General features: G+C 36.4%; 3 protein-coding genes and 1 pseudogene across 3 annotated transcripts; 3 read left to right on the top strand and 1 right to left on the bottom strand.

The window, feature by feature from the left end:
• The first annotated feature begins 21,143 nt into the window (after nt 1-21,143).
• LOC144430593 (zinc finger BED domain-containing protein 5-like) lies at nt 21,144-21,757 on the top strand (annotated as a pseudogene).
• Nucleotides 21,758-21,826: 69 nt separating this feature from the next.
• On the top strand, nt 21,827-22,870 carry LOC144430592 (zinc finger BED domain-containing protein 5-like). Its single transcript, XM_078118610.1, has 2 exons — nt 21,827-21,841; nt 22,172-22,870. The coding sequence occupies exons 1-2, from the start codon at nt 21,827-21,829 to the stop codon at nt 22,868-22,870; spliced, it is 714 nt and encodes a 237-aa protein (XP_077974736.1).
• A 24,101-nt stretch (nt 22,871-46,971) lies between these two features.
• Nucleotides 46,972-51,146, top strand: LOC120329615 (uncharacterized). Its single transcript, XM_039396329.2, has 4 exons — nt 46,972-47,362; nt 47,695-47,729; nt 47,913-48,047; nt 48,967-51,146. Exons 1-4 carry the CDS (start codon nt 47,235-47,237, stop codon nt 49,263-49,265), a joined length of 597 nt encoding a protein of 198 aa, XP_039252263.1. The 5' UTR covers nt 46,972-47,234; the 3' UTR covers nt 49,266-51,146.
• Nucleotides 51,147-52,948: 1,802 nt separating this feature from the next.
• On the bottom strand, nt 52,949-71,711 carry LOC120329201 (beta-1,4-galactosyltransferase 2-like). The gene is made up of 7 exons (XM_039395740.2): nt 70,914-71,711; nt 70,574-70,693; nt 69,137-69,253; nt 65,631-65,841; nt 64,758-64,908; nt 58,396-58,516; nt 52,949-55,790 (listed from the first exon to the last, which is right to left on the bottom strand). The coding sequence occupies exons 1-7, from the start codon at nt 71,580-71,582 to the stop codon at nt 55,725-55,727; spliced, it is 1,455 nt and encodes a 484-aa protein (XP_039251674.2). The 5' UTR covers nt 71,583-71,711; the 3' UTR covers nt 52,949-55,724.
• Between the last annotated feature and the right edge of the window lie 378 nt (nt 71,712-72,089).

The following is a 72,089-nucleotide window of genomic DNA, read 5'->3' as shown; positions in this document are numbered from 1 at the left end:
AATCAATAACCATAATTAGTGGTTTAAAAATGTGCTACTAATTAGGCTACTGATGGCATCAGGTTTGGAGTCAGTGTTTTTGAAATTTTAACAGGCCATTAGATATCGAAGTATCTGAGTTCCGTTCCACAAACTCATTCAATGTCGCCTGTATTTCCGTGCAAGGCAAAACGGTGAGGAAATATTCAAACATTTACACGCTTGGTCTTTTTCAACGAATGTTCTGCCATATCCTGCATTTTTTAATCCTACTCAGATAGTTTTATATACAAATTTCTTTTACGTGACTGAGAAGGCTTAAAACTCTAAACCGGTCAAAAATATAAGTCACTCAGTGAGTGTAATCCCATCCAAACTATTTTTAATCCATGAAATGTTTTGTCGTAGCTAGCGTTGCCAACTGCCCTTTAATTCCGCGTATAGTCCCAAAATTGAGCTTATCTTATCTGCAACTTAATGAAGTTGCAAAGGACGCAGTTCGTACGTAATCTTTGGCATCGCTTTTACTATAAAATGTTGAAAAAAATACTTTATACGGACCAGAGCACTATTGCTTAATTCGGATCAGCATCATATTGTCACAAGACTCACTACATGGCCAAGTATTAAGGGCATAAAACGGCTTGTTAAAATTTATTGTTTAAATTCCCAACGAGAAACCATCAGTAGCCCAATTAGTAACACATATTTAAACTTCCAATTATGGTTATTGTTTACCATTTGAGATTCCAGCCTACATTTACGAATGCCGTCAATCATGTTTCGACGACGTACAAATGAATCATCTCATTGGCATACACGACCAGTATAACCAATGGAAGTTGGTCGTAAGATAGTAAAGTTCAGTGTGGTGATCGGGTCGTGAATAAAGCGTCGTTAGGTCGTCAAAGATAGGTAAGTTGTGGCAGATAGGGCAGTGGGTCGAGTGAAGAAAGGTTGAAGGAGATAGAGCGGTGGATCGAGGCTGTGGAAGTTGGGGAGGAGGGTCGAGGATAGGAAGGTTGAGGGAGATAGGGCAGTGTGTCGAGGATAGGAAAGTTCGGGGAGGTCGGGCAGTGGGTCGAGGATAGGTAAGTAGATGGACATAGGGCAGTGGGTCGAGGACAGTTTTCGAGTAAACGAATAGCTCGCTGAGGCCCTAAGTGTGTCCTGAGGCTCCGTACGGAGCACTTTAAGAACTTAGTCTACGTAGAAGGATATAACAATGCGAACAATTAGTTAACGAATGTTTCCCGGACTTTTGATTTGTTGAATTCTTCCGCTTTACACTCTACCATTGAAAAATTATTGGTACTTATTTCAAGAATGGTTTTGCGAGTTTAGGACTTATATTTACCAAAACACAACTAAAATCTAACAAATAACACGCGAAAACTGACAAAACGAGGTAATATTGGGGAGATAGGGCAGTGGGTCGAGGATAGAGAGATAGCGTAGAGGGTCAAAGATTAGAAAGTTGAGGGAGGTCGGAAAGTGGGTCGAGGATAGGTAAGTAGACGGAGATAGAGCAGTGGGTCGAGGACAGTTTTTGAGTAAACGAATCAGCTTGCGTAGGCCCAAAGCGTCTCCTAAGGCTCCGTACGGAGCACTTTAAGAACCTAAAGTCTACGTAGAAGGTTATAAGTATGCGAACAACTAAGTAACGAATGTTTCCCCGACTTTTGATCTCTTGAATTCTTTCTCTTTACACTCTACCATTGAAAAATTATTGGTACTTATTTCAACAATGGTTTTGCGAGTTTAGGACTTACATTCTCCAAAACACAACTAAAATCTAACAATTAACACGCGAAAACTGACAAAACGAGGTAATATTCACAACCATGAAATTCAATCATTCATCCCAATTCAATTCTCGACCCTCTGCCCTATCTTCCTCTACTTTCCTATTCTCAATCCGCTGCCTTGTCTCCCTCGCCTCGGCCAACTGCTCCACCTCCCTCAACTTTCCTTTCCTCGACCCACCGCCCTATCTCCTTCATCCTCCGATCCGCTGTCCTATTTCCCCCAACCTTCCTATCCCCTTCAACTTTTTTTTTATCTTTGCCTTATTGCCCTATCTCCCTCAACTTTTCCATCCTCGGTCCATTGCATTATCTGCCTCAAGCTTCCCATCCTCGACCCACTGTTCGACCTCCCTCAACTTTCTTATCTTCGACCCACGGCGCTATACCACTCAGTATCTAACCTAACGGCGCTATAACCACGACTCGATCGTCAAAACGAACTTTACCATCTTGCGACCAACTTCCATGTGTTATACTGGTCGAGTATGCCAATGGAAGGATTCAATCGTACGTCCACAAAACATGATTGGAGGCATTCGTAAATGTGGGCTGGAATCGCAATTGGTAATCAATAACCATAATTAGTGGCTTAAAAATGTGCTACTAATTAGGCTACTGATGGCATCAGGTTTGGAGTCACTGTTTTTGAAATTTTAACAGGCCATTCGATATCGAAGTATCTGAGTTCCTTTCCACAAACTCATTCAATGTCGCCTGTATTTCCGTGCACGGCAAAACGATGGGGAAATATTCAAATATTTACACGCTTGGTCTTTTTCAACGAATGTACTGCCATCTCCTGCATTTTTTAATCCTACTCAGATAGTTGCATATACAAATTTCTTTTACGTGACTGAGAAGGCTTAAAACTCAAAACCGGTCAAAAATATAAGTGTCTCAGTTAGTGTAATCCCATCCAAACAATTTTTAATCCATGAAATGTTTTGTCGTAGCTAGCGTTGCCAACTGCCCTTTAATTCAGCGTATAGTCCCAAAATTGAGCTTATCTTATCTGCAACTTAATGAAGTTGCAAAGGACGCAGTTCGAACGTAATCTTTGGCATCGCTTTTACTATGAAATGTTGAAAAAAATACTTTATACGGACCAGAGCACTATTGCTTAATTCGGATCAGCATCATATTGTCACAAGACTCACTACATGGCCAAGTATTAAGGGCATAAAACGGCTTGTTAAAATTTATTGTTTAAATTCCCAACGAGAAACCATCAGTAGCCCAATTAGTAACACATATTTAAACTTCCAATTATGGTTATTGTTTACCATTTGAGTTTCCAGCCTACATTTACGAATGCCCTCAATCATGTTTCGACGACGTACAAATGAATCATCTCATTGGCATACACGACCAGTATAACCAATGGAAGTTGGTCGTAAGATAGTAAAGTTCAGTGTGGTGATCGGGTCGTGAATAAAGCGTCGTTAGGTCGTCAAAGATAGGTAAGTTGTGGCAGATAGGGCAGTGGGTCGAGTGAAGAAAGGTTGAAGGAGATAGAGCGGTGGATCGAGGCTGTGGAAGTTGGGGAGGAGGGTCGAGGATAGGAAGGTTGAGGGAGATAGGGCAGTGTGTCGAGGATAGGAAAGTTCGGGGAGGTCGGGCAGTGGGTCGAGGATAGGTAAGTAGATGGACATAGGGCAGTGGGTCGAGGACAGTTTTCGAGTAAACGAATAGCTCGCTGAGGCCCTAAGTGTGTCCTGAGGCTCCGTACGGAGCACTTTAAGAACTTAGTCTACGTAGAAGGATATAACAATGCGAACAATTAGTTAACGAATGTTTCCCGGACTTTTGATTTGTTGAATTCTTCCGCTTTACACTCTACCATTGAAAAATTATTGGTACTTATTTCAAGAATGGTTTTGCGAGTTTAGGACTTATATTTACCAAAACACAACTAAAATCTAACAAATAACACGCGAAAACTGACAAAACGAGGTAATATTGGGGAGATAGGGCAGTGGGTCGAGGATAGAGAGATAGCGTAGAGGGTCAAAGATTAGAAAGTTGAGGGAGGTCGGAAAGTGGGTCGAGGATAGGTAAGTAGACGGAGATAGAGCAGTGGGTCGAGGACAGTTTTTGAGTAAACGAATCAGCTTGCGTAGGCCCAAAGCGTCTCCTAAGGCTCCGTACGGAGCACTTTAAGAACCTAAAGTCTACGTAGAAGGATATAAGTATGCGAACAACTAAGTAACGAATGTTTCCCCGACTTTTGATCTCTTGAATTCTTTCTCTTTACACTCTACCATTGAAAAATTATTGGTACTTATTTCACGAATGGTTTTGCGAGTTTAGGACTTACATTCTCCAAAACACAACTAAAATCTAACAATTAACACGCGAAAACTGACAAAACGAGGTAATATTCACAACCATGAAATTCAATCATTCATCCCAATTCAATTCTCGACCCTCTGCCCTATCTTCCTCTACTTTCCTATTCTCAATCCGCTGCTCTGTCTCCCTCGCCGCGGCCAACTGCTCCACCTGCCTCAACTTTCCTTTCCTCGACCCACCGCCCTATCTGCTTCAACCTTCGATCCACTGTCCTAATTCCCCCAACCTTCCTATCCCCTTCAACTTTTTTATCCTTGCCTCATTGCCATCCTCGGTCCACTGCACTATCTGCCTCAAGCATTCCACCCTCGACCCACTGTTCGACCTCCCTCAACTTACTTATCTTCGACCCACGGCGCTATACCACTCAGTACCTAACCTAACGGCGCTATAACCACGACTCGATCGTCAAAACGAACTTTACCATCTTGCGACCAACTTCCATGTGTTATACTGGTCGAGTATGCCAATGAGAAGATTCAATCGTACGTCCACAAAACATGATTGGAGGCATTCGTAAATGTAGGCTGGAATCGCAATTGGTAATCAATAACCATAATTAGTGGCTTGAAATGTGCTACTAATTAGGCTACTGATGGCATCAGGTTTGGAGTCAGTGGTTTTGAAATTTTAACAGGCCATTCGATATCGAAGTAAATGTGTTCCTTTCCACAAACTCATTCAATGTCGACTGTATTTCCGTGCAAGGCAAAACGATGAGGAAATATTCACACGCTTGGTCTTTTTCAACGAATGTTTTGCCATATCTTTCATTTTTTAATCCTACTCAGATAGTTGTATATATAAATTTCTTTTACGTGACTGAGAAGGCTTAAAACTCAAAACCGGTCAAAAATATAAGCTCCTCAGTGAGTGTAATCCCATCCAAACTATTTTTAATTCATGAAATGTTTTGTCGTAGCTAGCGTTGCCAACTGCCCTTTAATTGAGCGTATAGTCCCAAATTTGAGCTTATCTTATCTGCCACTTAATGTAGTTGCAAAGGACGCAGTTCGTACGTAATCTTTGGCATCGCTTTTACTATAAAATGTTGAAAATAAAAACTTTATACGGACCAGAGCACTATTGCTTATTTCGGATCAGCATCATATTGTCACAAGACTCACGACATGGCCAATTATTGAGGGCATCAAACGGCTTGTTAAAATTTAGAAAACTATCATTCCCAACAAGAAACCATCAGTAGCCCAATCAGTAACACATTTTTAAACTGCCAATTATGGTTATTGTTTACCATTTGAGATTCCAGCCTACATTTACGAATGCCGTCAATCATGTTTTGTCGACGTACAAATGAATCATCCCATTGGCATTTACGACCAGTATAACCAATGGAAGTTGGTCGCAAGATAGTATAGTTCTGTGTGATGATCGGGTCGTGAATAAAACGCCGTTAGGTCAGGTTCTGAATAGTATAGCACTGTAGGTCAAAGATAGGAAATTTGTGGCAGATAGGGCAGTGGGAAGAGAAAGGTTGAGGGAGATAGAGTGGTGGTTAGAGGATGGGGAAGTTGGGGAGATAGGGCAGTGGGTCGAGGATAGGAAGGTTGAGGGAGATAGGGCAGTGGGTCGAGAATAGGAAAGTTCAGGGAGGTCGGGAAGTGGGTCGAGAATAGGTAAGTAGATGGACATAGGGCAGTGGGTCGGGGACATTTTCCGCGTAAACGAATAGCTCGCGGAGGCCCTAAGCGTCTCCTGAGGCTCCGTATGGAGCACTTTAAGAACTCAAAGTCTACGTAGAAGGATATAGCAATTCGAGCAACTAAGTAACGAATGTTTCCCGGACTTTTGATCTGTTGAATTCTTCCTCTTTACACTCTACCATTGAAAAATTATTGGTACTTATTTCAAGAATGGTTTTGTGAGTTTAGGACTTATATTTAACAAAACACAACTAAAATCTAACAAATAACACGCGAAAACTGAAAAAACGAGGTAATATTCACAACCATGAAAATTCAATCATTCATCCCAATTCAATTCTCGACCCTCTGCCCTATCTCCCTCCACTTTCCTATTCTCGATCCGCTGCCTTGTCTCCCTCGCCTCGGCCAACTGCTCCACCTACCTCAAGTTTCCTTTCCTCGTCCCACCGCCCTATATCTTTCAACCTTCGATCCGCTGTCCCATTTCCCCCAATCTTCACATCCCCTTCAACTTTTTTATCCTTGCCTCATTGCCCTATCTCCCTCAACTTTTCCATTCTCGGTCCACTGCACTATCTGCCCCAAGCTTCCCACCCTCGACCCCCCTCAACTTACTTATCTTCGACCCACGGTGCTATACCACTCAGTACCTAACCTAACGGCGCTATAACCACGACTCGATCGTCAAAACGAACTTTACCATCTTGCGACCAACTTCCATGTGTTATACTGGTCGAATATGCCAATGAAAGGATTCAATCGTACGTCCACAAAACATGATTGGAGGCATTCGTAAATGTAGGCTGGAATCGCAATTGGTAATCAATAATCATAATTAGTGGCTTAAAAATGTGCTACTATTTAGGCTACTGATGGCATCAGGTTTGGAGTCACTGTTTTTGAAATTTTAACAGGCCATTCGATATCGAAGTATCTGAGTTCCTTTCCACAAACTCATTCAATGTCGCCTGTATTTCCGTGCAAGGCAAAACGATGATGAAATATTCAAATATTTACACGCTTGGTCTTTTTCAACGAATGTTCTGCCATATCCTGCATTTTTTAATCCTACTCAGATAGTTGTATATACAAATTTCTTTTACGTGACTGAGAAGGCTTAAAACTCAAAACCGGTCAAAAATATAGGTCTCTCAGTGAGTGTAATCCCATCCAAACTATTTTTAATCCATGAAATGTTTTGTCGTAGCTAGCGTTGCCAACTGCCCTTTAATTCAGCGTATAGTCCCAAAATTGAGCTTATCTTATCTGCAACTTAATGAAGTTGCAAAGGACGCAGTTCGTACGTAATCTTTGGCATCGCTTTTACTATAAAAAGTTTAAAAAAATACTTTATACGTACCAGAGCACTATTGCTTATTTCGGACCAGCATCATATTGTCATAAGAATCACGACAAGGCCAATTATTAAGGGCATCAAACGGTTGGTTAAAATTTAGAAAACTGTCATTCCCAACAAGAAACCATCAGTACCCCAATTAGTAACACATTTTTAAAATGCCAATTATGGTTATTGTTTACCATTTGAGATTCAAGCCTACATTTACGAATGGGCAGTTGGCAACGCTAGCTACGACAAAACATTTCATGGATTAAAAATAGTTTGGATAGGATTACACTCACTGAGAGACTTATTGGTTATAGCCTCGTTAGGTTAGGTACTGAGTGGTATAGCGCCGTGGGTCGAAGATAAGTAAGTTGAGGGAGGTCGAACAGTGGGTCAAGGGTGGGCAGCTTGAGGCAGATAGTGCAGTAGACCGAGGTTGGAAAAGTTGAGGGAGATAGGGCAATGAGGCAAGTATTAAAAAGTTGAAGGGGATAGGAAGGTTGGGGGAAATAGGACAGTGGATCGAAGGTTGAAGGAGATAGGGCGGTGGGTCGAGGAAAGGAAAGTTGGGGGAGGTGGAGCAGTTGGCCGAGGCGAGGGAGACGGCAGCGGATCGAGAATAGGAAAGTGAAGGGAGATAGAGCAGAGGGTCGAGAATTGAATTGGGATAAATGATTGAATTTTCATGGTTGTGAATATTACCTCGTTTTGTCAGTTTTCGCGTGTTATTTGTTAGATTTTAGTTGTGTTTTGGTAAATATGAGTCCTAAACTCGCAAAACCATTCTTGAAATAAGTACCAATAATTTTTCAATGGTAGAGTGTAAAGAGGAAGAATTCAACAGATCAAAAGTCCGGGAAACATTCGTTACTTAGTTGTTCGAAATGCTATATCTTTCTACGTAGACTTTAGGTTCTTAAAGTGCTCCTTACGGAGTCTCAGGAGACGCTTTGGGCCTCCACGAGCTATTCGTTTACTCGGAAACTGTCCCCGACCCGCTGCCCTATGACCATCTACTTATCTATCCTCGACCCACTGCCCGACCTCCCTGAACTTTTCTATCCTCGAACCACTGCCCTATCTCCCTCAACCTTCCTATCCTTGACCCTCTACGCTATCTCTCTATCCTCGACCCACTGCCCTATCTCCCCCATCCTCGAACCACCACTCTATCTCCTTCAACCCACTGCCCTATCATAATTGGCAGTTTAAAAATGTGTTACTAATTGGGCTACTGATGATTTCTTGATGCGAATGACAGTTTTCTAAATTTTAACAAGCCGTTTGATGCCCTTGATAATTGGCCATGTCGTGAGTCTTGTGACAATATGATGCTGATCCGAAATAAGCAATAGTGCTCTGGTACGTATAAAGTATTTTTTTAAACTTTTTATAGTAAAAGCGATGCCAAAGATTACGTACGAACTGCGTCCTTTACAACTTCATTAAGTTGCAGATAAGATAAGCTCAATTTTGGGACTATACGCTGAATTAAAGGGCAGTTGGCAACGCTAGCTACGACAAAACATTTCATAGATTAAAAATAGTTTGGATGGGATTACACTCACTGAGAGACTTATATTTTTGACCGGTTTTGAGTTTTGGGCCTTCTCAGTCACGTAAGAGAAATTTGTATATACAACTATCTGAGTAGGATTAAAAAATGCAGGATATGGCAGAACATTCGTTGAAAAAGACCAAGCGTGTAAATATTTGAATATTTTCTCATCGTTTTGCCTTGCACGGAAATACAGGCGACATTGAATGAGTTTGTGGAAAGGAACTCAAATACTTCGATATCGAATGGCCTGTTAAAATTTCAAAAACAGTGACTCCAAACCTGATGCCATCAGTAGCCTAATTAGTAGCACATTTTTAAGCCACTAATTATGGTTATTGATTACCAATTGCGATTCCAGTCTACATTTACGAATGCCTCCAATCATGTTTTGTCGTGGTACGATTGAGTCCTCTCATTGACATACTCGACCAGTATAACACATGGAAGTTGGTCGCAAAATGATAAAGTTCGTTTTGACGATCGAGTCGTGGTTATAGCGCCGTTAGGTTAGGTACTGAGTGGTATAGCGCCGTGGGTCGAAGATAAGTAAGCTTGAGGCAGATAGTGCAGTGGACCGAGGATGGAAAAGTTGAGGGAGATAGGGCAATGAGGCAAGGATAAAAAAGCTGAAGGGGATAGGAAGGTTGGGGGAAATAGGACAGTGGATCGAAGGTTGAAGGAGATAGGGCGGTGGGTCGAGGAAAGGAAAGTTGAGGGAGGTGGAGCAGTTGGCCGAGGCGAGGGAGACAGGGCAGCGGATCGAGAATAGGAAAGTGGAGGGAGATAGGGCAGAGGGTCGAGAATTGAATTGGGATGAATGTTTGAATTTTCATGGTTGTGAATAATACCTCGTTTTGTTAGTGTTCGCGTGTTATTGGTTAGATTTTAGTTGTGATTGGTAAATATAAGTCCTAAACTCGCAAAACCATTATTGAAATAAGTACCAAAAATTTTTCAATGGTAGAGTGTAAAGAGGAAGAATTCAACAGATCAAAAGTCCGGGAAACATTCGTTACTTAGTTGTTCGCATTGCTATATCCTTCTACGTAGACTTTAGGTTCTTAAAGTGCTCCGTACGGAGCCTCAGGACACGCTTAGGGCCTCCGCGAGCTATTTGTTTACTCGGAAACTGTCCTCGACCCATTGCCCTATGTCCATCTACTTACCTATCCTCGACCCACTGCCCGAACTCCCTGAACTTTCCTATCCTCGACCCACTCCCCTATCTCCCTTAACCTTCCTATCCTAGACCCTCTACGCTATCTCTCAATCCTCGACCCACTGCCCTATCTCCCCAACCTCGAACCACCACTCTATCTCCCTCAACCTTTCTCTTCTCGACCCATTGCCCTATCTACCACAACTTACCTATCTTTGACCTACAGCGCTATACTATTCAGAACCTGACCTAACGGCGTTTTAATCATGACCCGATCACCACACTGAACTTTACTATCTTGCGACCAACTTCCATTGGTGTTACTGGTCGTGTATGCAAATGGGATGATTCACGGCATTCGTAAATGTAGGCTTGAATCTCAAATGGTAAACAATAACCATAATTGGCAGTTTAAAAATGTGTTACTAATTGGGCTACTGATAGTTTCTTGTTGGGAATGACAGTTTTCTGAATTTTAACAAGCCGTTTGATGCCCTTAATAATTGGCCATGTCGTGAGTCTTGTGACAATATGATGCTGATCCGTATAAAGTATTTTTTCAACATTTTATAGTAAAAGGGATGCCAAAGATTACGTACGAACTGCGTCCTTTCCAACTTCATTAAGTTGCAGATAAAATAAACTCAATTTTGGGACTATACGCTGAATTGAAGGGCAGTTGGCAACGCTAGCTACGACAAAACATTTCATGGATTAAAAATAGTTTGGATGGGATTACTCTCACTGAGAGACTTACATTTTTGACCGGTTATGAGTTTTAAGCCTTCTCAGTCACGTAAAAGAAATGTGTATATACAACTATCTGAGTAGGATTAAAAAATGCAGGATATGGCAGAACATTCGTTGAAAAAGACCAAGCGTGTAAATATTTCCCCATCGTTTCGCCTTGCTCGGAAATATAGGCGAGTGAATGAGTTTGTGGAAAGGAACTCAGATACTTCAATATCGAATGGCCTGTTTAATTTTCAAAACAGTGACTCTAAACCTGATGCCATCAGTAGCCTAATTAATAGCACATTTTTAAGCCACTAATTATGGTTATTGATTACCAATTGCAATTCCAGCCTACATTTACGAATGCCTCCAATCATGTTTTGTGGACGTACGATTGAATCCTCTCATTGGCATACTCGACCAGTATAACACATGGAAGTTGGTCCCAAGATGGTAAAGTTCGTTTTGACGATCGAGTCGTAGTTATAGCGCCGTTAGGTTATGTACTGAGTGGCATAGCGCCGTGGGTCGAGGGTGGGAAGCTCGAGGCAGATAGTGCAGTGGACTGAGGATACGGAAAAGTTGAGGGAGATAGGGCAATGAGGCAAGGATAAAAAAAGTTTAAGGGGATAGGAAGGTTGGGGGAAATAGGACAGTGAATCGAGAATAGGAAAGTGGAGGGAAATAGGGCAAAGGGTCGAGAATTGAATTGGGATGAATGATTGAATTTTCATGGTTGTGAATATTACCTCGTTTTGTCAGTTTTCGCGTGGTATTTGTTAGATTTTAGTTGTGTTCTGGTAAATATAAGTCCTAAACTCGCAAAACCATTCGTGAAATAAGTACCAATAATTTTTCAATGGTAGAGTGTAAAGAGGAAGAATTCAACAGATCAAAAGTCCGGGAAACATTCGTTACTTAGTTGTTCGCATTGCTATATCCTTCTACGTAGACTTTAGGTTCTTAAAGTGCTCCGTACGGAGCCTCAGGAGACGCTTAGGGCCTCCGCTAGCTATTCGTTTACTCGGAAACTGTCCTCGACCCACTGCCCTATGTCCATCTACTTACCTATCCTCGACCCACTGGCCGACCTCCCTGAACTTTCTTATCCTTGACCCTCTACGTTATCACTCTATCCTCGACCCACTGCCCTATCTTCCCAATATTACCTCATTTTGTCAGTTTTCGCGTGGTATTTGTTAGATTTTAGTTGTGTTTTGTTAAATATAAGTCCTAAACTCGCAAAACCATTATTGAAATAAGTACCAATAATTTTTCAATGGTAGAGTGTAAAGAGGAAGAATTCAAGAGATCTAAAGTCGGGGAAACATTCGTTACTTAGTTGTTTGCATTGTTATATCCTTCTACGTAGACTTTAAGTTCTTAAAGTGCTCCGTACGGAGCTCCAGGAGACACTTAGGGCCTCAGCAAGCTATTCACTTACTCGAAAACTGTCCTCGACCCACTGCCCTATGTCCATCTACTTACCTATCCTCGACCCACTGCTCGACCTCCCTGAACTTTCTTATCCCCGACCCACTGCCCTATCTCCCTCAACCTTCCTATCCTCGACCCTCTACGCTATCTCCCCAACTTCCACATCCTCGAACCACCGCTCTATCTCCCTCAACCTTTCTCTTCTCGAACCACTGCCCTATCTGCCACAACTTACCTATCTTTGACCTACAGTGCTATACTATTCAATACCTGACCTAACGGCGCTTTATTCACGACCCGATCACCACACTGAACTTTACTATCTTTCGACCAATTTCCATTGGTTATACTGGTCGTGTATGACAATAAGATGATTCACGTGTACGTCGACAAAACATGATTGACCGCATTCGTAAATGTAGGCTTGAATCTCAAATGGTAAACAATACCCATAATTGGCAATTTAAAAAATGTGTTACTAATTGGGCTACTGATGGTTTCTTGTTGCGAATGACAGTTTTCTAAATTTTAACAAGCCGTTTTATGCCCTTAATAATTGGCCATGTCGTGAGTCTTGTGACAATATGATGCTGATCCGAAATAAGCAATAGTGATCTGGTTTGTATAAAGTTTTTTTTTCCAACATTTTATAGTAAAAGCGATGCCAAAGATTACGTACGAACTACGTTCTTTTCAACTTCATTAAGTTGCAGATAAGATAAGCTGAATTTTGGGACTATACGCTGAATTAAAGGGCAGTTGGCAACGCTAGCTACGACAAAACATTTCATGGCTTAAAAATAGTTTGGATGGGATTACACTAACTGAGCGACTTATATTTTGACTGTTTTTTACTTTTCAGCCTGCTCAGTCAAGTAAAAGAAATTTGTATATACACCTATCTGAGTAGGATTGAAAAAGGAGGATATAGGATAGGATAGGATTTACATATTTATCCCGGGGGAGAGGAAAGCCGATAAGACGGCTTATCCATATGGCGAACCACGGCCTCTCGTCCGGTTACCATTCCAAATCGGGTATGGGATTAGTTTTACTGTATTGTTTGTTTTCGGAAGCATGGCCTTGGTGGTGGTGGAAGCCGTAACCGACCAGCGGTTACGTGAACCACCCTACGACGGCGAGGAGTCGAGCAATCCTCTCGCACCTAACCATCCCTGCATGGGATTCGAACCTGCGAACCCACGCAGAGTAATTAGAGGTGCGGTGGCGAGCGTATTCCTAACGCTTAGCCCGTTGAGCCACACCGCCGCGCCGGATATGGCAGAACATTTCTTAAAAAAGACCAAGCGTGTAAATATATGATTATTTCCTCATCGTTTTGCCTTGCACGGAAATACAGGCGACATTGAATGAGTTTGTGAAAAGGAACTCAGATACGACGATATCGAATGGCCTGTTAAAATTTTAAAAACAGTGACTCCAAATCCGATGCCATCAGTAGCCTTATTAGTAGCACATTTTTAAGCCACTAATTATGGTTATTGATTACCAATTGAGATTCAAGCCTACATTTACGAATGCCTTCAATCATGTTTTGTCGACGTACGATTGAATCCTATCATTGGCATACTCGACCAGTATAACACATGGAAGTTGGTCGCAAGATGGTAAAGTTCGTTTTGACGATCGAGTCGTTAATATAGCGCCGTTAGGTTAGGTACAGAGTGGTATAGCGCCGTGGGTCGAAGATAAGTAAGTTGAGGGAGGTCGGACAGAGGGTCGAGGGTGGGAAGCTTGAGGCAGATAGTGCAGTGGACCGAGGATGGAAAAGTTGAGGGAGATAGGGCAATGAGTCGAGGATAAAAAGGTTGAAGGGGATAGGAAGGTTGGGGGAAATAGGACAGCGGGTCGAAGGTTGAAGGAGATAGGGCGGTGGGTCGAAGAAAGGAAAGTTGAGGGAGATAGGGCAGTAGGTCGAGAATTGAATTGGGATGAGTGATTGAATTTTTATGGTTGTGAATATTACCTCGTTTTATCAGTTTTCGCGTGTTATTTGTTAGATTTTAGTTGTGTTTTGGTAAATATAAGTCCTAAACTCGCAAACCATTCTTGAAATAATTACCAATAATTTTTCAATGGTATAGTGTAAAGAGGAAAAATTCAAGAGATCAAAAGTCGGGGAAACATTCGTTACTTAGTTGTTCGCATTGCTATATCCTTCTACGTAGACTTTAGGTTATTAAAGTGCTCCGTACGGAGCCTCAGGAGACGCTTAGGGCCTCCGCGAGCTATTCGTTTACTCGAAAACTGTCCTCGACCCACTGCCCTATGTCCATCTACTTACCTATCCTCGACCCACTGCCCTATTTCCCTCAACCTTCCTATCCTCGACCCTCCACGCTATCTCTCAATCCTCGACCAACCGCCCTATCTCCCTCAACCTTTCTCTTTTCGACCCACTGCCCTATCTGCCACAACTTAACTATCTTTGAACTACAGTGCTATACTATTCAGTACCTGACCTAACGGCGCTTTATTCACGACACGAGCACTACACTGAACTTTACTATCTTACAACCAACTTCCATTGGTTATGCTGCTCGTGTATGCCAATGAGATGATTCATTTGTACGTCGACAAAACATGATTGACGGCATTCGTAAATGTAGGCTTGAATCTCAAATTGTAAACAATAACCATAATTGGCAGTTTAAAAATGTGTTACTAATTGGGCTACTTATGGTTTCTTGTTGGGAATGAAAGTTTTCTAAATTTTAACAAGCCGTTTGATGCCCTAATAATTGGCCATGTCGTGAGTCTTGTGACAATATGATGCTGATCCGAAATAAGCAACAGGGCTCTGGTCCGTATAAAGTATTTTTTTCAACATTTTATACTAAAACGTGCGAACTGCGTCCTTTGCGACTTCATTAAGTTGCAGATAAGATAAGCTCAATTTTCACAACAACGTTATTTGGTTGGTGATGATAGAACAGCACTGGCAAAAGAATTGAAACTCGGGGAAGCTCAAATCAAGGATTTGGTTTCAAAATAGAAGAATAAAATTTAAAAAGCAGATGTGTACGGAATCGCCTGTTATTGTCGATCACAATTGAACATTTTTCTTTATTTTAAAATTTTGTACTTTGAACAAGTTCCAATGATTTCCCAAAATTCTTATATCTCATTTTTTAATAAAGCAACGTAAAATCAACTGAGCTCTAACAAATATTTTTATTCGATTGTAACGAATTTCGAATGCACTGCCATGTGGGGAAACCCACGTGAATATGTGCTGGAGGGGGGCATTGGGAAAAATAACGGGAATTGGAATCTATTAGAATTGAACTGTTCGGCTGGATGGTTGGCGGATCATACTGCGCAGTGTGCGCGACTTCAATTTCAGCTGAGAACAATTATGTGTTATATATTGCAGGATCGGGCATGTACAGACTGAAGTCAAAAACAGCCCGTGACACGCGATACGTTTTTATCTGCTTTCTCTTTTTCCGGTATGGATGTGAAATAGCTCATCCTGAACATGGCTGTAATCGAAGGTCAATGCTGTTCCACTGCTAATTCATTCAGGCAGTCGTTTTGACTGGGGGAGATGAATGGTCAATGAAAATGAATATACTGGTTCAGATAATTTTGTCAAACAAAATGATGTCAAATTACATGACGAGTTTAAATATTCTCATTTTTTATAGGCCAAATCCAAATATTTCCTGATGTAATAGATGATTCTGAGACCAAACTGCGAGAGGCCTCACCTGCTTTATGCATAGCTGGATATGACTTCATACCAGTGGTTCTTAACCTTTGTGAGCCTGTCAAACCCCTACAGTTTTCTGTAAGCTCCCGTCGAACCACACCGTAGAAAGCGGTTAAAACCAGGAGCGCATTAGGAACTTTATAAAGGGGAAGCTATACTTTGCAAGGTTTCAGAATATTACCATTGTGGTGTGACTTTATATATATATATATATATTTAAATTGCCATTGTTGTGTAACAATGGTGTATCCCGAATGAGAAGCATGTGTTTCTCGTTATATAAGTTGAGTGAAAAAGCGGATGTGATGGCCAAATACTAATAAAGAAAATATTGCATTTTTTTAAACAGGAAAGATGGTATTATGCCTCAAAAACGTTGGTAGTTTGAGTCAATCTTCCAAAAGCATTCAAAATCGGATAAAGGCGTTTGTCCATTGTTTTGTAGAAATAGAGATACCATATGACTCTGCGCCATATAGAGATTGTGTAGAAAATACGTATTGGCTGTGAGATGACGCCCAAGATAACAACCAATTTTCCCAATTTACTGTGTATTCATTGTGTTGTTTTGCATGCTTTTTTGTTTAGGGCAAATCAAAATAAACTTATAATTATAAGCAAAAAATTTTAAGCAAATATTCTGTGCCACAAACAGTACTTGAAATCCAAACATGCCTCGATATTATATCTATTTAAGTAAACTGATATTCCTATTTCCACTCATTAGTAAAACTGAGTTACATTTTATTAGTCGATTATGAATGAAGATGTCGTTCACGCAAATATTATCTTAAACCCTTTAGGTTTGTCATAAATACCTAAGATATCTCGGGCTCACAAGCAGAAAGCATCGCAAAACGCTATCACCGAGAAAGACACCCATATGTGGCAATGTGTTCTTAATGAATTGTATTGAAAAAAAACATGTGTAACAGTCATTGACAGATCCAATAAAACGTGTATCTACTATCTACGCGAAGCTACACGCGGCTATTTTACGAGTTGCTTCAACGTGTAAACTTGTATATCTGCTATAAACTACAGATCATTTTGTATAATTAGTACGCTGGGTAATGGAAAAGTCTCATAATATACAACTGTTTCAGAGGACCTTTGTCGAACCCATGGAATAGCTTCACCGAACCCCAGGGGTTCGATCGAACCCAAGTTAAGAAACACTGCTTTATACGCAAAAACCCTGCACTAAAACAGGAGGGGTCATTCTATTATTATTCATATTAGAATGTATCAAATTTCATATTATCTACGCGATGATCTTAGTTTAAATAAATTCAACTGAATGTGACTTATGGATTGAAATTGATCAAGCTGGATCAGCCGTAAACGTGAATAACGTTACCGTAATATTTGTAAATACTGCGACTTTCGCATAGTACACGTTAGCAAAATCAAAGCGGAAGCCGTCAACAACAAGGAAATAATACTAATAATAATAAATAAATCATACACAACAGTGAATGACTTTTTTCATCATGTTGTCCTCTTTGATGATTTTCTTAATAATTGATGTTATTTTTTCTACAGTCTCCTTTATTCCTAGAACAGAGAAATCGCGTTTTGCACTGATATGATGGAGTTTGGAAGCAACATAAAAACAGATAATAGAAATAATATTCAACTGTTTTTCCGCTAATATACTCCCCATGTTCATTACATCTTTTACTTTACCAACAAATTGTCGCAAAAAATCATCTTCTATTACAAGTTCTTCTAAACTTTGCGTCTTCAGATGTTTGCATTTTGAAGCCAGAGCATTTCTCACTCTGTCTCCACCTTCCATGTTCTTGTCGCGAATATCTACCATTATCTTATTGTAGAGTGTCTCCCATGTTTTACTAACTACTGATAAAACGTTGGCCCAATCGTCTTTAATTTCTTCCGGTATTGCAACCACTGTCGAATAAAAAGTTGAATATATATGTTGACATTTTATAACAAGCATAGAGCACGAAGTCTAAATCTGACCAATCAACCAGTAGAGTTCTGACTTATAGCACGTTGATTAATATTGATAAATGTCAATTTCTCAAAATAAAAAGAACTTATTCAGAACCTTCGATTTGACAAGAAAAAAAAATATGCAAAATTGAAGCATATTATTCTGTACCTTCTTTCCGGTATATGCGGATAAATTTGGACGCTTCTTCATTTTCATGTAATAGTGCTTCGTGTCCTTTATCAGCCATTTCGTTGAATTGATATCTGTCCATCGTTTCTGTGCCTCCGCCAGAAGTTTGGCTTTCTGTGACCACAGAGAGTCGTTATTCCTACTTTCAGCCATGAACAGCCGTTGTTCATGGCAACAAATATAAAGATAAAAATCGGTAGATAGGTTTGATTGGGATTGGGAACAAGTTACATTTATTGATAAAGAACTAAAAGAAGTCTCAGTGAGAACTTTGTAACTAACATCCCGATCCAATTTTAATCCAAGCACTAATCTAACATTTCCTCTTCCGTTCATTTCAGTTTATCCAACAACACACGAGAAGAGCAACAACTTGTACTTATTTAATATGATTAGCACTTTATCTGTTGACCCCCTGAGTTCCCGCCGTGGACCCCTGTGGGTCCACTTGGACCACGTTGAGAAGCCGTGAGGTAAATGAACCGTCATTTCGGGATCAAACTGTTTCGTTGGAAATCATTTATCATATCGCGTCCTAACCTAATTAATTATTATAGTCGCTTCTTAATGGTATTGGAAGCATCATTACTAAGGTCGTGTTAATAGCTCAGTGTTGTTAGACAATTACAAATTTCCCTAGCCAATGTTATGATACCATACTCTCATAATCATTAGAACTCCCTACTCCATTATCAGTGTAAAACCTTACAAGATTGTGATACAATACATACGGTTATGGAGCAAATCAATGCTGTTATCAAAAGTAAGAGTATAAGATAATCAATAAGATATTTCTTTTGGAAGAAAAATAAGTCAGAATATATATGTAATAACTGAAGTCCAAATTTCCAAGATCAATCTAAATTCCGTACTGGCACGCCTTCTAATTTGTCAATCCCTGAAATTGCAGCAATCTTTTGGCCTCAATAATTGTAGCGTATTTATAAACAGACCCCGTAATAGAAGAACCATGCATCACACACCTTCTGGCAAAAAAAATCAATCTTTACTCACTGAAAATTTCAAAGCAATTGGTCCAGTATTCGAAGAGAAAAGCGATTTTTTAAAAATGATGGAGACAAATAATAACAATACCAACATATTATTGAAACAATCGTTATGTCCAATAAACGTGTCCAATTATGCAAAACAAATCAAACCTCATCCTTTAACTTAAAAAAAACAAGCAAACATATCCGCTCATTGCGACAAGTAAATTAGCACTACTCAACGGCAAACTTCTAACACTAAATAAATAGTAAACAGCCGACTGGCAATGATTCGAAATAATAAATAAACATGAATAAGGGAAAAGCCTGATAAAGGGTTTTGTTTACGCCGACAGGCCTATTCCTGCCCACGGACAGATGGTGAAATTGTTTTAAAAAGGAATAGTTTTATGAGCGGTCAACCATATAAGAAACCTCAATGAACGATATCTCCTAAAATAAACACGGTCAAATATATACAAAATAAAACAAAGAAACTTTGTCTATAACATGTTATGTCGAGATGCTAATTAATTAATTTAAGTCTCTGCTTAATTAAGATAGTTATTTAACCCGATGTCAGTCATTCAAAACTTGCACAAGGTTTTAAAATGCCAGCTCAAGCCCCATAAACGGCGCTCCAGAAGTGTGTGTACAAATATGGAGGTAACTAATTTGTTGGCCCACTTTACATCAAGGACTGAAACCTACGGTAAGGGGTATATGTACTTGGCCAACACAGGAAGTCCGATTTCAAAATATAACAAAAATAAGGAAAATCTGAATAAAGTTATGGCTTATTAACCCAAACTCAGTTCACATACTACGGGAATATTTATCCTATAAACTTATGGCAATGTGTAGAAATATGAACCAGCTTGCAATATTATTTACAATTACCAGAATAATAATGAACGTGAAAGACTTCTAACATTTTTCCACCCATGTTTGTTTTTTGCCTAGACATGGGCATTTGTCACAATATTTAAACATAGTATTTGCCTGAAGCAGCGGGCTAAGATTTTTTGCAATCTTGTAATTTTCATGGCATACGACGCATCTGTTATTGAAGCTGACGTTTGCTATCTGTGCCCAAATTGTGCGGTACTTACCCCCGTGTCTATTTGATACAGCAAACAGGAGATTTTATTATAACGATGACTTGTAATATCTTGTCACAATGTAATTGTTTGTCGGTCAATGGTACAGAACAGTCACTCTAAACTGCATGGTCAGCGAAAGTCATTTTGCTGTCACCGATTTTGACAGACCGATCTCGATGGGCGACGTACCAACAGTTGAAAAGGTGGATTGGTCTTCTTGTACAAGAGCTTTTCTTACTTGTAATTTTGTAATTACTGTGACGTTTCCAGTTGGTTTTGATGAATTTGGCAGTTTTGTGAAGCTGGGTAATATTTGCTGCCCAAACATACTTCTATGCAAAAAAACACGATCTGCATTGCGGTGATAACAATATTGTCATATCATCTCTATTGTACATATTGAATTATGTCCAGGTACGTTTAATAATACTCCTACACCCCTCTCTTTGAAGTCTCAGATGGGCGATTTCATAAAAAATACAAAAAGGGTAGGATTTGGGTCAAGTCCCTGCTCCCTTGGCACAAATAGAAATAGCTACTCTGACTTCAAGTTTACTGGTGACGCGGTTTATTAGTTTTCTATATTCAACTTATTATTTAGTATACTTGCGTGATTAACATACAGATCTTCCGTACAACGGAAATTTTTATATTAATTTATGGCATCATATTACATCAGTGGTTCTCAACCTGTGGTACGCGGAAGCTTTCCAAGTGGTACGCGAGCAGCTTTGAATAATTGCAACAATTAACTTTCGCGTTCGCTGAAATATGCTGTCAAAGCTTTCTATTTATCTTCCATACTGTATGTATTCACGGAATGGCGTTTATAGTGCTACCAGTACTTGTATTTAGAGATCGCCCTCCCCGCTACTGCCCGCTTTAAACGAAACGAGACGAGCATGTTCTTGCACTTAGTTCTGAAACGAAACGAGAAGAGCACGTTCTTGCACGTTTTTCGTGTAATGCCACGATGCGTCTGCATCGAGAAAAATCGGACAAGGCGAGTCGAAAATCGATATACGGATGTTACAAGTGCTACCTGCAGGACGTATTGGTTGATCGGCATACTCTTAAGTTTTAAGGCTAATTCATCAGTAATTTTTTGATTGTTTATTTATACATGTCGAAGCGAAAGTATACCTCCGAATACATCAAATATGGGTTCATTGCTATTGAGCAGAATGGAGAAAGTTTACCGCAGTGCGTGGTCTGCATGAAAACCCTTTCAAATTCAATAATAAAACCGAGTTTGCTTAAACGACATCTAGAATCCAAACACGCAGATAAGAAGAACCACGATAAAAGTTATTTTGAGCGACTCAGGGAACATGTGAAGCGACAGCGCATAGACCAGAGAGGTCAGTTTCACCAAACGAATGCCGGGATTGTGAAGTCATCCTATGAAGTATTGCTTCTCGTGGCTCAAAACAAGAAAGCTCATACCATCGCGGAATCGCTTGTTTTGCCAGCAGCAAGAATATAAGTCAGAAACCTGATTGGCAAAAAGTCCCTGGCAAAGTTAGATCGTGTATCGCTTTCTAACGATACTGTGAAACACGGATCAAAGTAATGTCCATTGATATCGAAGATCAAGTGATTGCTGGAATGAAAGGATCGATGTTTGGGGTTTTGCTATACAACTTGATGAATCGACTGATGTCACCAAGTGTTCTCAATTACTCGTTTATGTCCGCTTTATTCAGAATAATTCTGTGCAAACAGAATTATTACTGAGCACGGATCTGTCAGCTACAACAAAGGGAATCGATGTCTTCAACGTTTTGGCCGAACTCTTCACCCAAAATGACCTGGATTAGGGCAAGTTGGTTGGATGCACAACTGATGGTGCTCCATCCTTGCTTGGTCGAATTTCAGGGTTCTAATCGCATGTTAAAACCGTATCCCCACGCTCCACATTTGTTCACTGCTTCATCCACAGGTTTTCTCTTTTTGCCGAGGTGCTCCCTCCAGACCTACTGTCATGCTTGGATCGAATAATAAAAATGGTGAAATACGTCAAAACATCTGCTCTTAACACTCGACTGTTTGCAAGATTGTGTGAAGATTTGAATTCAGATCACGGGATCTCGCGGAAATATCACTTGAAGAGTCTTTGAACATCGACAAGAACTGTTCACATTTTTCCAGGAGACAAGATTTCAAAAGGATTTGGAAAACGAGGAGTTTATATTACAGTTGGTGTACTTATCGGATACTTTTTCAGCTCTTAACGATGTGAATCGTTCGTTGCAAGGGCCAGACAGATCAATCCAAGACTTTGTCTCTAAGCTTGAAGTGTTCGTTCGGAAGCTGGACATTTGGATGAAAAATGTGGAGAGCAAACGTTACGGAATGTTCGAATTCCTCACCACCGTTTCGTGGGAACCAAATGAAAAATTGTCTCAAGAAATTGCAGAACATCTAAGATTGCTAATAACGGAACTGATGCATTACTTTCCGCATACAGTATGCTGCCCATATATGGTTAATCCGATTTTTGTCAATCCCGCACTTCTACCTGTTGGAACTGGTGAACAAGAAGAGATAATTGATATCCAAGCTGATGAAACTGCAAAAAATGAGCACAGAGAATGCTCTTCATCACGAATCAATTTCTGGCTAAAATTGTCTTCTAGTTACCCGACACTGGCCCGTAATGCTGTTCCTCAACTATTGGTTTTTCCCTCCACTTGGGAGTGCGACCAGGGTTTCTCAGCCATGATGACAATTAAAACCAAGAGCAGAAAGTGCCTAAATGAGCCTGGACATGATTTCCGATGTGCTGTGAGTGTAGTCAAACCCCACATAGACCAGCTTGTAGAAAAAAAATTGCAACCCTCGCATTAAACTATAACGCTTTTCATAAATTCGATTTTTTTTTTGCAATAATACATACATTTCAGCAAATTAATTCGGAGACTAGGTTAGGCAGTTTGTGATAGCGGCTAGCGCCGATCAAAGTGTATTCGCCCGAGGTTTGCAATAATTTAGTGGCGGCGATATTCAAAGCTTTTCAGCTCTGACGGTAGAAGACGTAAATCCTCTTGCAATTTTGCACGCAATCAATACGCTGTTGCGGCGTATAATTGATATGAAATCTTTGCATGAAGCTCTAAAAAAATCGATCTGGTGTAGTGCCACATTGTGAAATACTTCCATAATGCGTTTTTGTGCCATTTTCCCACTCCGAAAAAGGGGACTTTGTCGGTGGTACGCGGCCTGACTAAAAAACACTGAAATGGTACGCAGTCAGTAAAAGGTTGAGAACCACTGTATTACATGAACATCTTTGTTATGACGCCAAAAGTAATTTCACTTAGAAAACCATATGACGTCACTAGGATTTTTCACATTGTTGGAAATACATGATACTAATTACATTAACTGGCTTAACTTATTTCCAACTATCTATAATCAAAAGAATTATGGTAACACCTAGTACATTGTGAGCTATTTTGGACAAATCCCACTCGAAAAAATACATTACCTGAAAATCGAAATTTGAACGTTGCACAGTTGAAATTCAGATTAAAATCTATTCTAACGAACTGTGGCATATTTGAAAGCTCTGTTACCTTTCAGCGGCTGTATTCCTAATTAACAAATGGGATACAACTCGTTATTGAGACTCGTGGAAATGTAGGAATTAGGACAACTTTCTATACCGCAAGTCCAAGTCGCTCATGCCGATACCACTTTATTTTGTTTTCCACTTTCATTCCCTTTGTTCTCCAGTTTGAATTACATGATTAAGCAAACTCACGGTCATCAGAACACGAAACTTTGCATTCAATGGGAAAGGAAAAGTTTATTGCCTTTCTAGACCGTGCTATTGGATTTAATTCTGCGGGAACTTGAGTTTTCATAACCGCCGATTCTTCTTCCCGTTCCCGAAATGGTAACTATATTTGTTTAAAAAATGGTTAATTAATCAGGTGAAGCTTCAATTTAAAACAAGGGCTTGTTTTGAATCAATTTGCTTTATTGAAATAACCCTTGCATAGCCGTGAAACCGCATAAGCTGCCAGAATTATATTTTTAGCAATGTAGGTAAAAATTCTTGTATTGTATCTTTGCAAGTTTGTATCTGAACCAAAGTCATACGATTTTAACAGGAATATTTATCCGAGATACCAGAGAGACGTTTCGAGTGAGAAAAATCATGAAACTTATTTAATCAAGGGCAGCCATCGGCAAAACGAGTGCGTTATGATAATGAGGAATATACTAAGAATATACATCGGCGGTGACCTGATTTATTAAACGACGAGACAGGCTATGCTAATTGCAAGACCCCTCTGATGCAATGATGTCAAAAAAACCAATCTGTTATGACCCCATTATAAGGATTTCGAGTTTCTGTATCGACTTTTTTTCTCATAAAATAAAGGCATTATTACGGTTAAAATTGTTCGGTTAATTTATGCTTATTTATGCTGTTAAGGTTAAAGTGATAGAGTTTTCCAAAGTTATACAAACTCATTCATTCGGTCGTATTTCAATTTTGGTTCTCGTCACAGGGTCGTTTACGTAATGTCTTATCTGTTGCGTCTCTTTGCGCCAATCACGATTGTGGACGCCTTGAACTCAAGCTTGAGAAGGCATGTATAGGCCTTCAGTAAACATCTACCTATTCAATACAAAAAAAATCGGAACTCCCGAAGTATGTGAACCAAGATGGCGGACAACAGAACGTAGTATGTGTACCAGGTTGGGGTAAGCCATAATTTCAGGTACAACTACTACGGAAGTCACTTGGCTAGTCGTCGAACTTGTAATAGATCTAAAATAGGGAAAATTGGAATAAAGTTACTCCCTAACCCTAACCTGCTACACAGACTACGTTCTGGTGTACGCAGCTGCAAAGTTGATATGGATCTGGTATGATAACTGATAAGTAGTATTTGTAGCTGTTGGATTTGGCTGTTGAAAATGGTTATTTCGTATTTTTCCGTTGGCTGTACGTATAGTACTATTATAGACAACGAAATGGATCTTCAGTTATATTCCACTGTTTTCAAAAGATCTGGAAAGTCGCGCAATGTGGAAATCATCTTTTTGCAGGACTGCTTGGTGTCCAAAAGTCATCTCACTTATGTTTCACTGTTTGCGGACAGCACTTCGATGATGGTGAGTGATAATGTGCCGTTATCAATTTCTTTAAATATTCATAAGCTCCCTCATTTCAATGGAAAGCAGATGACAAACTACTGTTATTGGCAGGCCTAGGCGTAAGCTTACTTGCAGACTTGACTTGTGTAAGGAATTAATCATCAATTGTCATAAGGTATTGTTTCCATAGTTAGCAGGTAATCTATTATTAAGTGTGAAAGATTGAATAGATAACTGAAGTTCAACACCAGTGGTCACGCAAAAAAAAAACCGGAATTCGCCATCTAGGAATACGCTCGTTATTACGACCATCCCCCACCATTCAAGTCCATGCTTCTGAAAACAAATAACTGGCTAACTAATCCCAACATAGAATGGTAATCGTATGAGAGACTGTGGTTCGCCATATGTTTAGTTGTTGCACCTGGTAAAAAAGATATGCTACCCGGAATCAAATTCATTTACGAATAGTGTTTGTGGTGGGACATGGACATAAATTTCACACCACTCGATTGTTAGATTTTATGAAAACTCTACAATTAAAACAAAGCTAGTGCAGGATCATGATATCGAATGAATATGTATCCATTACCTCACAGATATGGGTGCGACCATGGAATAGATGGATGGCAAAGTATAAGTTGCTATAAGACCACAGTGGCACAAGACCTCAGCCTGCGTGACTTGATAATACATCCTCAGTATCCATTTATTGATGCTTATCGTATTGACAAAGTAACTTGTGATTACTGTGGATTGATGGAGATAAAGTGTCCATTTTGTTTCGATGGGTCTGGTGGTGAAAGTTTCAGTCTAAAGTTGGTTTCAGTCTAAAGTTGGACACCGATACTACAACCAAATACAGTTGCCGATGAAACTTAGCGAGGCGTAATATTCCGATTTTGTGATCTGGAAGAAAATTCTAATGGGTAGCCGGCTAGCCGCAACCTTTTGTTTAAAGAATATTATGAGATATGATTAAGAGTCTGAACTTTCATTTGAGAGGGGTGTAACCCAAGCTAATTTGCAAATGGTATTCCTGGTACCAAATGTATCACACACTTTACAGTAATTATAAATTATATTTGAAAAATAAAGCACATTAAAAATTTATTTTCAAAAAACAATTGGTTTTATCTGCAGATACCAGGTTTATATTGAGATTGATCATTTTAATGCTAAATTTTCTCTAGTCAAAAGGCACACTTGATTCGCAAAGATTTATGAATGCGCACAGTACATCAATTTGTCTAATGTTTTGATTCCATAGGCAGGATGTTGTGGATCGGTGCAGCTCAGGATGGGATATTTTTGCTCATAAATGCACATTACGTGTTTCACATGAATCCATCGTGCTCAGATTCGACTGTTTTCAAGGTCTGAAGGCTCCAACTGATTAATATTATTGGTACACAAGAGAACTTTCAATGTGGCATGCATGGGTCAGTTGGAGTCACTAACATCAAGATATCTATAGGCAAGGATAAGATAACCTGGAAGTAACATGCCATAATTTAGAGTAAAAAATGTATCTGCCTCCACAGCTCTTCCAAATGGAAGATATGATGCCTTAGGGGTAATTTCGATTAAATATTTTACAGTGTTATGGTTCTAGTGAAAAAGGGTATAGGCGGCTTCTTTTAAGTGTGGTAGGTCTAGATGAAAGACACATTAAATGTTTATGCTAACAACTGCAAAGTGATATTGCAACGCATACAAGGTAACAGAATTTGTTGAAATGGTCCTGCCTTTTTTTAAAACCCCCCTTTTTCTAACTATTCTTTTCCGAAATGGCGATGGCGAAAATTCAAATATTGATGGGACATAAGCAGCTGATAATGGGTTATCTCTCCTTTTTCCTGAAAAGAAATTAAACACTAATCATCATTTGACAGTGCCAACTGCCAAGTTTGTGTATCAGACCGGTAATAGATTACCTGCTAACTAACAAAACAATCAGACAACACCTTCTGACCATTAATGAAGATTTCCTTCCAATTTAAAACGCAAATATGCCTACCAATGTCGGTAGTTTTTAGGATAGGATTTATCTGGTGAGGGAGGATTGCAAGGTGCAACATCGTACGATTACCATTCTTTGTCGGGATTAGTTAGCCAGTTATTTTTTTCAGAAGCATGGACTTGATGGTGGGGGGATGTCGTAATCGACCAGCGGTCGTGTGAACCACCCTCAGTGGAAAGCGAGCTGCAATCCTCTACGCCTAGCCCAGGCCTATCAATAACAGTAGTTTGTCATCTGCTTTCCATTGAAATGAGGGAGCTTATGAATATTTAGAGAAATTGATAACGGCACATTATCACTCACCATCAACAAAGTGCTGTACGCAAACAGTGAAACACAAGCGAGATGACCTCTGGACTTGACACCAAGCAGTCCTGCCAATAAATGATATCCACATTGCGGGACGTTCCGGATTTTTTGAAAACAGTGGCACATAACTGAAGATCCATTTCGTTGTCTATAGTACTATACGTACAGCCAACGGAACAATACGAAATAACCATTTTCAACAGCCAACCTTACAACTGACAGGAGCCAAATGGACGTTTTTGTTTTTTTGCCGTCCAGTAAACAAAGTCACGTGACCCGTGCAAGTTCTCTATAAGTTGAGTGAAAAAGCGGGTGTGAAGTAGAGATGTACCGATACCACTTTTGCCGCCGATACCGATACCAGTTAAAACATCCGATACTGATACGCCGATATTCGGAAACGACCGATATTCCGATACTATGTAATTATCACCTCAATTGTGCTGGGCGGACGGCTTAAAACAATAGTCTTTGAGCATTATTAATAGTGCACATTTTTTCGGATCAAAAAAGAGGAATGTCACATAATAAGATGTAGATGTTTGGGATCCAAATGCGTTAATTGGTTCAGATGCATTGAGAACTGGCGCTAGTTATCTCGGTGCTTTATTAGAAAACTAGTAGGATTTGGCTACTGTTGGTGGTAAAAAAAAATGTTTAGCCTACTTATCGTATGAAACTGATACATTGAGTAACGTGCGTAGGATTTTGGGCCAATATAACGTCGTATTTTGAATTTTACACATCGGAACATCCATTAATATTCGATTGATATAATTCTCCATAATTACCATGTAATATTAGAAATTTTAATATAAAAATTCGGTAGAGAAAATACCCAAATTGATTGACCCAGTTTGACTGATAAATGGCTTAAAACAGGTCAGTCAGCGGGTGTGGGAACGGAACGTGCAATCGCTCATAAATCATGATCTATCCAAACAAAAAATAATTTTCAAGATTATTATTCTAACCTATTTTTTCAAAACATTCTGAATGATATTTAGGAGCTAAATATATATATCGGAAATATCGGTCCAAACTTAGCCGATACCGATACACTTCGGATACCGAAAAATTGGCAGATATCTCCGATACCGGTACATCGCTACACCTCTAGTGTGAAGGCCAAATACTAATAAAGAAAATATTGCATTTTTTTAGACACGAAAGATGGTATTATGCCTCAAAAACGTTGGTAGCTTGAGTCAATCTTCAAAATCGGATAAGGGCTTTTGTCCATTGTTTTGTAGAAATAGAGATACCATATGACTCAGCACCATATTGAGATTGTCTAGAACAGGGGTCACCAAACTACGGCCCGCGGGCCGGATCCGGCCCGCGACGTCATTTTATCCGGTCCGCAATAACACGCAAAAATGGCTAAATTTTTTTCCAAGGAAGATTTTCACGAGCATCGTCGTCCTTGTTAATTTCGTAACATTGGCCAATCGGCAAGATGCAGAAAAGTGACGTAATAATAGGCCTTTCCGCATCCGCTCAGACACTTTTGTCACTCTGACAGATTTTCAGTCGTGGTTGTCAACAAAACTTCGTTTTTGCGACTTTGAATGCTACCAGTACGTAACGTTTACTGCGATACACTTGTACACTCGTGGCGCTTGCTTTCGACGAAACTGTTTGTTTTTCGTGCTAAAATAAACGTCGAATGTGCATTTTGTGCTAACAGTACTGTAATTCCTCGCGTACTGCTCCAATTTCAAAAGCCACACTAACTTTTGTACTGCTTTAATGCGGATATTCATGTAGGTATGTTACAAAAAAATTGAAGTTCATCCGATTTAAATAAAAACTGCTCCAGTGGAAAGATCTGAGTAAAAATAGAAAACAATACCAAGTTTGGAATAAACTGTCAAGAAATAACGGAGATATCGGAATTTTAGTACCGCCCGACAGCCAATTTTTTCCATAATGATCGTATTACTTTTTTGATAAGAACTGAACTAAATATGGAAAAATAACACATATCAATCACTAATCTTTCGATGAGCGTCACATCTATGGTATATTGAGACTATTTCAGGATTTTATTCTGGCAACGGTCATTGACACCGCCGAAAGATCGTCGCAAATAAACGCTGAAGTTGTGCATGATAGTTTGACAGTGGTTCATTGTGGGTAATAATTAACGATGTTCTGATTGTACGAACTTCATAAAAATTGGTAAGTATCAAGTTAGACAAGAAATACACACGTCCATATAAATTTTATTGGTGTCCGTAGACAATATCATTAATTTGCTCTACGTATAACTGGAGCGTAATTTTTAAAAGCGTCGAATGTTGGGAAATTTATGCGCTAATGAAAAAATTCAAATACCAGATAATAGTTGTTTATTTTATCTAAATTATGTCAAAATTTCATAGAATTCCAAGCTACAGCAGGCATTCGTTTTTATGAGCGGTATTTCAACACGGCGTAACGGTAGACGTGATGCGTACATTTTTTGCCGCGGATTTTGTAACATTTCTAATTCATGACAGCAACGTTTTGATAACAGCTAAACTCAGGATAGTTGTCTAGATATAGAAAACTTGTTAATTTTTTTTCCTAGGTTGTTCTCGATCTATATTCTGCAATATTCCCAACTTTTGTGAATTTATTGTATTGCATTGACAAAAATATTCATCCGGCCCGTTTCAACACAATTTGAGTCATACCCGGCCCGCGGTCAAAAAAGTTTGGTGACCCCTGGTCTAGAAAATACGTAATGGCTATGAGATGACACCCAAGATAACAACCGATTTTCTCAATTCACTGTGTATTCATTGTGTTGTTTTGCGTGCTTTTTTGTTTAAGGGAAATCAAAATATCTTTGCTCTGCCACTTTGCTTGGAAATCTTTGCCACAAACAGTACTTTAAATTCAAACATGCCTTGATATTATATTTATTTACGTACACTTATCTTCTTATTTCCACTCATTAGTAAAACTGAGTTACATTTTATTAGTCGATTATGAATGAAGATGTCGTTCACGCAAATATTAACTTAAACCTTCTAGGTTTGTCATAAATACTTATCGGCCTTACATATTAAAACACTGTCTATAGGTTTGAGTTATTGAATGTAAAGCCATTTGGTTGCGAGGTCGAAACCATATGAAAAGGTAGAAACCGAGCGATTAAAGGATTGTTGCGAGTCTTAAATGAATATAAAATAAGCCGTGCCGGAATGTCGAAATGAAACGTTTGTTGTTGCAGAAATTCATTAAAGTTATAAGATAATTCAAAGAAGTTATTTTGAAGTGCATAAGGAAGTGAGAACAGGTACGAAGTTATAAGTCGCATAAGACATTCCAGGTCAATGCGTATTGAGTTTATCTTGAAAGAATATGATGAATAAACAAACAAACATATTGGTTCATAAATGAGTTTAAGTTAGAGATAGGAGGTTCTGCTGCCAAATACACACCGTTCGAGTAAATGTTTTATTTCAGTTATTTCGTTCACCCTAATGCTTATTACAAATAATATCATTGTCTGATTCGGAATCGGAATTTAATTTTTATTTTTAAACCATTTTCAATTTACCCGAATTCAGATTTTTGAGTATTAGTCTATTAAAAGCCATACCTTTTCAAAGATTTGTGTCTTCATGTGTTTTAATGGACAATTAGGATTATGATATACCCATTCTGGTACACAGCAGGTGAAGTTGAAATATGTTTTGGAATATACATATATACTAATTAACTTGCTACTTATGCAGAGTTTATATCTAGAGTACTAACATATGAAAAATACCTAGTCGGTACCATCAACACTTTACCGTTTATGTCTACCGCCTTTTGAATGTAGCTGAGTAGTGACTAATAATCACTTAACTATACCTAACAGTTTCTTAAACTCGACAACGTAGTATATAGACAGTATAATAGCAAATACCTTTGAAAAGTTTGCGAATAAAAAAAAAGAATATTGTTTTATTGGATAAAATGTGTAGTAACTTTATATATTTTGCTTATCGAAATTCAACCATAATTTAAAAACTACGTAAATGCAAATTATAGGGCAATTCGTGGTTATATAAAAAAAAATAGTGTGTCATCAGTGACCTCTTAGCTCATATTGTCCCAAAATATATCGGTCGAAAGTTAAATTTGGTCAAGCATTCATCTGATGCATACAGCATTGAGTGATGAAAGATGTTCATTTATATAACCGTTCTTAGTGGTACTTTAGGACACAGAGAGCAGTTAAGAATTAGGCTGTACATCAATACGTCTAATTACTATAATATGTTAAAATGGAAACTATAACATCTATACAACAACAAACCCGTGTGATCTCCAATCGTGATGGTAGTATACATTCAAAAATCGGAAGCTTTAGAAAAAGACGACTTCAGAGACAGAAAATGCCGTTCAAAGAAGAATCGGAATTCGAAAGTCAAAACTTTTCATTTCCTTCTGATATATAAGAAGAACGAAACGCAACTGAAAGACATGGATACCAAACGGAATTATATGGAAGTTTAGATGTTTCGCAAACCATTTTCTCTTATTCGAATATATCTGGCCTTACTGTTTTAACGTCACATCTCAATATCCAGAAACGCCTAATATTTCTCTTGGTTTAAGTCTAGTATGAATAAGTATGTTTGTTCAAAATTTGAAAGATATTACAGATTATCATCCCTAGTGTCGTCATTAAAATTATTTTGTCATCAATGTAACAATTGTTCATACACTGGTACAAATATCTAAGAAAATATTGCTGTTATAAACCTCACCTATATATAAATGAATATGCAACGGGTAATAACGGATGGCCACCATAAAACGAATCCAAACTAGTAGGGGAATCGATTGAGTAATAGATTAGATTTTATAGCACAATACGTACAAGCGAGCAATGTGCTATTGTTGAAAATAAATAAAAGGCACTCTATAATCGGCCCATCGGTATTTGAGAAAAACCAAGATGGATAGATTTCAATCATCGAACTGTTATCATTTCTCTTCAAAAAACATGAATCATAGACAAAGCGCCCACTGATTTGGTGACTGTATACGGACTCGACTCGAATTTGCGAAATACAATGCAATACTAGTCGTCGAAAAGTTTGGATCGATAGATGCATTATCACTGAATAACGACAAGTTATGGGGAAAAGGCAATTTACTCTCCATTGTGCCCGAGTTCCGGCTCTTCTTGGTCTTGGTCCATTTTGAGTTTATTTTTACTCGATATTTTGTATAACAAATTAAGCAAATGACTGACTGGAACTTGTTGATGAGAGAATTGATATTAAAGTTAATCATGAGCTACAACGTTTTGTTTGGGTACACCTGGTGATAAAAAGTTAATTTGGCGGGACTAATGCATAGTGGGTAAATGTAGTTTTCATTCAGCGACTAAGAAATTCTCTTGCGACACACATCTTACTACCAAAATGCTTTGGAAAACGTCTGTCAAGTGTCCCACGGTACCCACTTGTGGGGCACATTCGGACAGAGCCTGGGGCACAATGGGTCAGTCTGTCAATATTCAACAAAGTATGCCCTCAAAAATAAGCAATTAATCAGCATAATCGTCTAAAGCAGGAGTGTGCAAACTGCGGCCCGCGGGACAAATGCGGCCCGCAAGAAAAATTTGTGCGGCCCGCGGAGAAATACAACTTTGAATGAGGTGCCCGTGAAACGAGCATTTAGTTTAGGTAATCTGGTACGTGCGAGTAATTCTAATCCTTCTGCGCCACATAGCCTATACCAGTGCCTGAGCGCCACTGTCATATTAGCAAAACTAGCTAGCAAAGTTCTGTTGCAAAATATACGATATATATTACAAAAACATGTTTCTCACTGACTTGGTTTATTTAAAGTCGGTCTGGCGATAAATTTGAATAGCAGTTTCTTCAGAAGTTTATGCGTTTAACTCACTATTTCTGAAAGAAACCCTAATAATACCATAAGGTGACTAAGAAAAAATAAACAATTTTTATGCTTGTAGCTACTAGAAAGTCCATATTAAATAAAGGTGCGGCCCGCTGCTTCACTCAGTTTTCTTGAATTTGGCCCGCCAGGGAAAAGGTTGCACACCCATGGTCTAAAGAACAGGGAGAATTCAAATTTGAAGATTTAATATTTTTGAAATCGATGTTCAACTGAAATAGTTCAGATATTTTGACAAAAAATTTCGCAAACAAATTTGATTATTTCCTCCCTCGAATCTAAATCTGGAAATATTATTGATTCTAGAATATATTCCATATTGGGCCATTGGTCGAAAGAAACCATAATCTTACACAAAATATACCGCATCTCTAGGTCTCTGAGCACTTATTGTATCAAACACTCTCGAATTGTGCCCTGTAGGACATGTCCCACTGACACCCGGTTCATTGTTTCCCATAGGAAACAAATATTTTCAGACCATCCCACGGCGAAATTCGGAAGGCTCATCCACTCACCAACGTTATGAATATTTTACAGTGGACTAAAGCTGAAAATTATCAGACGGTGGTTTGTCATGTTGGAAAGGCGTTCTACCCGTCCGTAATCCGTTCGCGGGGACGTTGTAACTCACCGAAGGGCGGATTGAAACATCGAACCGCGGACAGAATTGCAGATATAGTATCAGTGCGAGAGCTGATTTTCTACTGTGCCCCATGTCCCAACGTGCCCCATCTTCCCCTGCAATATTGGTTATAAGCATACTCAAATTTATTTATTAGCACATTTGATCTGTTTCTGGATCTGAGCAAAAGCATGTTCCGGCCACGGAAATGTCATTCAAATTAAAAAATCTATTTTCACGGTGACTAACCCTGAATAACAGTAATTTTTCAAATGAAACTTCACAGCACCTATGGAATCGTTTGTAAAATTTTTATTACTTGACAATTAACAACCTCCGAAAATATTTCATCTAAAGATTTAGATGAAAAATACCACTGAGAAATAAATTCTTTAAAAGAAGTTGAAATATTATTAAATCTTAATCAGTGCTGGGTTCAAAAATTTAAAATTGGGTTTTCTTTTGTATCGCCCCACCATCAACAGGTTCTTCGGAACGCCAAACATAATCGTTAACTACGGTGTTGCATTTGTTTAACGTCTAAAACAAGAACGCTTTCATTCCAATAACGAGTTCGCACGAACCCGCTGAATCGTACCACGAATCTCAATTGCAATTATATTTTCGGGTTTTCCAGGATTAAATTGCTTCGAGGTCCTACTTTACAATACTAGGTTTCAAAATCACAACTGAAAGAATATTATTTTAGATATTTCAATATGCTTTGTTTGAATAAAAAAAAGCGTATTGCTCATAAAATCAAATAAAAACAACAATAACACGCAGCAAGTTTTTAATATTATGATGGTATACAATTGGCACGGATATAATTTAAAGAAAAACTCAGTCACGAAGGAGAAAAATTTTGTTTTTTTCCCGAAGCTAATTTTATTTTAACCATAATATATATATTTACTCATTTCTTCGGACCAAATTAATTCATAACGATGTCAATAACGTTCGGGATAAAAGCTGTCAATGTTCATATATCTCAAGTTTAGTAACGTTTCATGTCAGACATCTTTGTATGTAAAATATATTGTGGACATAATATTAAAACTTGTATATTTATATATAAGTCATAAAAACAATTCCCCGCATAATTTGATGAAAGATATTACAAGGTCTGGTTCAGATTATAATCAAAGGGGTGAAGGGCCCTTTTTAAGCTAAATAGAACAATGATTGGAAATTAGAGCATTACGTGAGATTGTTCACTTAATTGCCGCTGTATGGGGTATCGTTGCAACATTTGCGCTGGCGCTCCCAGTACTGGTATTAAGCTTCATGAGCAATATCAAGAGTTGTAAATATGACTGGTCTCAAACTTGTTTCGGGATGCGTCATTTTTCTCACCAATGAAGTGTTGAGGCATATATTGGCTTAAAACTTCGATGGTTAACAACAGCGGCAGTCAAGGCAACTTTTTTAAATAAATCCATTTCTTCAATTTGTTCCTGGTTCTTACAGGACCCGATATTTAACCTAGAACTTTGCTGTTTACTTATAGTAAGACACTTTCTAGTTCATTTCGCACACTTTTCTTCAATGTTCCTCAAAAACACCTCATTTCCTGAAAACTTAGCCGATCTTTCGTGAACCAAAAGTCAGGGATAATTAAATAGAACCAAATTATTGAAAAAAAATTTCCGTGGTAACCTACCTTCAAAATAGATAGTAAATATGAAAAGTATTTTAAACAAAGTATATCGAACGAACAATAAAATCGGTGATCCAAAAGTATTTACGGTAGATATGTTTCGGGTTGTGATATAACAAATCACTGATAATATGTAAAGTATTAATAAGCGTTCCTGCGGCATTGCGACAATTTTTGTTACTTCGTCCGAGTGCTCGACTTTCATTTGATGGCTTTCAATAATTCCCACTTCCACAATGAAACGATCGCATCAGATCATACAAAAGTTAAAAACAATGCGTTCCAGGCCTGTCGAAATCTACGTTACTATTCTAAAAGAAACATTCTATTATAGCCTATGTCTGAATATTTATTTGCTACATTGTTCTATAATAAAATGAGTAGATAATTAGTCCTAAGAACCGTCAGATAATGTAATATTTGCGTCGTTGCATTATTTCGTTGAGAAGTCGGAAGCATCATAACATCTGAGCATTGAGAATTATTTAGAGTCGATGTCACGTTCAAATCAATCAAAGTATTCCTAATGCCATAAAGGTATTTTGCCGATGGGTATGGGGTTGGTGTGTACACTTCGATCCACTGAATCTCTGCGAGATGTTGACTATGTCATTATTAACATTCTATTTTAAAATAAGCCTAAACCATATGGCGAACCACGGCCTCTCGTCCGGTTACCATTCCATGTCGGGTATGTGATTAGTTAGTTATTTGTCTTCGGTACCATGGACTTGATGGTGGATGATAGGGATTTGTTCAAAGAGAATTGTTTTAAAACAATTGTTTTAAATCAATTTTTTCTTTGCCTGTTTTGTTCAAAATGGCTGTACTATTTGATTTTTTTGTATTAAATAGGTTGAAGGAAAATGGTTGTAAAAACTTCCCAAGCGCTTCTTATTTGCAATAAATCCTTCGAAACGGCGCAAATATCGATAACGGCTCATACACACCTTCTCAAGCTGTAGTTCAGTGCGACCGCAAACGTGGTTGGCGCAGTAGGACATAACCGATAAGCTATTACGTGAGCGACCCTACGACGAAACCACCTTACGAAAATTGAAATGTGATTTCAGTTTGTATAACTTTGAAGACTCTATCACTTAAACCTTAAGAACAAATTATGCAAAGCATAAATTAACCGAACAGTATTATTTAACCGTAAGAATGCCTTTATTTTATGAGAAAAATGTCAATACATAAACTCGAAATCCTTGTTATGGCGTTATAACAGATTAGTTGTAGCGTCTTTGCATCAAAAGACTCGTACAATTAGCATAGCCTATGCCAGGGCTACTCAACTGGCGGACCGCGGTCCGAATCCGGACCTTTCGAGTATTCGATCCGGACCTCGCATAATTCTTCATTTTGAATCATTAGCCCCACTTTTAAAATTTTCTTTATACCTTTTTTAGATTTAAAAATTATATATGAAAAGAACTATAACGCCATAACAAACAATTTTGATTAGCTAATAATAATCATTGGTCGGCCGAGGAATTGCGTGTTTAAAGATGCCGAAATATAATTTCTGGAAAGTTCAAAATATTTTTGAAGTTTTGTATGCGGACCTTCGGTAAAAATAGTTGAGTAGCCCTGGGCCCTAGGCTAGTGCGTCTCATCGTTTAAATCAGTAGATTGCCGCCGGTGTAAGTTTATTCTTCATTATCGTAACGCACTCGCTTTGCCGAAGGCTGCCTTTTTTTCAATCAATTTTTTAGTAGGCTCGTGAGCTAAGTTTCATGATTTTTCGTCTCAAAACGTCTCTCTGGTATCTCGGATAAACATTCCGGGTAGAATCTTGTGACTTTGGTGTAGATACCACCGTGGCGATGAATGTACGCAATAAAAATAAAAGTCAAAACAAGAAATTTCACTTACATTTTTGAAATTATAATTCCGGCAGCGTATGCAGCTGTTCGAACGCAACGTTTTGGCGTAGTTTAGCGGCGATGCAGGGGCTAATTCATTGAAAAGTACAAAGAATACAGAAAAAATTGATTTAAAACAAGCCTTTGTTTTAAAACATGATATTTTTTTTAGAATTGATAAAAAACAAAACCCTAGTGGAGAAAGGCGTATCCGATCAGCGGTTACGTGAATCACTCTACGGCGGCGAGGAGTCCAGCAATCCTCTCGCACATAACTATCCCCGCATGGGATTCGAACCTGCGAACCCATACAGAGTAATCCGAGATGCGTTGGCGAGCATATTCCTAACGCTTATGACGATTAGTAACTCACCCAGTCTCTCACAGGGGATTTTACTTGGCTCATCCGTGGAAAAAATTGCTCGTAGAAGTAAATGCTGTCAAATATTGAGGTCATAAAACTGCCTTTTCTAGATTCACAGAAAAAAAAGAGGAAGACAGATTGAAATACATGACAGATGATAAAAATAAATCCAAACATGTTTCACTAGCAATAACGACCATGAATGGACATAAAAAAAGCTTTCGATAGCTAGGTGGTGCTTCTCGCGCGTTTGAACGACAATTTTTTCATTAGCGGTTCCAATAAGGGCTCAGATTTGTGAAAAACATTGGGATTCGAATAATACCGCGCGGGCCACTAGAAAACTTTCGGCGGGCCACGGGTTGGACGACCCTAAACTAGATGGTCAACAGCAGCAGCCTGAGCAACTTTATTAAATTTATTCATTTTTTCAAATTTAGTCCCGATTGTTATGGGACCGTATACTTCACCTAGAACATTGCTGTTTACATATAGTAAAGCACTTTCTAGTTCATTTCACACACTTTTCCCTCAGTGTCCCTTAAAAATTCATTACTTGGAAACTTCATCGACCTTATGTAAATCAAAATTTCTAGATAATTGAATAGTATCAAATTCTTCGAAATATGGAAAGTAGGCTATTCTAAACAATGTATATCGAACGAGCATTACAATCGGTGACTCAAAAGCAATTATGTTCAATATGTTTCGGATTGTGATATAGCGAATCACTGATAATATGTAAAGCAATAATTAGCGTTCCTGTGGTATTGCGACGAATTTTGTTATTTCTCCCGAGTTCTCGACTTTCGTTTGTTGGCTCTCAACTTATTTCCACTTTCACAATTAAGCGATCGCATCAGATTATACAAAAGATAAAAATAATGCTTCCCAGGCCTGTCGAAAGCAAACTTCCTTAGACTACGTCTGAATATTTATTCGTTACATTATTCTATAATGAAAATTAGTAGATACCGGTAATTATAAGTCCTAATAACCGTCAGATATTATAATATTTGCGTCGTTGCATTATTTCGTTGAGATGTCGAAAGCTCCCATAACATCTGAGCATTGAGAATTATTTAGAGGTGAAATGGCGTTTAAATCAATCAAAGCATTCCTAATGTCAAAAAGGTCTTTTGCTGATGGATATGGTGTTGGTGTATACACTCCGATCCACAGAATCCCTGCAAGATATTAACTATGTTTTTATTGACATTGTAATTTAAAATAAGACATGTTTAATATTTGTATGAAATAATCAACAATAAGTGCGATACCATTTTACGTAACAATAGATGATTATGGCAGCTGTTCTTCTGTGCTTGTCTGATTTCCCTGGCAGCACAATACTCAAAACCACATTTCAAAGTTATACCTCGATTTCATTTAACGCATTTGCTGTAACTTGAAACAGGTAATTTAAATGAGATGCTTTACTCGTTTTCATAAACTTACGGTTGTGTATGAATAAAAAGCTAATTCGTTTCTTGCCATTTCCAAATCATAAACAAATTACCTTCAAAAATATTACAATCAATACAAACGATGTATGTTGAATAGTCGGTTGCAACCATGATCTCCGTGTCGCCATTTTCAATAGATGCAACTGTAACCGTACACACATGGGTTATACAAACGGTTGTGTTACGACCATAGTGATCACAATCGAAGTAGTTGATCACACTATATAGAAATATTGGATCAATCAGATTATAAAATGTTATTTTTCCAAACTGCCCTCGTTTTCTAATGAGTCGCTTGGTGTATTAGATATCAGATATTGCTTTTTTGCTAAAAATGGATTCCAGTGCATAGTTACTTTTTTAATAAATCGAATATTCTAGTATCTCGTCCGTTGGCCCAATACCACATTTTCACATACTTATTTCCACGTAAGGCTGTATTCACGAAAAAAAGCTCATTCTTCAGCTTCCCCTGTCTGCTGCTTTCGAACATGTATATAATTTGTGTACTAATTTGAAATGCCTCATGATAACTATAAGTTTGTAAAACTTAATCGCCGTGAAATTCTGATAGATTTCTTTTGAAAATAACACAATACCTTCCTGCGTAGCTGCTGTGTTATGGACGTGAGAAGAAACTCGAGATTCGGCTTCTCTATGATCTGCGTCTTCTGTATTTATAGGAATAGTTCCAATTTACTACTAATAAATCAGGTCGTGTTTAACAACTGAGAACTCACGAATTCCTCGATATGTTGCTATTTCCTTGGTTTTGAAAAGTGCGACCACGAATTCTTTAGGCTCAATGATTGTGAGATTGAGCACACATTGCAGCACCATATTGCAACGAGAACACATACTTGTACAAAAATGAAGTAAGTTTATCAAACATTGTTTACCCTTGGACTTCTGTTTGTGTATGATTATACCAGAACGTTACAGTAGTCTAAGACGCTTTGTACAAAAGTTGTTCTCTCCCTAGAACACTGGTTTTCAACCAGTCGGCCATAGCTGGTCCACAGGAACATTTTGAGGTGAGCCACAACCTATTAAAAATTGCTAGAGTTGCTGATAAAGTTAATTAAATTTGATGGTAGTAGCAATGGATGATGCTGTTTTTTTTACAGGGTGGTAATTTTTACCTAATTATTATTAAAAGGAAAGTGTCAATTTTTGCAGAAAAAATTCCATGTTTTTCGGGAAGTTGAAAAAGCATGAAAAAGTTAGTGGGCTACAAAATTATTGTGTAGCGAAAATGTGCCACGAAAGAAAAAAGGTTGAGAACCATTGCTCTAGATCAGCGTTTCCCTACCTTTTTTGGTCGTGGACTATTTTCTCACCGGCGAAAACCTTTGCGGACTCAAGGTGCGTTTATTGCAACAGGACTCAGTGTGAAGGAGCAATAAAACCAAACACAACAGAATTTTAACGAATTTCAAAAATGCAACTTCGCCGCAATTATGTGTTCGTTAAAAATCCTGCTATCTGGTATAAATATCCAGAGAGTAGAACTTGATTTAGTACTTGAAAATATATATAAAGTATATTAGTAAATCAAAAATACATATCCATCGCCCTGAATTTCATGCGGAACGACTTCTGAAGTAATCGTCGCGTAAACGTCACTCGTTAAAAGAGTCGACTTTTCAATGATTTTTTTCTGCTGTTTAAATTATTCAATCCATGACCGATACGCGCATTTTTGAAATGGGTTGCTTTATTAATTTAATTGTGATCATTTTAATCTGCGGTTGTGTTGATTAAATGAAAGCATTACTTCTCAAAAATACCATGACAATCCGTGGACATAAAATGCGTGGTAAAGTGCTCGATTATATTTTGTTTTGATTCGTATTTTTGTGAATTCGACCAATGTAAAGGCAGTAAAGCAAAGTATCCCAATGGAAAATGCCCTGGTACATATACTACGGTAGCACCTAAAATTTTGCGATTTGCAATGTCTAAAATGTGTTTTAATCGGTCGTGACGTGACCATCATCAAACAAAACTTATGGTGTTCTCCGTTTTTTTTTTTAGTATTTTATATTGCCGCTTTTCAATTGAAAAAATTGAAGTTGCCACCATTGACACATATCATGAAATAATTTATTCATCGTTGTTCAAACTCGCGAGAAACACTACTTAGGTATCTATCGAAGCGACCTGTCGCGTCACGGGTTACCAAATTTTCGATTAGTAAATTGCTATACTAATAGTTTAATGTTCGAATAAATGCCCAGTATTTATTGATTCAATTAATTTTATGCGAATAAACTTGCCTTTATGTAATTTCTAACGTAAATCGTAACTTGGCTGATAGTTAAGATTCGCAAAAACGTTTGCAACCCGTAGTGAATATCTGGCTCGTTGCGGACTCATTCAAACGCTCCGCGGACTCATTTGAGACCACGGACTCGGGTCGGGAAACACTGCTATAGATTCTAGAATATGTTGTATGAGCTAAACTATCTTCATGATGTTGGAGACAGACCTGTATACGCTGCGCAAAATTGTCTTGGTCCATTGGTTTCATGCTGAAGCGCACTTTCTGCTACCTGGGCATGTCAATAGCAAAAATATCGTTTACAGGGGCACATCGGGAAGTCTTGCAGAGAATGCCACACCCAGTGCGCGGCATGTGTAGCCATTTGCGTACGAAACGTTCCAGACGAATATGGAAACGAATATCAAACGGTGAATATGGAACATTATGTGACAGTGCTAGCGAAGTGCTGGATATTATTTGAACGACGTCGATGATTGAGATGATTAGTGGTTTCAGCAAAGAAATTTATAAACAAAATTAGATAAATTTTCTTGAATTTCGAAAAAGTAACTAAGAAATTTAAGGGATTTGTTTCTTAGGTCACTTTGTATTTCGTTTTTTCTTTTCGAAGTATTTCATTATTTTAACTTATATATTTAATACAGTATATCGCTTTTTTCAAAGTTTTCATTCCAATGTCTTAACTCTTTAGGTCACAAAGACTTGGATACAAAACTTGCCTCCGACCAGTCCACATTCTTCTTTGGTGTCAAACCACATTTGTCATGAATGAACGAGGTTGATTGACTATGGGCATCTATAGCCATGCACAGTTATATACTCTAATACAAATAGGCTGCATATCAACATAATTTTTTGCAGTTTATACAACCTTCCGCCAGCAATACTCTCAGGATCATATCGGCTGATGTGAGTCATTCCATATAGATATCCGACGGGATAGGAAATGACGTTTCCTCTCCCATGTACTCGTATATATCTGCACATTTTCAATGTGTACTTCACAGTTGTGAAGTTTCAGGGTCTTTAGAGAATAAAAGGGGCTAAATATAATTCAGTAGTAAAATAAAATTCATTCCGAAACTAGCGCCTCTTAAAATTGAATATTTAAAAAAAGTTAAAGTAAGAAATATGGATCTCAAAGATCTCGATGCTTACGGAATTATCCATATATATTCTTTTCATCGTATTATAAACTACCGCTCATCAGTATATTTTCCGAAAGAATATTATTTTCAAACATTTTACTATGCTTTGAAATAAATAAATAAAAAGAGAAATGCCCATAAAATTAAACGAAAACGAGAAACGACTACATAGAAATATCAAAATTAATAAACCACAAGTTGAGTAACGTTTTATCTCGAAAATATATGTATGTCAAACAAATAGTTGACAAATTGAAAGATTTATATGGGTCGTGAAAACAATTCATCGCACAAATTGATGAGGGATATCACAAATTAGTATCAAAGTAGTGAAGCGTCTTTTTTGACCTACCAATACCTGAACAACAAGAGGAAATTTAAATGAGGACTTCGCCTGCACGAATCATTGGATTGACGTTGTACGAAGTATTGCTGCCACATTAGGGGTTGTGCTCCCGTGACCGCACTCAACCCCAATTACCGATTTCGAAAGAGACATGAATATGATTAATCTAATACGTGATTTGTGGTGCAGCATCTTACTCACCGATGAAGTGTGGCTCCACTTATAGCCTATTTTATAGATAGCGCAACAGAGCGAAAGCATTGAGGCACATTGGTTCAAAACTTGGTTGGTCCACAGCAGCAGCCGACAAGGAAAGTTATTACATTTATTTTTTCATATTTACTCCAGGTCTACGGAGCTGATATTCCACAAAATATTTTACTGTTTCCTTTTAGCGGAACACTTCTTGGGTAATTTTATACACTTTTTATACCAACGTACTCTGCAAAGTCAGAAGAAATCGATCTTCGTCACTTAAATGCTCGCAGAACCGAACGAATTTTCATCACTTAGGCCTCAGAGTCCCATCCTAAACTCTGATTCACGTTTTATAACTATGTACGATTATTACAATTATTTTTCTCTTTCAATCGGAGCTTTTCTCCGTATCTATAGATAACGAGCAAAACAATATATTGATGTAGAGCATAACCAGATAGAAGATTCTCAACGATCGAGTAAAATTCAATCGCAGTCACTTCAAAGATCGCAGTATAGACCCAACCCTGCATGACCCATTGTCGCAGAACAAAGAAGGGCGTCTTAAATATGTTGCGTCACAGTTGTCTCACCTGTGGCATGTGTCTCATTTGCCCCCCCCCCCCCCCCCCCTCCTCCCAATTGTGCCACGTGCCACAATTTTTCGCTCAAATTGTCCCACTTTTCCCATGTGCCCCACTTGTCCAATTTGCCGCCCGGAGTGTCCCACTTGTCGGACGTATCCCACGTGTCCCGCTTGGAAAATGAGGCACTACATATATCAATTTAATATGTTCTGGAATATCTGTTCGTCAATCTGAAAAAATGATCACCGTAAACATAGTTCGCAGAAAACTATTTAATCCTGTCTGTCTCCTACAATTCAAATAGGAAATAAATATTATCTGAATATCAGTATCGATGATCTTATTTATCGATGATTTATAAATAGTAATTACAATAGTTCAATCAGGTATAATTTACTTATACGCCAAATACCATCACATTGGGACAAGTATGGCACGTGGAGCAAGTGGGACACGTGGAACACGGCATTTCCGATACATTGAGAAAAGAACCCTGAAGGTCTGGGTAATACAAATACAAAATAGAATGCTCTCCTTGTTTTAACCGCTTTGTACGATGTGGTTCGACGGGAGCTCAAAGAAAACAGTAGGGGTTCGACAGGCTCACAAAGGTTAAGAACCACTGGTATGAGGTCATATCCAGCTATGGATAAAGCAGGTGAGGCCTCTCTCAGTTTGGTCTCAGAATCACCTATTACATCAGGAAATATTTGGATTTGGCCTATAAAAAATAAGAATATTTAAACTCGCCATGTAATTTGACATCATTTTGTGTGACAAAATTATCTGAATCAGTATATTCATTTTCAGTGACCATTCATCTCCACCAGTCAAAACGACTGCCTGAATGAATTAGCAGTGGAACAGCATTGATCTTTGATTACAGCCATGTTCAGGATGAGATATTTTACACCCATACCGGAAAAAGATAAAGCAGATAAAAACGTATCGCGTGTCACGGCGATTGTTAGAGCTCAATTGATTTTACGTTGCTTTATTAAAAAATGAGATATAAGAATTTTGAGAAATCTTTGGAACTTGTTCAAAGTACAAAATTTAAAAATAAGGAAAAATTTTCAATGGTCATTGACAATAACAGGCGATTCCGTACACATCTGCTTTTTAAATTTTAAAATTGGGGTAATTGTAGTGCGACCAATCATTCTGTCGCTTTGAGAGATGACAGACGGCGTAGTATCGACCTGAAGTTGAATCGGAAGATAAATGCGGTTCATAAACACTGAAACTGCTGGAGTTTGACGACTCTGAATTAAAGTTGGATATAACTCCAGAATCAACGGATGTATCAGGATTGTTGACAGACGATTCGTTTGACTTCCTTCTTTTTGATGGATTATGTTTTTCGTCTTCACTTTCGTTGTCGAGAATTGCATCAATTGTAAACCTGGCTCGCTTTGTGTTCTTCTTTAAGCTTACTCTTGGTAATATTTTCCCGACTGTTTTATTGTTGTCTGCTGTCCATAAAAAGAGCCTTGTGTCGTTTACTGGACAAAAAATCCCTGGATGCTCAAAATACTTAGGAGAAATAGGAGAAACGACGTTGAACATAGTACAATATTGGTGCCTGAAGAAATGCGTATTGGTCAAATTCATTATGTACCGTGCGGTATACTCTCATAAAGGAATTATCATGCTCTCCGTTGTTACCTTGGACTATTTAAGCGTATCGCTGCGATTAACTTGCACTTTTTATCGCACTAATTATTGCGTATTCCGATAAACATGTTATTTTTTAATTGTTAGGCTTAGTTTTCACAATTATGTCTATTAACGCTCGATATTACCTCTAACGAGATCCAAATTCGCAGATAGACGTATATGTAAATTCAGATGTTCCGAATAATCAGGTTAGAGTGTTATAAATGTAATGGTTAAATTATCGTTATCAATGCAATCCGCACGATGCAACAATAATTAAACAACATGGATTATTACTTGTAGTGGAAATTATAATATATTTGACTGTGCGTTTCGATAAAACGGAATGTTTCATTTTCACTTTCTCAGGATTTTTATTGTCTACTGAACAGGCCCTATATATGTTCCAGTTCACGTGGCTTACAGTAAAATACATATGTTTACACCACGTATTTGAATGAAGCGATATAATTCCAAGCAACTAGGAAAGTCCGACCTCTATAAAGGATGCGGATGCACTGTAAAGAACGACATGAATATATTCATCTCATTTAATTTTACGCTATAATGTATGTCTTTCGTCCTATAAAACCTATGATACAATAGGAACATTATAGTTCGAATGCGAAACAACCGAGAGTCTCTATTTATCTTGTTTTGTAGATATTGATTGTCCTTAGACTGGTTGAAACATGAATAGATAAATAAATGTACCAACTTATCGAACGTTAAGAGTTAGTTACACAAATTTAACTCAATAGATGTACTGTGGAATAAAACAATGTATATACCTTGCATTTCCCCTGTTGGTGGATATTGAGTAACCGCTTTACCGAACCGAAATAAACTTTATATATTATTAAAAGAACAGATTGGATTACATGTCATTATAAACGCTACAATTCCGTTAATTTTGCCTTTTTATAGAATCTAAGATAAGAAAGTTTTGTCAATAATTTACTCTAAATTTTGAATAGGATAAATACCAAATCTGGGAATAAAGTTCAGGAGTTCATTCTATTAAAATGGAACTGTATCTTCAATTTGTTTCAGTTTCACAGTTGTTTAAGTTTAGTAGATGTTGAAGGTTTGTAGTTATAGGCAGAATGATTTTGAACGGATGTTCGGATTGTTTCGCTAAGGTGTTGTTTTTAAGCCTAAAATTGAAATGTTGATTATGGAAATATTTTTATTAAGGTAATGATTGATATATATTTTTTGTATAATGTATAATAGCATTTGTGTGATCATGTAGTACAACAGAAAGATCTTACATTGTTATTTCAGTTTATATATATGGGAGCGTAGAATTTTAAGAATGTATTGGGTATTATAAATATTTTTTCTAATACGGTCTTCTATGCCGTATTGATACATATGTCTCCATGAGATTCATTTATATATGTAGATTTGTCACTACAGTATTGGCTTCGAGTGAGAGCATCGAGCTGCATAAATTTCAGATTTAATCTTCATATATATTTTCCTCTTTACACATAAATTTAGATGAATATTCGATTTTTTTTATAAATAAATGAACAAAAAGTATTTTACCGAATTAGCCGTAGCGCATCGACGCTTCATGTTTCGAACTTGTTTGGGTTCAAATATTGGAAATTTTGAAAACTTGATCCAATACAGGCATGGCAGAAGCAAATCAATACGAAGATCTGCGGCTGGCAGAAGAGCCACGAGTTATTACTAGGGTTTACTACATTGATGCGATACATACTGAAAATCGTCATGATCATCATGGGGATATCATACACGTGTAAGTGAACAAACATTCTTCAAGTATCACTATTTTCATTACTCAATTTACAACCATTTCATGCAGGGTAGTGTGAACACTGCTACAGAAGAATACCTCTTGCCCAGTATTTCCCTAGTGTTTCTTATTCGAATTCTGGATATCGGTCAGGGCAAGCCGAGATTAACGAAAATATTGAATTAAAAAAGTATTGCTTGAGTGTAAAAAACTTATTCAATACGTTAATGATATGCTTATATGCCGATTTCTTAAACGTTATAACTTATATAATGTAACATTGATTTATAATTCAAGATCAGTTATGTAACGATTCGTGTTATTTGATATTACAGAAATCCCCCTACTCCCGGCACAGCTACTCAACTGGGTAAGTTGTCATAAATATATATCAATAGGAAGGAAAAAGCTTTCAAAAATGTAACTGTTTTATTCAAGTAAATTAAATTTTTCAATCAAAATTTATCTATAAAATTTTATCCTTTTATTTGTTGCCATTGGCAACGGCTGTTCATGGTTGAAAGTAGAAATAATGACATCTCTATAATCACAGAAAGCCAAACTTCTGGCGGAGGCACAAAAACGCTGGACAGGTGTCAACTCTACGAAATGGCTAATAAGGGACACAAAGCACTTCTACATGAAAATGAAGAAGCGTCCAAGTTTATCAGCCTATACCGGAAAGAAGGTACGGAATAATGGGATTGAACTTTATATTCATTAGGTCTACGCCAACGACCATGAATGCAAAACAACAATAGAGCAGGCAACAAAAGAACCTGTTCGACAGTAGAAACTCAAATATTCAACGACACTGTTGCGAGCTCATCGCAAGTACGACTACGAGTTCACTTGAATTGTGTTTTCAACCGGAGAAAACATAAAACCCAAAAGAACGTATTTAAAAGTGTGTTTAATGGATCGCGGTTTACACATGTGAAGGGGCATTCGCTAAATTTCTTTAACAGTTAACGTGTTAATCAGTTAGCATTAACTTTTTCGCAAATATCTAAAATGGAATTCACTAAACATCCTATAATTTAGAGAGATTTTTTCGTGCCAAATCGGAGGTTCTGACTAATTTTTATTTCTTTCTAGATTCTAGAAATTAGTATGTATCAATATTAATCGACGTGCTGAGACAAAACTGTACTGTCTAATCGGTTAGATTAGGACTTCATCATGTATGTTGGATATTATGGGACACAATGAGACTGGCAGAATAATATTGCACGAGTTCAAAGCCAGTTATATAGAATTTTCAGATTGTGACTCAATAATAGAAAAGTGACCTTGTTCATAGGCTACTTGTTGTTTCGCCTCAGATAACCCAGAACATACAGCACTAAGTCTACAAAAATGTTTTAATGTGGCCCATATTCAAAAACATGCATTGTCTGAAATCTAATCACCTGCAAACCTAGAGTTTGTGTGAAGGCTACCAGCTTCATCGCCTTATATTCGAAGATCGCATTTCCACCAACATTGCATGATACTAACATAGCATTCCAGTGCACCTAGAAGCTGATGTCGTCATTATTCCAGAATGATGGACTATTAGATTGTAAAACAAAAAAAACTTATTTATTCAACTTTCTATTCGACAGTGGTTTCAATACCGGAAGAAATTAAAGATGATTGGGCCAACGTTTTACCAGTAGTAAGTAAAACATGGGAGACACTTTACAATAGGATAATGGTAGACGTTCGCGACAAGAACTTGAAAGGTGAAGACAGAGTGAGAAATGCGCTGGCTTCTATATGCAAACATCTGAAGGAGCAAAGTATCGAAGAACTAGTGATAGAAGATGATTTTTTGCGCCAATTTGTCGGCCGAATAAAAGATGTAATGAACATGGGAAGTATATTAGCAGAAAAACAGATGAATATTCTTTCTACCATCTGATTTTATGTTGCTGCGAAACTCCACCACATCAGTGCAAAACGCAATTTCTCTGTCATCGGAATAAAGGAGAATGTAGAAAAAATAACATCAATTATTAAAAAAATGACTAAAGAGGACAAAGTGATAAAAAAAAGTCATTCACTGTTGTGTTCTACCCCTCCTGCTGGAGATATCTGAGTTGGTACCATGCGTTTCAGATGCAGAACCAGAAGTGAAAGTCATTAACGAAGTCTGGTGTTTGTATAACGTCGCTCTCTGCTATTACTACTGTGGTGTTCGAAAGAAATCTGTAACAGTCAACTCATCCGTCATTCAACTTATGGGAAATGAATATAGAAATGACGCCGCCAAACGTCGAGTATTCGGACATTGTCATCACAATGCTGCACTTGCCTACAGCGATAACAATAAATTTGCCGAGGCAATTAAACATTACGTTGGCCGTTGAGTCATAAGTGAAAGCCACTGATTGGGCCAGCGAAAATCATAGGAATGAAAAAATCAAACGCACGAAAGAATATCTGAGAAGAGCAGAAGTACGCAAAAATTGACATATATGAAAACACGTTTCTATTGTTCTAATACCTAATTACTATCTCTCTAACTCAATAAGTACTACAAATATCATTCAAAAATATATTATCAATAATTGCTAGATCGGTGTTTCAAAAGTGTTTCGTTCTTGCTCGGAATTATTCACAAAACTTAATATTTGTATTCAATATACTTTCTAACTTTATGTGTATTAATGAATAATTCTATTTGAAAACATGTAGACGATTGCTATGTATATATACGAGTGTAGGTCATGGTGAATCTGGCTTCAGAATGTGCCTTGTCTATGCCTGGGGCACCATATTTTTTGACTTCAAAGCGGGACGCCTCCAAAGACACGACCCCTTAGCTGTAATCCTGTAACCTTACAGTTCCAGATTTTACTACATAGGCCTACTTTGAACTCTGAATCCCCAGAACGACGATACTCTCTAACCCTGACCTCGCATCGATTCGACGCGGTAAAAAATTGTAATATCCCTAATTTTAAATCAATGTAACTTCCAAACCATTAGATATCAGATGGTCTGTCTGTAATATGTCTTATAAAAGCTTATCTAGTCTTTTAATTATAACTGGCATCATTTTTACGATATGTTTTGATGTTATGTGTAAGCCTATTTTTAGTCCCATCTACTATTTTTTTTTGTATTTTGATGAGATTTGACACCTTGTTAGAAATGCGTAACGCTTTGTGTAAGGTAGATTGCGCATCCGGTCGTTCACAGCTTAAGTTCAGATTGTGCCATCATTGTATCAGTATCATATCCTCGGTCTCATATAAACCGTATATTCAGACGAATGTTGATCGAACATGAATAAAATTGTTAAAAATTTAAAGGCCTTTTTATATACGTTTATTTTCTGAATATGGGACGCAAATGAATGGCCAAAGTGAAATATTTGATTCTCCTCATGCATTTATGAGGTTCTGCCGGAAACATCAAGGCTAATTCTTCACCGTTGGATATTATTAAAATCGAAGAAAAAAAACTGATAACGGGAACGTGGAAGACATGATGGCACCTGTAGCTCACCTGGTCAGTGTTTTACTTTTCGCGGCCTCATTCGATTTTGGAAATTACTGCATTACACGCTACATTCTTGATATCGCTATATTTACAATGGATTCAACAATGGATTTTCCCGAGGAAATAGCCTATTGGATAGTATTCATCTATCGGAAGAAGAAAAGATGTCACAATAAAGTCTAGTATTGGCGCTAAACAATGCATCGAGCGATATGTTCCATCATTACGTTTTTAGAAATCCGTATTCTTGCTATTCCTATTTATCATATCTTTATGCAATTAAAACAGCAATAACACTGCATATTGTGTGTTGTTAGCCAGACAAATTTTGCTATTACTGTTTTTCATATATATATATTTTTATGCAATTAAACGGCAATAACACGGCATAATGTGTGTTTTAATCGAACAGATTTTGCGGGAAGCAGAAAAGTGATTTTTCTAAACAATCACTCTGGATGAGATATCGTATGTAGCCTACATACCAGGATCGCAGGTCACGGATTGTCCAGTTACTGTACCATTCAGTAATATATCTGATATCGCAGTAGTATATATACCAGTTATTACAGATCTATGGACTTTAGTCGGTGCTACATTATCTCACCCATGATTATTACTCGTTGAAATAGGGGTCCCACACACAGCGCAGTGCCAGTTTCACATACTGAGATGGAGCAAACTAATGCTGTTGCCACAAGCTGGGGTAAACATTAATCAATGAGATATTTCATTTGGTGCAAAAATAAATCAAATCAACATATGCAATAATTCCAATTTGTCATTCCCTGAAATTTCTGCAGCCTCATTTATTGTAGTGGTATAAACATACCATGGGGAAGAAGAACCACGGATTACACACAAATGCATTTGAATTGAAAAACATGTAGGCATAGATAGACTTACCATACGTCCCGCTTTTTAGCGTCTTGCCCCGCCGTCCAAGACAAGTCAGTCAAAAGTCCCGCTTTGGCTTTCAGCCATCCAGCATAATACACGATCATTACCAATCATGTTCTCGTTACTGTTGTTGCTGTGCGGCGCAGCGCTATCTCACTTACTGGTGGTGAATGCGTTATTCTGTTTGTTTCTCGTTTCCCATAACGTATCACATGTGAAATCAATACTAATTGGTCCTGTCATGAAACGTCTTTTTGAAGGAGGTGTTATCTACAGAAAAGCATGCTTGGGCGAATAAGTAAATTCTTAATGCTCGAAAACGGCAGGCTATTTAATTCTTTTCTTTTGCTGTACATAAAAAATCTAAATTCGAATTCTTTGTATCGTTAACGTCAATTTCTCTCTATTTTTCGAGCTTGACCGGATATTTGAACAGAGAATATGCGCAAGAACTCTCGATGACAATATGGTCAATGAAGACAGTCGGGATGGCTTCAAATATAGGTCTATGCAGTAAAATCGGAAAATGTAAGGTTACAAAATCACAGTATTTGGAGGCGTCCCGTTTTGAAGTAGATATATAATTTGATTGTTAAAAAATTCGAAATCACCGCCCTATGGAAAAATCCACGCAAAAAGTACACCAAAGCAGTGCCCAGGACTAAAATATTAACTATTGGAAAATCATTAGAATTGAACTCGACAGCTGGCGGAATACACCGAGCACTGCGTTGACTTCTATGGGCAATATTTATTATAGGAGAGACGGTAGAGGACCGACCAAAGCCCATGTATTCGTTTGAAACAACTCGCTAGCTATTGCGATACCGACTGACGACGGCGAGGTGTGACTGGCGACAACATAAGACTTTCATCTTCACCGGTACTAACATAATCTCATCCAAAGTATTTGCTAATAAAAATAGCTTTTCTCGCAACCAAAAACCTATAGATTCCAAATCCTCACATTTAAAGATGACCGAAGACGCCGGAAAACTGTCTATTTTTATTTCAAACTCGCTTGGACATCTACAGAACGATTGACCGTCTACGTCCGGGCCTCTTAACAAACTCGCTCGCTGTTCAGTTAAAATCTTACTTTACCGATGCAAGACCTTGATGTCCATATATTTGATAGTTGCTCTCTTGTTCTAGCAATCTCCATAGCGCTTTCTACTTTCGTCATCTATAGATGTCTACATTGAAAGATATATCTATTTTATGTTAATTGATTGTTGTAAATAAAATAATTAAATTGATATAGGCCTACGGAATACACTCATTCAAAAATACAGTCAAGAATTTGAAGAAAGAATGCACTAATGATAAAATTGAAACTTCACCAATTTTTAGACAGGATGCAAGAACAGATAAAGACAGCCAGCAAAAAAATCACATATGTAACTTTAACTTTAGCTCTTTCAAGATGCGGCAATATTTCGCAAAAAATTACGACCGAACGGGAATATCTGGTTCCAATGGAAAATGGTATTTATGAATCCTGGTAGATAACTTATTTTAGCACAACACTAAGACTCAATTTTCGAATATGATATGAATTCAACATAAATTGGGACGGGGTAAAATCAGAGACTAATGAAATATGACATTTGTCAGAATTTGGGTAATAATGTAGTTCGGCATAAACAGCTTTAGAAATATGCAAATAAATATTATCTCATGAAAAGTTTACTACACTGATTCTCTTTTAAAACAATTTTAGGCAGCACATAAAAAGTATGATTTAAAATTTAATCAGTGTAATATTGCTAGTCATGTGATATGGGGAATCTAATATTATATAAAAGAAACTTATCACAACTATTTCACAATAAAACTAACCTACAAAAGTTTTAGACAAAATTCTATTGTGCTAAACCTATCAAATTTCTTTTGAATTTACAATAAAATCATATCGTATTAAGTCGAACCCCTTTAAAAGGAAATATCTAACAATAAAATAACGGATGATCAAATATATTTTCACTAAATAAAATATTTTCAATAAAATAACGACTGTCCGTATTCAACAATGGCTCAAATATTGAGGTTTGCACCAAACCTGGCAAGGCGAAACATGATTTACTATGAAAGCAGTAAAATCCGTCCTCGGCCATACTTAGCAAAGATAGAATTGCTTGGAAACTGGATGTCTGATTCATACTAATGCAATTACCAACATACAGTATTCCGCACACAGATATATCATAAACAGGATTTTTACAGTGAATAAAAAATTAAAATCTATTCAAATTCACAAACTTGGTTAAATGATTTCAAAAACAAAATTATAACAGGTATTGGATTGTACCAAATCCGGCACTATAATTTCATGAATATGAACAAAATTAGGACAATTGCAGGTATTTTCTTACAAGCATGCATGTTTGCGAACTTCCAAGCAATATCTTTGCACATAGAAAGTTTCAGTTTTCATTTTTTAATTCTTAGCAATTTTTTGGAAATTAGGGTATAACTGCCAGTTTGTCTCCAAGAGGGTTTTATTTTAGATGCAGTGATCAAAAACGGTCTTGATGAAATGAGGATTTAATGCTAAAACTAATCAACAATTAATTTCCAATAGTTGCTTTGGTGTTTCGAAATAACACAGTTTGCGATTCTTAAATAAAATGCATCATAAATCCTGCTATACTAATGTATAGCCTTAACCCATTATCGATTCTGCATCGGCTAAATGAGGTTATTTGACAAGTGCTTGGATATCAATTAACACTGCGGAGTAGAAGCAGCGAACAAATCGTAAATAAGAAAAAGAATAGAAAGATCAGGTGATATTAGTGTAGTTCAGAAAAATATCTTAAAAATTCATTTCTGATTGGGTGAATACACAGATAAATCATGCCTTTTGATTTTGTCACTAAAATATTCACAGAATAGTTTAATTGCACAAAAAAATTTGAGCAAAATTTCATCTAAATTTTTGTCTAGGTTATAATTCTTCTCGTGCTTACAAATTAACACGAGGTAGGGCCGAATTATTTAGTTATTGAATGACCAAGACATTGAATCAATGCGACTCATAAATTACAGTGTGTTTGTGTATTACTCTAGCTATTTGGTAATTCAACCATTCCTATTTGGTATTCAGGTTAGATGGCTGAATAGTCTTAGGCAATTGTATTTTACTATTATGCCATTTATTTAACAATAAAAAATTTAGCCTATGGGCTTTGGGAATATGAACATATGCATGTTGGGTGAGCAAATTTTTGGAGTGAAATTGTTTCATATTACTCCAAATTTGATGACATTTTTAAATTATCAACTATGCAGTAGATTATTCTGATTACTGTGCACTATTCTCTCAGTGAACTGGGTTACATAAAACAAAAACGTATTATGATTTTAGAAAGTTCTGAAAATGACAAGTATATTGAAGAGTGGATGGTTTCCAGAGTGAACCTATCGAAAACCTAGAAACTATGTTTATAAGCAACACTATTTGGAAAATATGAGAAGATAAAGCTCTATAAATTCCAAAAAAAATAATTTGAAATCCAAACAATAATGCAACTACGGCTGAATAATAAAAATTTATGTTAGCTTAGTCTTTCTAGATATTAGTAGAGCAACAGAATGCATGTCAAGATTAACTTTAAGAAGCTTATAAATATGAGGCATTACGTGCATTTACCATTAATTCTATATACAGTGGAAAGCAGTAAATTAGGCTTATCAAGTGACAGAAAATGAGAAAAAACTGTCAGAAAGATTTCAACTCTTCTCAAACTACCGTTAAGAAGTGGTGCACCTTGATACTGCATTTTGAAGATAATTACGTATCACGAAGCCTGAATGGTTACCATTTACATCTCACTGGAAGCATAATATTTTCACTGATCACTGATGCTTTAAGACTAGTGAAACATGATATGGATGAGTCCATAACTAGTCACACATTGAATAAGGCAGAGATACTTGATCTTTTTTCCGTTCGATCGATATAATTTTCCTAGGGCGGACCAAGGATATCGACAGTGACATTTGTGTACAAAGGCTGCTGCTCAACGCTTAAAACCTGAAAAATAAAATATTTAATTGGAATTGAACTATACCGGTTTTTATTTCTATGTCAGGTTGTGTGGCATTGAAATTCCACTTGAATGCTATATAGATATGCAAGGCAAAAAATTGATACTTCTCTGAAAGATTTACTTCAAAGCAAGGCTGTAACGGTTGGAACAATTTGCAATCAACTCGGAATACTGGTTTTAAAAATTGTCGACTTTGACCCGAAAAAAATTTTGACTCCATCCCAAATTAACAAAAAAAAATGTGAAATTTATCCGTAGGAATCAGATTTTTATTACAAAAAGTTTAGTGTATGCGAGCTTTCTTTAATAAACTGTTGGGGGAAGCTTGGTCAATTACGAGTTTCTGAGAAAATTTTGTCTGTGATTGTCATCATGGAAAGTATCAAATTCACCATACTCTATTTATCCTGGGGAGTGAAGAGTGAAGATGATAAAACTTAACCATATAGTGGAATACTACCTTTTGTCAGGCTACAGGCCTAGGTCAGACAGTAGTTAAATCATTCCATATGCATAGACTTAGATATGTAATCCGCCATGTGCTGGCAGGGATTCAATATCTTAAATATAACGAATGTATCAATATCACCAAATGTATTCGAAATAAGAGTGAACAGTTGTATGACAGAGAACATATTCCTAAAGCTTAACACAAAGTGCATCAATTACTAGATAATTTTTTTTAATTCATATATCTTTCCTGAGTGATGCAAGAGTTTGCTGGACACTAACACAAATATATTTTTTATAACATTCCTAGGCCAACTCTTGAATCACTTGGAATAGTTATCTTTCCTCTTTCTACAGCATCCTTGCATTATATGCATTTGTATCCATCTGCAAAATGCATAGAACAAACAGTGTTTCTTAACCCGAGTTCGATCGAACCTCTGGGGTTAGGTAAACTGTTCCAGGGGTTCGACGAAGGTCCTCTGAAATAATCCTACGCTATGAAGTCCTCCATTACCCAGCTATTTTCGTATGTAAAAATTACTATATTTTACCGCAGATATTCAAACTTACACGTTCAGCTTATAACTATGTGCAGTTTCGCACAGATAAAAGTTTATTGGAACTTCATTGACAGCTATATCTTGATTCCCAGTTCATCGGGAATGCGATGTATCGCCACAGGTCTCACGCTTTGTGTACTTCTGCATGATAGCGTTTAACATACTTTCTGCTATCTTATCTTAGGTTGTTGTAACAAACCTCACAATTTTAAGTTAAAATTTTGCGTCAATGTTCAAATTCATAATCTACCAGTAAAATGTAGCTCATTATTATGAACAAGTTGAAAATTGGAAGTGAGTGTACACGAATGAATATGAAACCTGGCATATTTGAGGTTCAATAAATGATAGAATTGGCAAAATTTCGTTTGGAATTATCATCACCCGTCCTGGATGACTTTACTATCTCTATTCTCTATTTCTTTAAAACAATCTTTTTATCCCAGTGTTTCTAACATGGGTTCGATCGAACTCCTGGGGTAAATAGAGCTCTTCCAGGGGTTCGACGGAGGTCGTCCTCTAAGGAGTTGTATATCATGAAACCTTCCCAAGACCCAGCCTGCAGATATAAAAACTTACACGTTCAAACAACTCACAATACTGTGTGTAGCTTCCAAGAAAGTTCCCGACCCCTGCTGTAAATGAATGTTACAACTTAATAATTCCAGTACACTCCGTCGAACTCATATTGTCACAGATGTTTTACGCTTGGATGTACTTTTTTATTATAGCGCTTTTAGCTGCCTCATGCTTATGGGTACAAAATGTCTTAGGGGATTGTCTTGAGGTTTTATGTTAAGTAATGCTTGACCGAAACCTCATTCATGGTCTACTGATATATTGTAACTCAAGTTAACGGACAAGTCGAAGACAGGAAGTAAGTGTACATAAATAATATAAAATCTGTGCGTGTTCGAATTTCACTAAATTTGTTGCTAAAAAATATGTTATTGCACAGCTTTTCTTAAAATTATCAACATTCGTTCTGGACAACCACAATATGGCATTGAGTCATACGATATCCCTATTTCTATAAACAATTAACAAACGTTTTTATCCGCAGTTCTTTGCAATATGAAGTTTGGGAAACGAATGACATGAGCTACAATTTTGAGGCAACATATCATCTTACGGATTTCCGTAGTAGCAATTTTTGCATTATCAGTTTTTCGCCCTTTCACTCACATGATCTAATAACAAAAAGCATCTTCTTTCCACTGCCACCGACACCACACAACAATGACTATTTCGACACACACCCACACCACGATGATTCTTTTCTATAATTTTGCGCAAAATTAGCTTCGTCTTCGTAAAGTTCTCATTGAGCTCCTAGTTTCAACCGCTCAATACGATGGGGTGCAGGATTGCAGAATAGCGCAGGGGTTCAGCAGGATCGCAAAGGTTAGGAACCACTGGCATAGAACGATAAGCCGTTAGTCCTGTATAAACCCAATCATCATATATCTTCAGCATTCACAGCAAAGACCATAAAAAGTAAGCAGAATATAGAACACTTTTTATGTGTTCGATTAATTGGAAAATTTTATGGCAATAATCATTTCGATTTACAAACCTTATATTGTATACTATTCAGTCCATCTTTTTGATATGTTAGTCTCGTTTTTCTGATCATTTCAAACCTTCTCGGATTTGCTTCGTTTCCTTTCTCATGTTTATGTGTTATCATTTTATACCTTAACATGAAAAAAGAGATATTATCATTATCATCATATGTCCCAAATATATAATGCACAAAACAAGTGTATTTGCAATATATATGTTATAGAGCAGGGATGGTGAACCACTGTCCCGCGGGTCACAAAGTGACCCACCGCGTTTTATTCGTGACCCGCCAAGACACGAATAAAATAATAAAAAATGCTAACATATCAGTGATAAAAATTGACAAAACCGGCTTTAAATTAATTTAACAATACCTAAACTATTATAATCTACCGTCAGTTGGGCAGTCAAGGCCGCGAGGGCTCATATTCAAATTTTTAATTTCGGGCTGGTATGGTAATTTTCAAAACCCCTAATCTTGGACGCATGTCTGCACCGCTGTGAACCATTATTCAGCTATTGGCTCTGATATCGTTTATGACATAACAATGCAACTGATATGTAAATTTGTCACTATGTCTGGTCTCTTTCGGAAGTTTATCTGCAGACTGTTTTAGGGGTTATGCGAGAACTAGATGCTACTTTGTATTTTATTAGTTTCTCGCCCACAATACCGTTAAGAGAACAAAATCTTTCAGACTTGAAATAAAAGCCTAGAAATCTGAAATAACAATGGGGCAGTGTAAAAGTGCCTTAATGAGGTTGAAAGTTGATCGAAAAATAGAACACTGTCAGGGTGGGATTTCCTCCAAACTCTTTGGAACCGTAAAAAAATTTACCGCATCATCCTCAACGTTTATGGTAATTCATATGCGTGTTTTTGCACTCTAATTTCATAAAATCGAGAGCCATAAGAAGTCCCTGATAGAAGTGCTCCATAAGTAAAGCCTGAAACTACACCAACAGAAGCCTAAAAGATTTGTTTCAGAAGTTTCTTATAGATACAAACATTGATCATATATCTGTGACCCACTCTCTTCTGTTCCGCGATAAAAATATAACTTTTGACCCATTCATTGAAAAAGGTTCGCCATCCCTGTTATAGAGAATTGTTAGCTTTGGTTGATTGCCCTCAAGAAGATTCCCACAATATATTCTCATTTTAATACACAATCTCGCAGTGAATGATAATTTAATATTCTGATGCGACATTGGAAATGACATCGTATCGATTTTTTTCACATTTCAACTCCCGCGGATGCAAATTAGTTTAGTTTAGGCCAGAATAGAAAAGAAAGGTGAATAGATATCTCATGAATAATAAAACAAATGGCAAAAAGGCCAGTGAATTATTGACGACCCCTCTAGCTTAAATCTTAATTAGATCGAGCATAGATCTATGATAAAAAACAAAAGCAATTACTGCCTATGTTTGATCCAATAGTAATATTCAATTAGAAACGGAGTAATATTAACAGGAATTTAGACAGGGAAGAGATACATTTAACACAGATAGAGTATCATAGGTGTATGGCTTAGGATCGCGACAAAATGCTTTTAAATAATGAATGTACAAATTGGTCTTGGACTATTATTGGTACAGCAGCATAAAAATATGAAAATAGACATAAAAAAATTTGCTGAAATTGAGCCGATACACAAATCACAGTAAATGACTATCAACTTATATATACTTTTCAACGAGTTGGCTCGGAATGGTAAAGCTTGCTGTAATTCAAACTTGTTTATTTAAATAATATAATCTGAATCTTTGGGTACATTAGAGGATGAATTGTAATTGTATTCAATTCTTTAGTTTATTACAATATCATGCTTTTCCCAATTCCACTTGTTGGACAACAATTACCGTAAATGAAAGTAAAAGTAATAGTAAAATACTATTCAAATATACCAATCAGAATATTGGCCTACTTACATAACATATCAGTTTAGAAATTTTATTATTTAAACAAAAAAAATTGAGTGGGAAATTTGGATAAAAATGAAAATCTTATGTTAATATCCTATTGGTGTGTTTTTAAAAATCTCACAATCAGAATGGTATTAAACACAATACAAAAAAATTTTGTTGGACAGCTGTTGCGTACATATTCAAACAAATACCCATCTGGAAACGGATCTCCAGAACAGGACAATCTTTATAGTTTATACAATTTTTAAGCCTTACAAGAATTGCACAGAGGTTCCTCGAGCCTCTGGAATGTTCCACTGTGGTTCAGGTCCACCAAAGATGGTTGCAAACCACTGTTCCAGAAACAGTGAATAATAAAACAAAATTCAGCTTTGAAAAAAAGTTGTAGAAGAAAAGTTTTTTCATGATCATTTAACTAAAATTGCGATCAATCGGGGTCACTAGGTTCATATCACAGGATAATGTCAACTTGTGACATAGGTAACGCCAAACTTAAATATGTACAGGCGATAGAAATACTTGAAATAACAGAATGATTCAAACCAAAACAAACAGTTTGAAAGCGTGAAGAAAAACAACTGATCGTGCACAGAACAACTACGGTAAGTTGACCACATGTATTTTTATAACATTAGAGAAATGACCTATACTCAAAATGCCAGAGCTAAAAATTTCGAAATTTTGCCAACTATTAGTTCAATTGGAAAATAACATTTAACGGGAATGACATTCAATACTCTTTTTATACTTAGAACCTAAACTGACAAAATAGTAAGCAAATTTATTTAAGAAATTTTAAGCAAATTAAGAGAAAGTGAAAGTTCCTATTCCTATTTATTGGCAGAACATTGTTCCATAATCATCAAATGTTAAAACAACGGTTTACATGATACCAACTTACTACAGTCAAAGTGAATTATTCAAGCAAAAGACAAAGCTAAAAGTGCAATAATATAATCACATACCGACAAAAACGAAACCTCATTAGTCATTACAACATAATAACTGTCTATGATCAGCTGATTATAAAAAATCCAAATGGATTACATAATGACATGATTAATTAAATAATAGAAGTACAGTTATAATGTAAAGAGCATGTAAAACATGGTTGTATTATTGATTTTTGACCAGGAGTGTTTACAGCTTTCGAATATTGACTATATAATTAACCACCAGTCAACACATAAGTGTTGTATTATATAAACTCATTAATAATGAACTTGTTGGTATTTAATGGTTTGATCAAATATTGGCAATACAGAGTTCAGGACTCAACACAATTATAGCAAATACTATCTTTACATAACCTATTACCAGGAATGTCCAAAACAAATCGAATATTCGAATACATTTGAATTTTATTACATTCAATTTTTAAAAAAATTTGAATTTAGGAAAAATTCAGAATATTTATATTTGAAAATTAGAGATTTTGGGCTGCTAGAGACAAGCAGATCAAAATGTATGATATCTCAAATAATAACAAACAACACATGAAAACGATGACCTTTATATTTATGTCGTTTTAGATGTGATCAAGATGAAGATATAGTTATTTATGTGATTTTACATATGAACATGCCCCAATTCTAGAATTTTTTTTAAATAATATACGGTAATCAAAAATATTATTTCGGAATGTATTCGAAATAGTGAAATATTTGGTTTCGGCTATTACCCAGAACTTTGCACCTATGTTGCTGTGAATTCACGAACATGAAGGTACTCTGTAGGTATATTTCACATCTTATGATATACATGACACATGATTCGACCTTTTTGAACGCCTTCCTGTAATTTACCGACACGGTGATATTGAAACTTCCTGCATCAATATTTTATGTATTATATTATGCATCATGGCAAATTAAAGCGTTTATTAGTTTGATAAAATCAAGTCAAACCGTTAAATTTCAATTACTGCATTTAAATTAAATTTTTCAAATTGACCCTAATTTTCAACTTTCAAAACTAGATTATGATTCTTTTAGAATGTCCTGAGAATACCCATATAGTACTGTGATAATTTATCACAAAAGTCTAGAATATTGTCATAAAAATTAGTTATGATTTGAAAGACCCTGATAACTATTTTGCTGATGATAATTATAATTCTAGTTTTTATTTGAATAAAATTTAGACATTAATTCTGATTTAGTATGAGAACGAACAAATGAAAAAGGAATTTTGTTCATCATTGTTCTTACACACACCTTTGAATAGAAAAAATAATTTTAAATCCTTTTTGAACTATTTCTAGACATCCCTTGTTACACTCTATTAATAAACAAGAATAAGCACACAACGTTACCAGTTTCTGAATTATAGCTAGGAATTTTTTTATAAAATTTTAGTCACCTCGAAAATAAAAATTTAATATAATATGCGATCATGTGATAATGATGGAATATAGTAATCAGGTGTGGTCCATGCTTGAAGAATAAATTTTCACTAATTCCATTTACTCAACTCAACACATGAATGAGCGACCTGATATTTATGCTTGATTGGAAACACGCCTTAATGTTTACAAAATAATTACCCTACTTGATTTGTATAAAAATCTAACAGCACGAATTCATTGAAGGGAAAGACCGACACAAACGTGATTATTCAATGAAGCATTATCAGATATATTATATTAGACCACTATTCATCTAGTTCAACGCTAGAGGTTAATGCTTTGGTGGAAACGAATGAAGTGAAATAAAAGAAAATGAATATTTCAAAAATTAAAAACCCATCATTCTTCCTATTTCAAAATACACCTTAAAATGAGCAACTTTATCCTACTGCGAGTATTTATAGGCTATTATTTGCTGATTGAATCAATGCCGGAATGAGAAACTGCCACTCTAGCGCAGACTAAAAACTAAATTAAAAATTTTTTTAGTAGTATAACACATAACGATTATTTATTTCAACTACAAAACACCCACTTCAAATCTATTGACCATTGAGTTTGTATCTTAACTACAAATCTATTGCCCATTAGGTTTTTATCTTCACTTTGTCAAGGATGCTTGACTCTCTTGATAACACAGGCAAATAGAGCTTTTGTTGTTATAATTGCCTTAAATTTGTGTTGCTAATTTCAAGAATTTCAATCACTTATTTTTGATGATGTAGCCACTATATGAATTTCATTGTATGATTATAGGATTGTTCGAAGTTTTTATGAAAGTTCTGACAATTTGAATAAGCCGGAGCCATTGTGATCAAAGCTCAGCTTCATGCTCTATACCAGGGCTACTCGACTATTTTCACCGAAGGTCCATATACAAAATTTTAAAATTACTGAGGTCCGGTCATTTCAAAAATATATTTCAACTATGCAACGAAAATTTGAATGCATTGCTTGACAATGCATTCTTGCTCGTGCTTCGGTGCTCTGACATTCTTTTCCTCGGTGGAATATGTCGTGATTATGAAATAAAAACCAAATAATGCATCCAAAGTCAAACGCGGCTGTAGTCCAAATTTAATACTCAAAAGGTCTGGATTCGGACCGTGGTCCGCCAGTTGAGTAGCCCTGCTCTATACAATTCTGTTTTTGCTCTTTCACTAATTACGATGAGTCATTGGTTCCATTATTTTAGTGCCATCAAATCTTAGCATATTGTCAAGAAATGAAATAAATTATTCAACAGAAAAACCAATTATTATAATTTGGCCATAGTAGAAATAACTTCTCATTGTTATTCAAAAATTCTCGAAATACTCACACAAGATTAATCTACATCCATTGTAATAGCCAGGACGAGGGCGCCAAAAACTAGGTTGCTGGATTGCGTTTAAATAGAATTAAGCATCCTTAACTAATAGGTCTGAAGTATACACTTGAGACTTGACATTGCGGAAAACCATTATTTAATTGAGACCACCAGAGTATTTTACTCAAAGAATCACTTGAAACCAAATTTCATTCTAAGTTTGTTGAGTATAATCAGGAAATTGGTGTACACGGCATACCCGATGAATTAAAAATAAGAATAGTGGCATGTTGAAATATATACCAGAGCTTGATATTCAACAAATTTTACTACAATAAAATCAAGTCATTTCAACAGCATTTCATTAATAAAAATATGAAAACACGTAGCACTGAAGTGATATTACCTACATCGCTACATGCATACTTTATTGTTCTTATTAAGGTTTACTTAAAATATTATAAACTCTATTTATATAATCACCTATAATATTAATAACCAAGGATGGCAATTTGATACCAAAATCCGAGTAATAACCAAATTTGCTGTAAACCAGTCTTATATTATAAACCAAATCAAGAGTATTTGAGATAAAAATAAAAATTATTTTATGTAGGCTACATTTCAAATATTTTAAGTAAACATTTTTATGACGAGTCATAAAACAGACTGTATAATGCCCTCTTATCTCCAATTATGTTTAAAAAAAATCATAAAATCTACCTTGCGATATTCATTGGATATCTTATAATTTTAAATCCCTTAATATTCAATCTGTTATAGACATCGTCGTCTTCTCCTCCCCAACCCCAAAATTCATTTGAAAATCCGTTAATTGCTTCCATATGTTCTTTCGATAATAGTGTGACACCACCTACAAAGACAAAAAACTCATGAATCTGTCTTGTTCAGCATTGCCTAGGCCCTAGACAGTTTATTACATCCTGGGCGAGCTTGGGGGGCATGAGATTTGAAACAGAGATGTGTAAATTGTGACGACAACCCAGTGAAGCCGAACGCTTTAACCATTATGTTAACAAACATTCTGGGCCAAAAGCTGGGTTAAGCTGACAACAGAATCATGCCAGGTACATAATCCAAGAATCATTATCAACAATGCTGATCCATCTTTATAATGGGAAAAATAATAATTATTACAACTATTTACAAGATTATACCAGAAAAGGAAAGACATAACCACACGGCTGGACATGAACCAAACACGAATTACGGTAAATATTCGAAATTGTTCAATAAGAAACCATATGGAAATGTTATCAATTTGTTTAACATCTCAAAATATCTATTGTTTTTTTAAGACATTTCAAATGTACTACAGATAAGGCCTTATTGAAGAATAGTTTGATGCCTTGACCCAATAATATTTTTGGATCATCCAGTTTTATTCAAATATCTACGGTTATTCAAAATTATAAACTTGAAATATTTACAATATAAATTGAAATAGTATGAAAATTAAATAGTTGTTTATTGTCCATCATTGTATCTATATTTATTGAACTTTAATAAAAATATTTCTAATATTTTCAATAATATCATTCATAAAAATAAATATATTCTATTAATAAAACTCACCAAATATGGAGGAATAAGGCAATACATAATTAAATTTATCGACTCCAGCTGACAAATGCCGAGGACGATCCGAGCACCAATAAAGACTTCTATCATCTTCTAAAACTAAATCAACGTCATGAAACGCAAAACAAGTAAATGGATACAGTTTTAGTGCCTCTAAAAATCCTACATTCATCAACTTTGCTCGATTGAATTTTCCGTGGCCAGCCTAAAAAGGATAAAAAAGAGAACTTCTATTAGTTGTTTTTAATATAGAACCGCAATCACTGTGGCACCAATGTTGGTCAGACTAATAAGTTAAAATACCCTGAATAGAAAATGAACTGGACTTGGTTATTTTTCATCAAAACATCTCTAGCGACACCAGGTCATAGGTTATGGCCTAGCATTTTTTCTTGGGCCAAAGATGATTCAAACATCAATTACTTCCTGGTTATTTCCTGTTTATAAGGTTCATAGACAACAAAAGTGATAACAACAACGTTTCAGTAGGCCTAATAAAGGAAGTTGATAGGAGTTCAAAATGATAGCATGGTTCTAAAAGGCAAGAGACACTATATATACATACCGGTACATGTATACAGAGACTAAATAATCTCAAAATCACTCAATTAATATGCAATAGAAAGTAAAAAGCATTACTTTTCCTATAATCGAGAGACAACTAAAAATATTTAATATTTCCTTAATTATAGGAGTAATAAAAAATACTCTTTTTAACACTAGAATATTCAGAACGTTTTTCTTTATTAAATAACTTTCTCAAATATTTGATTATTCCATAACATAATCAATGAACTTTTACATCATAATTGAATGTTTTTCTATGGGGCTTGGTCTCTATTCAATGTGTGGAAGCAATAAAATCTAGAAAATTTATTTCTTTTGAAATAAACCTATAAAATGATCAATTACAAATACCGGTAAGTTATACATGACAGGATAAAATATGATGAATTACTCAGGGAGTCCAGACTATTCCAAACTTTTTCATTTAGTTATGTTTCAACATACTATCAAATAGGTTTCGATGAAATATAACCATGTGACTCTTAGCAAATGGTATTTCAAGTGGAAAAAGGCAAGTATCTCAAGGCAAATACAATAAATAATAACCCTAAATTAGTTAGGGTTGAGCAAACTTGACTTTTCTTTACTAATAAGTAAAACGAATATTTTTGATCAATCAAATGGAATATTGTGTTTGTTTGTTAAGTAGGTATACTGCGAAAATAGTATAATCAGTAATTGTTAAAATATATTCTAATTCAAGTTCTTATAATAATAAATTTCCTTGGGAGAATAATTATATCATCAATTTTGAAAAATTCATTTAAAATAAATTTTGACACCAATCTTTCTATTTTTATTTGCAATGACAGACGGTTGTTAATGAATACTCTTCAATAGGAAAGATAATTTACAACTTACACTTTACAGAATTTGACAGCTGTGAAATATTTGTTTCTAAATGTTGTTTCATTTAAAAATACTCTACTTGATAATGGTAATACAGTGATACTAGGTAGTTGGACGACCTGATACTGAAATAGCAGATAGTCAGCCAAAAAATTCTTTAAAAAATGTTGCGGTACTTGAACTGAAATTCGGTGCCCATACACTCAACCTGAGTGAGATGACGTCAGCCGGATCGTGTATCTCGGCAGCATCTTGACCATTCCACAAGAGAGCGATGCTCAAATATATGGACACGGAGGCCAAAAAGAAGTAGGCCTAGTACAGATATGCAATCTGTCACAGTAGACTAATTTGAACGACTAACGCAAAAGCGGAACCGCCACAAGGTGCGCAATTCTTGATGATGTCATCACACACAAAAACGAATCCCAAAGAGCCTAAAAAAATTTGCTCAAACGTTCAGTAACTGATACGAAATTCTTTAAATTTTTATTTCTATATTTAATCTTCCTTATGTACACATTTAAATAATTACCGGTAATAATAATTGTTGTTTAGGTACACGTTTTATCAATATTTTGGGTACTTTGATTGCATAACAGTGAATCAATAAAATAATTAGTTACCATTGTTTGAAGTATGTTTGTCTGTAAATCAGAGTATTCTCAAGAACAGAAGGAACAGAGTATTATTAAGCAGGATAGGATTAATCACTTCCTGCTGGTTATTTACTAATCACACAAAAATACCCATACAATATAGAGTTTTATATGGTTAACAACAACTTAGCACTAACATAGAGAGAGAGATTTATTTTTTCGTCAACCAAAAATAACAGTCATCGTAATAATAATAAAAATAACAATAAGAAATAAATTAGTTTGGTATAGACAGGAGGGAGTGATACGACCAGACGATCATCAAAGTCAACTCCCCCCCCCTTCAAGCTATTATGTTTAAGATCCACAGTTTCAGCTGACTAAAATATTGGGGAGGAACATTCTAGAATTTAAAATTATATTCTCAAAATGGAAGAAAAAAATTGGGGAGGGGAATGCTAGAGTAAATCATTTTTATTTATTTATGGATTTCAAAATCCGAAGAGATTCCAGAGGTTACTGAAAGAATTTATTAAATAATTTATACCCATATGTGATGAATTAGAAATGCTTCATTTCATGGCATAGGTACGCATTGAAGATGTAACAAACATGGTCTGCTTTGCATATTATTTCATGATAAATATTATAAATTGTTTTATATGGTTAACAACAACTTAGCACTAACATATTATTTCATGATAAATATTATAAATTGTTTGTTATAAATTTATACAAATTATATTATCACTCTATTATTTGTCTGTTTTTTGATTAAGTGTAACACTAAATTTGGCCTACCCTTTATATCTGATGCACTTTACTCGATTTATAACCCAGAGGTAAATATTTTCAAACTAAAAATGAAAATTTGATTTTAAAATATTTTCAATTGTATTTCAAATAACATTTGTCCTACCCATTAAATGTAAAAATGTTTGAAAAAAAAAATTACTGAAATAGGGTTACACAATACAGAAGTATTACGGATATGATAAATGTGTCAATTATATACATATTAAGAACAGAAAGTGGTCACACCCAAGCTATATATCACTTATGGTTCGGTGCTTTAATTTGCCTCAGGTGACACACAAGAAGTCAATGATAAATATGTTTAAAAAAACATGTAAGCAATTAGAAACAGAATTATATGTCAGTGTACACAGAAATATAACACACAAAACGTCTGCTGGAGTTGACATGTAGTTGCAAAAAAAACGAAATTCATTAGCCCAAAATTTAGATATTGACAACATTGGAGATTACTTCTCTTAGCTTAAACCTGACTTAAATTGGATCCGGCATTTTATAAAACTATAAAAAGCATCAGCTGCTTGTTATAAGAATTCCATTAGAGTACAGACAGCTTTTAAAGTTTACTGAGACCACACAAGCTTTAGGAGGCTCACAATAAACAAATCTGAATATTTTACACCATTTAACAGCATTTCTTTGCATATTAAATTTTAAACTGTTACATACCTGATTAATGATAAATATTTGATAATCAAGCTGTTGCCTCTGCAATATAGGATGCATATATTCAACAAAATATTGTAAATGTTGAACTCTGTCCCGATATGGAATAATAATGGCCAGCTGGAAATAAAAATAAATTCTGATTTAAAGTATAGACCAGCGGTCCCCAAACTACGGGTCGCGACCCACTGGTGGGTCGCAAAACGAATCTTAGTGGGTCGTGTGCAAAGCTTTGGTTAATTATACTGGTTATTAGGATCGATGGCGTCTCGCATATGTAAATCTTTAAAAAAAACAAAAAGAATTAAATTAAAATTAAATTCTAATCTTCGAAAGTTTTCATTTTATGATCTTCTCAAAGGAACGAAAATTTGCTACACAAAGAATGATCATGTGGCTTTTTAACGCATAACAGTTTTGTACACTGTACAGCACTTCTTACCGCGTTTCCCTGAAATTTAGACAGGATCTAGATTTATTTTCTTTTGAAGAATAACACTGTTTTTTTTTGGAAGAGGTCTTTTGTGTTCATTTATCAAAAATAAAATTACATTGTAGAAAATCACAAGATTTTTCACTAAACACTATATATAAACCGACATCCATTGTGTTTATTTGTATTTCTTATACAAAAATCAAGTGACAAATATCATGATTATATATAAACCGACATCCATTGTGTTTATTTGTATTTCTTATACAAAAATCAAGTGACAAATATCATGATTGTGTTATCACACAATCTTGAATAGTGATGTGATCTTCACCTTACCTCAGGCCAATGAACCTATCCTCTCCCACACATTTCAAATTCATTTTCAGAGTAGGGTTTAATTAAAATCATTTTGAAAATTCAAATTATTATCTTATTTTCAGGCCAGGTCTTATTTTCCAGGAAACACAGTAGTTTTGCGATGATTAGCCATTGCTGTGTTCTGTAGTGGGTCGCCATAAGCTGTGGTAATAAATAGTGGGTCCCAACTCTAAAAAGTTTGGGAACCACTGGTATATCCTAAACGGAATTGTTCTATTGGTAACACATAATATTTATTATATCGAAACAAAATGATCGATAACTGACCTGAGCCAGAAGTGATCAGTAACAACACATCAATATCTGAATATTTTTCAAACTTTAAATGTCAGCATACAGCAGTTGGCATAAAGTTTATTGGCAAACAGGAATCCCTGCTTCGTAGAAGGAAAATTAGCCACTAGTTGAATTGAAAGAGATTGACTATAGTGATGCAAAAGAGTTGAGATCGCATTTTCATTGATGAAGAAAAATTATCTTGGAATATTATTAAAGATCTAAGTCAACATCTCTCAATTCCAATTACATCCTTGTACTTAATGAGTGATTTGTGCATTTAGACTTCAATCAAGTCCCAAAACAAACATTGTCATTAGCTAAATGTCATGAATAATGACATATCTTACTTTATGTCTTGCTAGACAAAGTGGTGGCTTCGCATGCCCCCCATCTGTCACGAGAGGATTATTTAAAACTGTCTTCTCAAAACTATCTGGTGGATCTTTGAATGAAATTGCAAGGGGTCCCTGAAATATAAAATTCGGTGAATTAGGACAATCTGAGTAAATCATAATCAACTAAGAGTAACAAATCATAAGTAATTTAGTGCAAATGAAAACGCATCAAATGGCAGTGGGTTACACATATGATATAATAATATTATTTGGCATAAACCAAAAAGTCACACGCTACACTGCTACAAAAGTTTTCTATTGAAACCACATTAAAGAACATAACATATAATACCTGTAAATTTGGTGGTTCTGGAGGACACTGTGACAATATAGAACCATCCTCAGCAACATAATGTGAATCAGTAGTTGGAAAACTGGTACTAACAACTGTTGTGGGGTTAGCAACAGTACTTTGAGTCGTTGTTACTACAGCTGTTGTAGCATTAGTTTGTAATTTTAACACGGTTGTGTCTTCTTCAGCTTTATTAATTACAGTGGTTAAGGTCGGCGAGAAATTTGATAGTGTTTTATCAGCATTCGTTGTAAATACATTTCTAGTTGAAATTGTTGTTGAACTGACTGTAGTCTCATCGCTAAAATTCGATTTCGTAAACTGATGCGTTGCAGTGGAGAAAAACAACATACTTTGAGTAGTTGTTAAATTAGTGTTCACTCTTTGTCCAAATACTTCCTCCATGAATACATCCTTATAAGAGTTTGTGAATTTCATAATATAGTTATCAGAAGTCACATAATAATACCCAAGTATTGGTAGCTGGAGAAGTAGTAATAATACAATGCAGACAACCCGAATTCGAAAGTTACAGCACATCCATTTATAGGGAATCTCTGTCAAATCTGTTACACTTAATGAAGTTCCGTTTCCGGTGCCTTGCCTGGTTACTTCCAATGTGGGAGCCTCGCTCAGAAGACGCTCTGATTCAGTCTCCTTATTCGACATGGCCAGATGGCCCCACTAGCTGGTCAAATCCCACTCCAAGAATCCTAGTTATATATGCATATGGGGTTAACAGTGGCAACCAACCTGTAACTTAAATGTATGAAGCCTACATCTGAAATATTTATTTTAATTTATCAATTAATTACAAATAATGATGCGAACTAAACTTCAAAAGACAGATAATAGATTGTGTCATGAAAAGGATCAAACACAATTTGAATTAAACAACTAGATTAGTAGATTATCAATAACATTGTATATTTCATTATGGGTATAATATGGGGGCACAATGACCTAACAGTTGAAGCAATAAATGTAACCATGTTGGGATCACAATTCACAGATTACACAGCTCAGGTTCATCAAATCCTATGCCAACCACCACACCCAAGTTAGAAAAAATTTCAATTTGTGGTTGCAATGCCGAACATTAGATATCATTGACTGTTCAGATTTAAAAGCATAAATAAGATAGGCATCAATTAAAAAAGTATTCATTGACAGTGG

The sequence above is a fragment of the Styela clava genome, chromosome 12 (genome assembly GCF_964204865.1).
Source record: "Styela clava chromosome 12, kaStyClav1.hap1.2, whole genome shotgun sequence".
NCBI classification, from domain to species: Eukaryota; Metazoa; Chordata; class Ascidiacea; order Stolidobranchia; family Styelidae; genus Styela; species Styela clava.
This window is presented reverse-complemented; position numbering and strand designations above follow the sequence as displayed.

Bases quoted from the DNA above. Each gene is read 5' to 3' on its own strand.
- LOC120329615 (XM_039396329.2), top strand. From the start codon at position 47,235: ATGGCAGAAGCAAATCAATACGAAGATCTGCGGCTGGCAGAAGAGCCA. The intron at 47,363-47,694 runs GTAAGTGAACAA...TTGATATTACAG, and splicing joins CATGGGGATATCATACACGT to AAATCCCCCTACTCCCGGCA. The intron at 47,730-47,912 runs GTAAGTTGTCAT...CTATAATCACAG, and splicing joins CGGCACAGCTACTCAACTGG to AAAGCCAAACTTCTGGCGGA.
- LOC120329201 (XM_039395740.2), bottom strand. From the start codon at position 71,582: ATGTCGAATAAGGAGACTGAATCAGAGCGTCTTCTGAGCGAGGCTCCC. The intron at 70,694-70,913 runs GTATTATATGTT...TTTATATTTCAG, and splicing joins CAGAACCACCAAATTTACAG to GGACCCCTTGCAATTTCATT. The intron at 69,254-70,573 runs GTAAGATATGTC...TTTTATTTCCAG, and splicing joins TTTGTCTAGCAAGACATAAA to CTGGCCATTATTATTCCATA.